The sequence below is a fragment of the Coregonus clupeaformis genome, chromosome 35 (genome assembly GCF_020615455.1).
Source record: "Coregonus clupeaformis isolate EN_2021a chromosome 35, ASM2061545v1, whole genome shotgun sequence".
Taxonomy (NCBI): Eukaryota; Metazoa; Chordata; class Actinopteri; order Salmoniformes; family Salmonidae; genus Coregonus; species Coregonus clupeaformis.
Window position 1 is genome coordinate 2254387 of NC_059226.1, and position 72089 is coordinate 2326475.

Here is a 72089-nt window from a genome sequence, read left to right on the forward strand (position 1 = left end):
ATCAGATGGTGATAGTGGTCTCAGCAGGGTCAGGCATCCAGGGAAGACCTGTCTGTGATGGAGCTGAGGTGAATTTTTACAGATGCAACACTTTATTCTCCCTGTGCAGCAAACACTGGACAAGCCAAAAGCTTCAAAGATTGAAACTATTTTAAGGCAGTCTGACAAACCTCCAAAGTTGATTTCCAAAATCTATCAAGGGTTGATAGGGGTTTTTCCCAATGACACAAAACATGTAAAACAAAAATGTGAGGAAGACCTGGTAGAAGATATTGATGATGATGAATGGATACAGATATGTTTGAATGCCCAGTTATGTTCAAATAATCTCAGACATAAATAACTGCAGTTTAAGACCATCCATAGACTGTACTAAATGCCAGTGAAACTTAATTACATGCCCTCAGAAATGTAATTCCTCTGCTGGAGGTGTTAAACACAAAAGGGGACATATTTGCATATGTTATGGTCTTGTAAAGGCTGGCTGAATTCTGGCAAAGAGTATGTTCTTTTATTTCAGAATGTCTACAGATTCTCCCTTCTCCCTGTTTTTGTTTGCTTGGAAATGTTCATACTGGAGGCTGTTATCTGAAGAAACTGTATAACCAAGCATTTATAGCGGCTAAGAAATGCATTGCAATTAATTGGAAGGTTGGTTATCCTCCCACAATGTCAGGTTATGTATCACTAGATTTAATTTATTACAAGATTAAGGGTATACTGTGCAACTTTCATAAGGTCTGGATGCCTTATATGGAATACTGTACGACAAAAGGAGTCTGTACTGAAAAGATGCCCACGTCAGGGGAGGTACCTATTTAGGCAATCCCTAGCTGCTGGGCTGCTCAGTCCTGGCCCTGGGGTTTTGCCATACTGTTGTCCCTCTGGCCTTGGCCTAACACACCTGAAACCAATAATGAATGTTTCACTAAGATCCTAAAACTGAGTGGGGTGTGTTGGGTTGGGGCGCTGCAGGGTGATGGACCTCTAGGGACAGGACGGGGTGACCCAACTATATTGTGCGCAAGTCAAAAGAGCTCTACAGTACTATTAGGCCTATGATATGAATTATATGGAGGATTTGCTGTTTCTGTGTGTTAATGTATGTTTGAGGTGTATGTGTTTTTAGTTTTTTTCCCTTTCCCTTGGGAATTAAAAAAATGTAAGCTGGGAACTGGGAAGGAAACTGTGTTGGGAGAGATTTGAGTTATTGACTAGACTGGTGGGTGTCGTGCGTGCAGGCTGGTCGGTCTGGCTGAAATTTGATATAGAGGATGTCTTAATAAAGACAATCAAAAGTCTTTGTATTTTTTCAAGAGTTGTTCATTTGTTAGGCTATTGGTTAAAGGTGCAAAAAAATATTGATTATTGAATTACCTTTGATCTAGTTCAGTCTTATCAATCACTTAAACATATTTAGTAATGATCTCTTACCTAGCTTGATGACTGTGGGCATTTTAGCTTACTTTTTGTTGTTCTAATTAGAGACAGCATATTAGCTTGTGTAGAAATGCTGGAAATGAGCTTTAGATGGCCAAAAGATTATGGGGGAGGACCCCTTGCCAGGTTATGTCCCCCCCACTTTCAAAAGCCCCTGCTTATTATTATTATTACAAATAGAAGATTATCACTTCTCACAATGGTGCTCTTTTAGTAAAGTTAGATCAAAGCTGAATTAATGTCTCGCAAGATCACATAATGATTTATTAGTATTTTGCATAGCAGAAAATATAATATAAATATAAAAGCATGTAAGCCTTCTGTAGCATAGTAGGCCTATAATATGTTACACCAAAAACACCTCAGTCATTTCTTATCTGAAGCTGAGTAGTCAAACTTTGATTGAGAAAGGATGATGTCATTGAAAAAATTACCTAAACAAAGAGCACTACACCACTGAGCTTCGGCTATAGAAGGTTGTAGTGCAGCCTCTGAATGCCATAGAGACAAACCAAACATCTCTTATATGCATTAGTCACGTCTTTCCCTGGCATTTTACAGCTTGTTTCTAACATAAAGCATTGCGGACTAAAGCCTCGTTATAGATTGTTTTATATAATCAGGTCCATTTAATTTGTATTCAAATCAGTTATATCAGTAGCAAGCTTTGGACCCCAGGAAGAATAGCTGATGCCTTAGCAAAATAAAAAAAATACCTCCGGTCCTCCATATCATCTTCAGCACAAAGGGGTTTACATCAGCAAGAGCAGGGCAGGCCAGGGCTCATGATTGGGAACGCCTATCCATTGCAGCGTGTGATGGAGTGTACACTCTTAGAAAAAAAGGTGCTAAGTAGAACCATACAGGGTTCATCAGTTTGTCCCCATAGGGGAACCCTTTTTGGTGCTGGGTAGAACCCTTTGCAGAGGGTTCTATCTAGAACCCTCTATGTTTGGTTCTTGAAAGAACCCCCTGTATGTGGTTTTACCTAGAACGATGAAGGGTACTACCTCAATCATCTACACTGGAATAACCATCTCAGTAACGGGTGCAATAAATCCAATTACTAACAGATAGTATTTGTTTCGAAAACTGTATGTTGTTTATCTTTGTGTAGCATAAAATGTATCAACCAATCAATGTACAGTACATGCAAAAACACCGATTTTACAGTAAACCAAACAATTCTGAAAATCTCCCAGCAATACAGCATGCTGGGAAGTACTATACATGGTTCCATGTAGAACCCTTCTTGCCATCCAAAGAATCCTTCTTGCCTTCCGAAGAATCATCAAAGAACCCTTGTCTTCCAAAAAGGGTCTTTCTGATCTAATAGGTTCTTGGTAGAATCTTATCCTTCCGCAAAGAACCGTTTTGGAACCCTATTTTCTAAGAATGTACTTGTGATCTGTTTTCTTAATTATCTGAAGTATTTGAGATGTTTTCTTAGAACATGCCCTTGTTGTTAACGGCGGCACTGAGTGGTGAACGGTGTATGGTGTTCTTGTGTTGGGCACCACTGAATAGTAACAAACAAATTCGATTTTGATGACTTTCAAATACTACTTCACTGTATTTGTGAAAGGAGTGACTGAAAAAACAACAACACAAGAAAGCCTAACACCTTACCGTTGCACTTTTCTTTTCTTCTAAGCACTGCTTTTTTGAGGAAAGTTTGACTTACTGTGATATGTGGTTGTTGTACCTTAAGGTTAATGTACTAACTGTATGTCGCTCTGGATAAGAAGGTCTGCTAAATTACTAAAACGTAAAATGTCATTTGTAATGTTCATTATGATCTCTCATGGACAGACTATGTAATAAATATGCTATCTGACGCAATTACCCAAGATTTTATGTTCATTATAATCATACTGTATTCACCACCAGTCAAGTATGACCAAAGAGCTGGAGAGGATTTGTTTGGCATATATTTGAGGACTCAACTCAGACACTATTCATATTTTATTGAGAAAAAGATCCAAATCATGTTCAACATGGACTGTTGTAGTTTCTGAAAAGTATCTTCCCTTTTGACAAACGGACTCAGTTATTTAGTACAAAAATATCCCTGTCTACATTCACCCCACATTGTTAGAACATGTCAATATGTACAGAGTTCGAATTACGGGACTAGGGTGAGCTAGGCACCTCCCTAACAAATTGAACCCTGAATAAGTATGAAAAACTTGTAAGACATACAGTATGTATACACATAATATGTGGCATATTGATTTTGGATTATAGTGCCACCAGATCAGGGACATCTCTTAGTTAATATCCTTGTTGTCCCCAAACCACATTTTCTCAGATGTTCTCAGTCTACCATGCACCTCCCATTGGTCCTCCTCAAAGCGGTAACACCAGACTCAGCAGTAGTGGAGGAGGATGTTTAGGAGGAGGTAGGGCAGACAGGCTCTCCCTCAACCATGTACCACACCTCATTGTGCCTGTTCAGAATCTTCATTGGGCTGTAGGACACACACACACACACACAATATTAAAGTATGTTTGATAGAAGTATTCTGGTGGAATTGGATTGGATGTTGGATATATTGAAGGATTTGTATTCGTGCTCTCACCTGTCATATCCCACAGCATAGTGGTAGTCTTTGTTGTAGGTGGCCTGGACTTTGTCTAGCTGCCTTTTCAGCAGCATGGAGTTTACACTGGAGGTCAAAGACATCATCCATCCGCCGTAGCTCCTCACATACACTTTCATGTCTGGCATCTCTGTAAAGTACACCTGCACCGGGAAATCACAATGACATCCACATTGTTAGCCAGGGTTCTTTAAAAAGCAACGCATACCTGACATGGGTTCAAATAGTATTCGTGTTTTTTCAAATACTTAAGCTGTGCATGATTGAGCTTGCCTTGCTCAGTGGTGCCAATGGAATAGTCCCAAAAGTGCAAACCCCGCCCATCTGGAATTCTAGAAAAGCTGCATAAGGCATAGGGTCTAGGGGTCTATTTGAGATTGGGTCTTACCCTGTCATCACTGGGTTGGGGAGGAGTCATCTGATAGTCAGACGGCAAGAGGAAGTTGAGGGTGAAGACAGACGACTGCCACATCCTCTTCTTCTCCTCAATTTTGACAGTCACCGGAGTTGTCATGTCAATGTTGACACCTACAGGAAAAATGTGCATCCACACACATAAATAGATCAATACGCACAAACACATGCACACACGCACGCACACACACACACACACACACACCAGCCTCGTTGTATCCGGTGATGTATTTGAAGAGTCTCCCGAAGGCAGTGTACATGGCCTTGTCCATGAAGTAGCATTCCTCGTCTGTCGACACCCATTTCACCGAGTCATAGTGGCGCACCTGTAACACAGACACAAACCTTCACTCAGAGTCCTGTGTTGGAGAGTGTATTGAGTTGCGGATGTTGGAAGCAGGGGGAGCAACTTTGGTGTCTAGGCCCGGTAGAAAAGGGTGGGAAGCCTGGTTTCTGGGGCTCGGGGAGTTGTCAGGTGGATGATAGCTGGGTGGGGATTGTTTTACGAATGCAGGTACATTCGTCTATGTTATAACAATTTTATGGAAAATTAAAATGATTATTATCGTGTTGATAAACTATATTCTGATAAATGCAATTGTATTTTATCTGCAACCCTGACAGAAAACTAAACAATAAAACAAAATGTGGTCACAAATAATACCCCTGACTCAGTTTTACAGTATGTGCCATTAATTTGTGCTTTACAATGAACTCACCTCATAATTATAATCATCATTCTTGCACACCAGATCATACAGCAGACATTCCCTTGACTCGGTACAGAAGCTAGACTCAGAGGAGTTCCTATAGGGATCAGTGGAAAATAAATCAATAATGGAGAATAGCAGAAAATGTTGCACAACATCAATATTCAATATAAATATTCAAACATTCAATATACAAACAGCGTATGATTTCTGAAACGTGTGGTTAGTAATAACAGAAGTGTATTATAACTTCCTTACCCAATTCTGGCTTCAGCAGTCAAGATGAGAAGCAAGCCAACCAACCCTGCAAAATAAACCCTGAAGTACACAAAAACCGTCAGTGTCATAATATTATTAAAACCTAAAGTACAAACCACCAGTGACCACATCAGATGAAAAATCTATTCATACATTAATAATAACTATTGCCATATATTGTAATACTTTAAAAGACAGTTTCTAAATTATGTTACTACAACTTTCAATTTCTATATAAATCACTCTCCCTTTAATAATTAACACCATCACAAGTCAAAGGAAATGTATCAAAGCAATGAGACTATCATTTCTACTTACATTGTGCTGATTGTGTGTCTTTTAGATCAGCTCAGTTCAGATGCATCCACTGGCCTGAGGGAAATGCTTGCAGAGAAACTATTTATACCAACTGAGGGTTATGAAAGGAAATCTGGATCCCTTCCTAAAACTTGTGAGACACACCCACTTCACTGCAGAATGGTCTGGGGTCCTCAACAAATATGTGCAATGGCCTTATTTAACTTGCTGAAGAGAAAAACTGGTGGTTTATAAATGTGTGTGCCAAGTTAGATAACGCAAGACGATCAGTCTTGATGTGTCTTTGAAAAATGAGTATAGGCTTATTGAGAAAGAGGCTGTGACTAGATCCGTCACTTGTTGTAGACTGTTCTATATTTATTTTTCATAAAGAGAAAGCCTTTGCTATTTTGCAATAACAGCCTGGCTGCCACGTACAGAGGAAATAAATAGCACTTGGATCCACTGGCCTAAGGGAAATGCCTTCGGAAAGTATTCAGACCCCTTGACTTTTTCCACATTTTGTTACATTACAGCGTTATTCTAAAATTGATTAAAATGTTTTTTCCCCCCTCATCAATCTACACACAATACCCCATAATGACAAAGCAAAAACAGGTTATCTGCTACCGCTTGCCGTGCGGTAGCAGAGAGAACAGTGTATGACTTGGGTGACTGGAGTCTTTGACAATTTTTTGGGCTTTCCTCTGACACCGCCGAGTATATAGGTCCTTGGCCCCAGTGATGTACTGGGCCGTACGCACTATCCTCTGTAGCGCCTTACGGTCAGATGCCGAGCAGTTGCCATGCCAGGCGGTGATGCAACCGGTCAGGATGCTCTCGATGGTGCAGCTGTATAACGTTTTGATCTGGGGACCCATGTCAAATATTTTTAGTCTCCTGAGGGGGAAAGGTGTTGTCGTGCCCTCTTCACGACTGTCTTGGTGTGTTTGGACCATGATAGTTTGTTGGTGATGTGGACACCAAGGAACTTGAAACTCTCAACCCGCTCCACTACAGCCTGTCGATGTTAATGGGGGCCTGTTCGATGTTAAGGGTCGTTGTCCTGTTGGAAGGTAAACGTTCACCCCAGTCTGAGGTCCTGAGTGCTCTGGAGCAGGTTTTCATCAAGGATCTCTCTGTACTTTGCTCCGTTCATCTTTCCCTCGATCCTGACTAGTCTCCCTGTCCCTGCCGCTTAAATACATCCCCACAGCATGATGCTGCCACCACCATGCTTCACCGTAGGGATGGTGTCAGGTTTCATCAGACCAGATACTATTGTTTCTCATGGTCTGAGAGTCTTTAGGTGCCTTTTGGCAAACTCCAAGCGGGCTGTCATGTGCCTTTTACTGAAGAGTGGCTTCCGTCTGGCCACTCTACCATAAAGGCCTGTTTGGTGGAGTGCTGCAGAGATGGTTGCCCTTCTGGAAGGTTTTCCCATCTCCACAGAGGAACTCTAGAGCTCTGTCAGAGTGACCATCGGGTTCTTGGTCACCTCGCTGACCAAGGCCCTTCTCCCCAGATTGCTCAGTTTGGCCGGGCAGCCAGCTCTAGGAAGAGTCTTGGTGGTTCCAAACTTCTTCCATTTAAGAATGATGGAGGCCACTGTGTTCTTGGGGACCTTCAATGCTGCAGAATTGTTTTTGTACCCTTTCCCCAGATCTGTGCCTCGACACAATCCTTTCTCAGAGCTCTACAGACAATTCCTTCGACCTCATGGCTTGGTTTTTGCTCTGACATGCACCGTCAACTGTGGGACCTTATATAGGCAGGTGTGTGCCTTTCCAAATCATGTCCAATCAATTGAATTTACCACAGGTGGACTCCAATCAAGTTGTAGAAACATCTTAAGGATGATCAATGGAAACGGGATGCACCTGAGCTCAATTTCGAGTCTCATAGCAAAGGGTCTGAATAGTTATGTAAATAAGGTATTTCTGTTTTTATTTTTTATAAATTTGCAAAAATGTCTAATAACCTGTTTTCGCTTTGTCATTATGGGGTATTGTGTGTAGATTGCTGAGGATTTTATTTATTTAATCAAATTTAGAATAAAGCTGTAACATAAGAAAATGTGGAAAAAGTCAAGGGGTCTGAATACTTTCCAAAGGCACTGTATGTAGTTTGTTCACTGAGCACTGCTGGGTCAACATTACCAATCACTAGAGAGGAATGGAGTCAGAAGCCTTCTGATTGTGCCCACATTTTTAGACAGGTGTAAATTATTTAAAGACACATTGTGATGAGATCTCCAGAGGTAGTCAGGCACATAGTGTATCAATCGAGTGTAAACAGATCTGGATGGTCAAACCATTTGAATCATCATTATACTGGCCTCTCAAATCATTATACTGGCCTGTTAAATAATTAGCATACAGGGAGGCACCAGCTAGTTGGATCACAATGCGGACACAGTGGACGGATAAGAGACATATTTTAATACAATGTTTACAAGCGACAAACCTTGATCAGATAGTGATTGAATCATATTGGTAAGATCACGAAACTCACATGTTAGAGCATGGTGTAAACAAGGCTTCAGTGTACTCGTACTGATGACCCTGTCAGTGGTGTGCTTCCCCTATTAAAGTAAATATAATTACAGTGCATTGGTATGACATTATTCTCTGCTATTAAATCAATTAAAAACTTCATCAGTTTTCTTTATTATTTGTCTGGTTCAACCATCATCACTTAATTTTAACATGTGTTTATATGTCATGTGTTAATGAGGGTTCAATTGGTTAAAACCGTTTTTATTAGGATATTATGTCATTATAATGTCAAGTAAATATCAGATACACATTGGACAAACATTTCCTCATTCTTATCAAACCATATTCCTCACCTATAAAAACAGATAAGACAGCACTTGCATGACCCTAAGAGTTCAACTTTGACCACCACAACGAGGAGAGTAGCCTAGAAAAAAATAACTCTGGGGTGTATCTCAATCGTTTAAAATGTCTTCCTCGCCTCGTCTCCTTCCCTTCTCATGAGCTGATCTGAAGCTGAAGACACAGGACACTGTAGATAAATACAAAATGGCATTCCTCACTGTGAATTTGATTGAATCTATCCCAGGTATTTCACACCAGTGCAGGAAAAGAGACAAGAAAAAGGAAGCCACTGAATATCGAGATGGATGTGATTATGGAATGAACCCTGCCCTAGATTTTATTTATTTATAAAAAAGCCTCCCATGCAAAGTCAGGTCAGTTCATATTGGAGAGATGCCCAGTTGCGGTCAATGCCATTGAGAGGGTTGTTGTTTTACCCCCTCAGGCCGTTCAGCTTTCACAGTTAGAATATTGTCAAAGGTCATGACCTTTAACAAACCTCTGACATCGCCTGTGATGTCAGCTGGTCACCACCTCAGGTGCTCAACGGGAGACAGCCTTCACTTGGTGACTTCAGCCTCAGGCGAAGCAAAACTCAAAATAACTCAAATGATCCCCTCTCTTATACCTGTTCTGTGTGGAGCAAGCGCATGTGCTTAAGGTCAACTTCTTAGCCAAAGCAGTGTTACTTTAGCCTGATTCAATCAGGATCATGAAACTGCATGTTGTGAAAGTTTCAATGGCATCATCACCAGACATGGGCAAAAATGACAAAATACAATTACAAAATACAAAATACATTGGAGTGTAGTTCAGCCCAGTGTAATTTAAATTACAAAATACTCAGACGTAATTAAAATGCGTATTTTAAATACATGTAACAGAAATACTACCCGTCTCTGATCATCACAGAAAGGTCAGGTGGAGCAATTGTTAGCACACTGGCTGTTGTAGTTGTTGTTGTTTGAAATGTTTTTTTATAAAATGCTTGTGAGAGTGATTGAAGAAAACATCAGAGGTGTTTTTATTTCTCTCAGAGCTTGAGACACCCACACAAAGCACTAGAGTACAGTTCACTGTGTGTGTAAAGGCCTAACTGGTCTTGAATAGCTACCTTGGGCTCCATAGTCTAGCACGGACAAAGACGTTGCACCAAAGAACATGTTTGACTTTCTAGTTGACTGTAGCAATAATGCATGGAGGAAGTGGTTCACACATCCTGTGAGCGTTGCTGCTTTGTTTCCATGTACTATCACAGGTCACATGATACCTGCTTTAACCATTCTTGGAGGGAATATTGGGTGTCCCTTTGTTGTTGTTGTTCCAGAATCACACCAAGATCAGATCCCTGTGATGAACTCAATTCTACAGAGGGACAATGGAGCAGTGTCTACACGCCCACCCAGTATACCCAGGATGCGTTCAGTACAACAAAATTCAACGGAAACGGCACTGTACTAAACGACCAGTTGAAGAACGTTGTGTTTATCGTGGCCTAGAGGGCGATTGAGTATGGTGTACTACACGAGTTTTGCAATTTCAAATGATCATACCCATATAGATTATATAATCAAATTGGAGCAAACGTACCTCAAAGGCTGTTGAAGAACGGTGCACACTGTTTTGGGGAAACGTGTTGTTCAGTACAAACTGTCACGCAACGTAGCAAACATTTGAAGTGAACTAAACGCACCCCAGCACTATACCAGTACTATAGGGATAGTATGTGTGACCAGGTTGAGACACCAACCGACTATTTATCTGTTGAAAACGTTCTGTCACCATCTTACAATTGATAGTCAATATCTCACAATCTCTTAAGGTGAACTTGTGAAAGGTAAACCCTGAAATATGTAATTCTGTAATTCTGTGACAATGTGCTGTGTAACCGACACAACGTACAAGATATCCACATCTCTTGATGTAAAGGCATAGACTCTACAAGGTGTGTCATGCCTACTCCCGCTCCCCATCTCCGGCGCTCGACATCACCGGTCTACTAACCATCGGTCCAGGCATCATCATTTCGCGCCCCTGCTCCCCATCATTAAGCACACATGCACTTCATCAATACTTTGATTACTCTCCCTTTATTTAGCCCTCAGTAGCCTCAGTCTTCAGGCATTATTGGTTTTGTTTACGTTCAGTACTCTATTCCTGTTTTGATTATCTTCATGTTTCTTATTATTAAACTCAACTTCTGCACCTGCTTCCTGACTCCCTGCGTATACGTTACAGAATACTGCCTCTCAAGATAAGGAAGCAGCAGAAGTTAAGGATATCTCCCAGATGGTCGACGGACAGGAACACCTACTCCGTCAACACCACGACCAGCTGGCTCAACTGGGTACGGTAATGGATAAGGTCCTCTATGTTCTCCACCACCTCGACAACACCCGAGAGGATTCATCTCCAACTAGCGGAGGATCCTCTACCACAAGTCGTCCCAGAGAGCCAGTCCCCCAGCCCATCCAGCAGTCCGCCCAGGTCAGCGATTCCCTATTGTCCCTCCCGGACAAATATGACGGGACTCCATCGGGTTCCTATGAGAGGTTCATGGCTCTGTTTAGGGCGGTCTTCAATCATCCACCTGAGGGCAGAGACGGAGGAGAGCGATTTACTCCAACTCCAGCAGGGTGCCCAGACTGCTGCCGAGTATGCCCTCAACTTCCAGACTGTGGCAGCCTCCAGCGAATGGAATGAGCCGGCGCTCCGCACCTTATTTCCAAAGAGGACTGCGCGAAGAGGTCCAGACAGAGTTGGCGTGTCGGGACGACAACCTTTCCTTGGACACGCTCATAGCGATGGCCATCCGTCTGGATAACCTTCTTCGAGAGCGCCGGCACCCCCCTCGTCTCTCGCCTTCCTCCTTGGCCGTCCATGAACCCATGGCGATAGGGGCCACACACCTCCCCGCGGCAGAGCGGTGTCGCCGGAGACAGTTGGGGCTCTGTTCCTATTGTGGTCAGGAGGGACACCAGCCCAGAGTCCACTAGAGCAGAGGGGCGGCCCCGTGATCATCCGTCTCCCGGGGTAGGCGTGAGTATTCCATCATCATCACTTTCCACCAAACCCTTTCTAGTTTCCATTTCACTGGCTGGCTGTCCCTCATGTATTGTCTCTACAGCTCTAGTGGACTCCGGCGCCGCTGGGAATTTCATCGACCAGGTCCTCGCCTCCTCCCTGAACATCACCCCATACCCGCTCACCTCTTCTTTTCCTGTCCAAGCACTGGATACTTGACAATTGGGATCCGGCACAATAATGCACATCACAGCACCACTCACCCTAACAGTGGAACCCATGCATCAAGAAAGCCTTCTCTTCCTCATCATCAATGCACCCGTACACAAAGTAATCCTCGGCCTCCCGTGGCTCCAACGTCATGACCCCACCATCTCATGGTCGAGGATGAAAATCACTGACTAGGCACCCGAATGCCCCTGGGACTGTGCCATCGAGCTGCTTGCAGCCTCTGTGCCTCCACGCAGCCGCATCTACCCTCTGTCGGTGGCTGAAACCAAGGCTATGGCGGAGTACATCCAGGAGGCTCTCCAACAGGGTTTCATCTGCACGTACCCTTCCCCTGCGTCGGCAGGCTTCTTCTTCGTGACCAAGAAGGACGGAGGTCTACGCCCGTGCATCGAATACAGAGGCCTCAATTCCATCACCACCAAGTACCACTACCTTCTCCCATTGGTGCTGGCCGCGATCGAACAGCGCCGCGGGGCTCGTATTTTTAACCAAATTGGACCTGAGGAGTGCCTACAATCTGATCCGCATCCGGGAGGGGGATGAATGGAAAACAGGATTCAGCACGTCTGGCCACTACGAGTATTTGATGATGCCTTATGGAGTAGCCAATGCTCCGTCGGTGTTCCAGGCATTCGTTAACGAGGTGTTCCGGGACATGCTCGGGCGCAGGTGGTCGTGTATATCGACGACATCCTGGTCTACTCGACCACCTTGGAGGATCACATCGCCCATGTCAATGTAGTCCTGGAACGCCTCCTGGAGAACCGCCTGTATGTGAAAGTGGAGAAGTGCCAGTTCCATCAGGTCGCTGTCTCCTTCTTAGGATACCAGATCAGTCCACAGGGAGTGATGATGGAGCAGAGGAAGGTCGATGCATGGCCAGTCCCAACCACCATAAAGGGGCTACAACGGTTTTTGGTGTTTGCCAACTTCTACCGCCGTTTCATTAGGAACTTCAGCTCCATCGCCTCTCCTCTCACCTCTCTCCTCAAGGGTGGTCCCCGTAAGTTGGTGTCGAGTCCTGCAGCCGATGAGGCCTTCCGTATACTGAATGGGCATTTCACCTCGGCCCGTTGCTGAAACACCCAGATCCTACGCTGCCCTTCGTGGTGGAGGTGGACACTTCAGAAGTGGGTGTGGGGGCCATCCTGTCACAACGTCAAGGTAACCCACAGAAATTGTATCCATGTATTTAAAGAAACTGTCTCCTACAGAGAGGAACTATGATGTCGGCGACCGGGCGCTCTTGGCGGTGAAGTTGGCATTAGAGGAGTAGAGACACTGGCTGGAGGGTGCCAAGGACCGATTTCTCATCCTCACCGACCATCGGAACCTGGAGTACATATGGACAGTGAGGCGGCTGACCGCGCTAAGCAAGGTGAATCCTTTTCTTCACTAGATTTGACTTCACCTTGTCATATTGCCCAGATTCAAAGAACATTAAAGCCTGTCCTGTCTCTATGATTAGGGAGAGGTTCCTGTCCTGAGTGCACCCATCATTCTGCCCTCCCGAGTCGTTGCCCCCATGCTTTGGGATGTAGATGTGGACATTCGCCAGGCACTGGAGAGGGAACCTGTGCCTGCTACCTGTCCTCCAAAGCGCACCTACGTTCCCACGGGGATAAGGGATTGGCTGTTGACCTGGGCGCACAAATCTCTCATCGCTGGACATCCAGGTATCACCCGCACTATTCAATCTATCTCCTTAAAGTACTGGTGGCCCACCTTGGCGCAGGACGTTATGTCAACTCCTGCTCCGTATGTGCCCAAACTAAATCTCCCAGCATGCTCCAGTAGGGAAACTCCTTCCCCTTCCCGTGCCTCAGCGGCCTTGGTCTCATCTGTCCATTGATTTAGTTTGTCACTGATCTTCCTTCTTCTGATGGTTTCACTACTGTTATGGTTGTTGTGGACAGATTCTCTAAATCCTGCCATTTATCCCTCTCTCTGGTCTCCCTACCACTCTCCAGGTTGCTGAGGCACTGTTCCAGCAGGTTTTCCGGCACTATGGCTTTCCGGAGGACATCGTCTACGACCGTGGCCCCCAATTCACATCACGGGTATGGAAAGCCTTCATGGAGAAGCTGGGGGTCACGGTCAGCCTCACATCCGGGTACCAGCCTTAGTCCAACAGGCAGGTGGAGAGGATGAACCAGAAGCTGGGGAGGTTCCTTAGCAGTCACTGCCAGGACCGGCAGGGGGAGTGGGCCCGGTTCCTTCCCTGGGCAGAGTACGCCTAGAATTCACTGCGTCACCTCCACCGGGCTGACCCCCTTCCAGTGTGTCCTGGGATATCAGCCAGCACTAGCTCCGTGGACCCCAAGCCAGACCAAAACTCCCGACGTCATGTGGGTAATCTCCAGTACCTGGTGGACTGGGAGGGGTACGTTCCAGAGGAGCTCTGTTGGGTCCCGGTGGACGACATCCTGGATCCTAACATCGTGGATTTCCACCTGCGCCGTCCGTAACGGCCCGCTCCTCGCCCTCGGGGCCGTCCCCCTGGCCGGCATCGTCCTGCGGCTGGAGCCGCGTGTCAGGAGGGGTATACTGTCATGCATACTCCCGCTCCGGCGCTTGACGTCGCCAGTCTACTAATCACCGGTCCTGGTACGCTGGCAACCATCATTGCGCACACCTGCTCCCCATCGTTATGCACATCTGGACTTCATCATCACTCGGATTACTCTCTCTTTATTTAACCAATGTAGGGTGAAAAGGGGCCACAATATTTAGAAAATACAAATTACGGTTTTCGAAAATGCAGTGAGGGAAAAAAGTATTTGATCCCCTGCTGATTTTGTACGTTTGCCCACTGACAAAGAAATGACCAGTCTATAATTTTAATGGTAGGTTTATTTGAACAGTGAGAGACAGAATAACAACAAAAGAATCCAGAAAAACGCATGTCAAAAATTTTATAAATTGATTCGCATTTTAATGAGGGAAATAAGTATTTGACCCCCTCTCAATCAGAAAGATTTCTGGCTCCCAGGTGTCTTTTATACAGGTAACGAGCTGAGATTAGGAGCACCCTCTTAAAGGGAGTGCTCCTAATCTCAGCTTGATACCTGTATAAAAGACACCTGTCCACAGAAGCAATCAATCAATCAGATTCCAAACTCTTCACGATGGCCAAGACCAAAGAGCTCTCCAAGGATGTCAGGGACAAGATTGTAGACCTACACAAGGCTGGAATGGATACAAGACCATCGCCAAGCAGCTTGGTAAGAAGGTGACAACAGTTGGTGTGATTATTCGCAAATGGAAGAAACACAAAAGAACTGTCAATCTCCCTCAGCCTGGGGCTCCATGCAAGATCTCACCTCGTGGAGTTGCAATGATCAAGAGAGAGGTGAGGAATCAGCCCAGAACTACACGGGACGATCTTGTCAATGATCTCAAGGCAGCTGGGACTATAGTCACCAAGAAAACAATTGGTAACACACTACGACGTGAAGGACTGAAATCCTGCAGCGCCCACAAGGTCCCCCTGCTCAAGAAAGCACATATACAGGCCCGTCTGAAGTTTGCCAATGAACATCTGAATGATTCAGAGGAGAACTGGGTGAAAGTGTTGTGGTCAGATGAGACCAAAATGGAGCTATTTGGCATCAACTCAACTCGTCGTGTTTGGAGGAGGAGGAATGCTGCCTATGACCCCAAGAACACCATCCACACCGTCAAACATGGAGGTGGAAACATTATGCTTTGGGGGTGTTTTTCTGTTAAGGGGACAGGACAACTTCACCGCATCAAAGGGACGATGGACGGGGCCATGTACCATCAAATCTTGGGTGAGAACCTCCTTCCCTCAGCCAGGGCATTGAAAATGGGTCGTGGATGGGTATTCCAGCATGACAATGACCCAAAACACACGGCCAAGGCAACAAAGGAGTGGCTCAAGAAGAAGCACATTAAAGTCCTGGAGTGGCCTAGCCGGTCTCCAGACCTTAATCCCATAGAAAATCTGTGGAGGGAGCTGAAGGTTCGATGTTGCCAAACGTCAGGCTCGAAACCTTAATGACTTGGAGAAGATCTGCAAAGAGGATTGGGACAAAATCCCTCCTGAGATGTTTGCAAACCTGGTGGCCAACTACAAGAATTATCTGACCTCTGTGATTGCCAACAAGGGTTTTGCCACCAAGTACTAAGTAATGTTTTGCAGAGGGGTGAAATACTTATTCCTCATTAAAATGCAAATCAATATATAAAATGTTTGACATGCGTTTTTCTGGATTTTTGTTGTTGTTATTCTTTCTCTCACTGTTCAAATAAACCTACCATTATTCAGTGTCAGTGGGCAAACGTACAAAATCAGCAGGGGATCAAATACTTTTTTCCCTCACTGTATCTTGTTACAAAATACATTGGAGTGTGGTTCAGCCCAGTGTAATACAAAATACTCAGAAGTAATGAAATAACATATTTCAAATACATGTAGCAGAAATACTGCCCCTCTGGTCATAGATCAATAACCCAACAAAGTGCTCCAACTGCTGGGTCAACAATAACCCAACAAGTGTTCTGTCCAACAAGGAACACACCGCATCACAGCCCGAGACTGAAATGAAATGTCATGTGTTCTGCGGTCTTTCCTGTTTCCCTCGCTTGCTCTCCCATCAGTGGGCATGGGATGAAGGAAGGGAGGTAGGTGCCGTTCCTTCCAGTTCTCTGCTGCCAATGACTGGAACGAATTGCAGAAATCTCTGAAGCTGCAGACTCTTATCTCCCTCACTAACTTTAAGCATCAGTTACATTTACATTTTTTGTCATTTAGCAGACACTCTTATTCAAGGCGACTTACAGTTAGTGAGTGCATACATTATTTTTTTTCATACTGGCCCCCCGTGGGAATCAAACCCACAACCCTGGCGTTGCAAACGCCATGCTCTACCAAATGAGCTACATCCCTGCCGGCTATTCCCTCCCCTACCCTGGACAACGCTGGTCCAATTGTGCGCCTGCTCATGGGTCTCCCAGTCACGGCCGGCTACAACAGAGCCTGGATTCAAACCAGGATCTCTAGTGGCACAGCTAGCACTGCGATGTAGTGCCTTAGACGACTGCGCACTCGGGAGCACCTGACCGATCACTGCACCTGTACACAGCAGAGGTGTGGACTCGAGTCATGTGACTTGGACTCGAGTCAGACTCGAGTCATGAATTTGATGACTTCAGACTCGACTCGACAAAATGTACAAAGACTTGCAACTCGACTTGGACTTTAACATCAATGACTCGTGACTTGACTTGGACTTGCGCCTTATGACTCGAGAAGACTTGCTACGAGGACTTGTAATGACTTGCAAAGGCTTGCTACGAGGACTTGAAATGACTCGAAACTAAAATGTAGGACTTTGGACTCGACTTGAGACTTGATGGCTTTGACTTTTGACTCGACTTGGGACTTGCCTCATCTTTGACTCGACTTGACTCGGGACTCGAGGGCAAAGACTTGAGACTTACTTGTGACTTGCATAACAATGACTTTGTCCCACCTCTGGTACACAGCCCATCTGAAATTAGCCCACCCAACTACCTCATCCCCATATTGTTATTTATTTTGCTCATTTGCACTCCGGTATCTCTATTTGCACATCATCTCTTGCACATCTATCATTCCAGTGTTAATACTAATTGTAATTATTTTGCACTATAGCCTATTTATTGCCTTACCTCCATAACTTGCTACATTTGCACACACTGTATATATATTTTCTGTTGTATTTTTGACTTAATGTTTTGTTTTACCCCATATGTAACTGTGTTGTTTTTATGGCACTGCTTTGCTTTATCTTGGCCAGGTCGCAGTTGTAAATGAGAACTTGTTCTCAACTGGCTTACCTGGTTAAATAAAGGTTAAATAAAAAATAAATAAAAAAAATCTCTTTTCGAATACCCCCATTTTTCTCTTCCTCTTTCTGATTCATGACTCTGAGAAAATTGTCAAGCAGGTTAGGAAAAAGGTTCAAACCATCCCAAGCTAAATTAATTTCCTGTGTTCAGGTTGACATCATGGATTGTGTGCATAAACGAACAATGACATGGTTATATGATCATTGTTTGTTTTCTTACTGGGTGAATACCTTTTATTAGGAACTCAAATGGAGGACCATAGAATGTTAGGCACCTTGGCACATTGAACCAAATAAAATAATTGAGAAAAACGAGTACAAACTATTTACAGTCATAAGAAACATACAGTATCTCTGATAACAAAATGGAACTTCATTCCATTTACATTTTAGTCATTTAGCAGACGCTCTTATCCAGAACGACTTACAGTTAGTGAGTGCATAATTTTTTTTTTATACTGGCCCCCTGTGGGAAACAAACCCACAACCCTGGCGTTGCAAGCGCCATGCTCTACCAACTGAGCTACGCTGCATGTTCAGTACCAAGACTCATCCGAGTTCCAAATAATGTCTACCTAAACAGTAGACATAAAATATCATAAAGAGTCTTTAACCAGCAGCTCTGCTTGCCATCGCCTGCATTGTGGGAGGCTCTTTTGTCAACCAATCATTAGGGTGTTTTTGTTTGACCCACACGAACGTGAAACAGGAACCAACTTTGCTCATTCATGTACAGTCCCGGCCAATTATATGTGAACCCTTGCACTTTTCTTGAATAATTCCCTATTTCTCCTCAAATAAGTTGAACCTTTAAAAAACGTCTGGCCTCCACACGTTGTTATTAGATTTTCAACATTGCAGAACCAATTTTATTTTTAGTAAACTGCAATTATGGGCACACTGGAGCTAGTACCACAGCCTTTGGCCAAGAGAACTGCAGACAAATGCTTATTGCAGCCATCAATGAGCTTGCTGCACCTTTCTACTGGCAATTTGGCCCACTCTTCAGCAGCAAACTGCTCTAATTCTTCAAGTTTTGAGGGGTGTTCTCCACCAACTGTTGTCTTCAGCTCTCGCCATACTGTAGGCTGTGGATGTCATTCAGATCTGGACCCTTCACTGCCCAATCCAGAAGAGTCCAGTGTTTCTTCTTGAACCATTCCAGGGTGCATTTGATGTGGGTTTGGGGTTGTTGTCCTGTTGGGAAAACCACAACCTTCCACAGAGACAGTTTTTGGACACTTGTTTCAACATTGTACTCCAAAACACCTTGATCTGTTGATTTCATGATGTCTTGCACACATTAAAGGCCCCCAGTACCAGAGGCAGCAAAGCAGCCCCACAGTATTATCAAACCTCCCCCATGTTTGATTGTAGGGAGGGTGTTATTTTCTTTGAATGCTTCACTTCATGCTGTTAAATTGAAGGTAGAAATTAGGTACATTTCTACCTGTTCTATAATTCAAATAAAAACGACCTGCTTTCCTTTCCTCCCTATTCACTGATTTGAAACGGTTGTATTTGGCGAAGACCAAAAGGGTGTCCTTGCCTGCGCATATCCAATAATTGATGGATCAGTTTTTATATCAGAGAAGGAAGGAAACCAGGAAGGAAGGAAACAAGCAAGGAAGGAAGGCTGTACTTTTTAACGTATTCAAACAATCTCTGTTTTGAATTGTTAGGTCTGCTGAACTGGATCTGCTGTTCTGGATTCTCCTGGTCTGTCCCTTAGGAGGGGGGGCACTGCCTCTAAAATTAGATTCACTGGGGGGAGAGAGGAGGAGGGGGGACACTGCCTCTAAAATTAGTCTCCATGGGGAGAGCGAGGATGGGGGGCACTGCCTCTAAAATGTGTCTCCCTGGGGAGAGCGAGGAGGGGGGCACTGCTTCTAAAATGAGTCTCCCTGGGGTAGCAAAGCATAGTAAAGCTATGAGGTACGACAAGTACGTGTGTGTGTGCAATTTAGAGAGTAACAAAATTGCCTAATGAATAGATTAGAGACTGAAAGTATGTATCTGTTGTGTTGAAGCCCAATCCAGCAGGAGCGACCAGCCTCCCCTGTATCGGATAACATTCATATATTAGCCATCTCTGAAACTCAGATAATTCACTTGATGATACAGCAGTGGCAATACAAGGATATAACATCTACAGAAGAGACGTGAATGCTTATGGGGGAGGTGTTGCTGTATATGTTCAGAGCCATATTCCTGTAAAGCTTAGAGAGGATATCATGTCTAATGTTGTTGAAGTGTTGTGGTTGCAAGTTCACCAGCCTCATCTAAAGCCTCTTCTTTTGGGGTGTTGCTATAGGCCACCAAGTGCCAACAGTCAGTATCTGGATAATATGTGTGCAATGCTTGATAATGTGTGTGATGCTGACAGAGAGGTCTATTTTCTGGGTGACCTGAATATAGACTGGTTTTCATTAAGCTGTCCACTTAAGAGGAAAATTCTTACTGTAACCAGTGCCAGTAATCTGGCTCAGGTTATCAATCAATTTACCAGAGTGTTTACAAATAGTGCAGGAACTACATCATCCACGTGTATTGATAAAATGTTTACTAATGTTGCAGAACTTTGTTCTAAAGCTGCATCCATACCCATTGGATGTAGTGACCATAATATAGTGGCTATGTCCAGGAAAGCCAAAGTTCCAAAGGCTGGGCCTAAAATAGTGTATAAGAGATCATACAAAACATTTTGTAATGATACCTATGTTGAAGATGTAAAAAGAGTGCGTAATGAGGAGCATCCAAACGCTGCAATTTATACATTTATGAAATTGTTTCTTCCAGTCATTGATAAGCATGCACCGATTAAGAAGCTGACTGTTAGAACTGCTAAGGCTCTGTGGATTGATGAGGAATGAAAATAATAATATAATAATAATATGCCATTTAGCAGACGCTTTTATCCAAAGCGACTTACAGTCATGTGCGCATACATTTTTACGTATGGGTGGTCCCGGGGATCGAACCCACTACCCTGGCGTTACAAGCGCCATGCTCTTGAAGCAAAAGGAGTAGCTAATAAGTCTGGCTGCACAGCTGGTTGGTAAACTTACAGTAAACTGAGAAATTATGTGACTAAACTGAACAAAATGAAGAAGAAACTGTATTATGAAACAAAGAAAAATTATACAAAGTATGATGGAAAACTTGAAATGAAATTATGGGGAGAAAGACTAATTCAACTTCATCTTTCATTGAATCAGAAGGCTTATTCATCACAAAACATTTTGATATTGCCAATTATTTGAATGACTATTGCATTGGCAAAGTGGGCAAACTCAGGCATGAAATGCCAACAACAAACTGTGAGCCATTACATTCATGCATAAAATACCTAATAATTAAAGACAAATTGTGTAATTTTGAATTATGTAAAGTTAGTGTGGTAGAGGTGGGAAAAGTATTGTTGTCCATCAATAATGAGAAACAACCTGGTGTTGACAACCACTTAGGATGGTAGCAGACTGTATTGCCACTCCTGTTTGTCATATCCTTAATCTGAGCCTGGAGAACAGTATTTGTCCTCAGACCTGGAGGGTAGCTAAAGTCATTCCGCTATCCAATAATGATAAAGCGCCCTTTACTGGTTATAACAGCCGACCAATCAGCTTGCTGCCGGTCTTAGCAAACTTTTGGGAAAAAATGTGTTTGACCAGATACAATGCTATTTCTCTGTGAACAAATTACCAACAGACTTTCAGCATGCTTATAGAGAAGGGCACTCAACATGTACTGCACTGACACAAATGACTGATGATTGGCTGAAAGAAATTGATAATAAGATGATTGTGGGAGCTGTATTGTTAGACTTTAGTGCAGGATTTGATATTGTTGACCATAATCTGTTATTAGAAGAACGCACAGTACCAGTCAAATGTTTGGACACACCTACACATTCAAGGGTTTTTCTTTATTTTTTACCATTTTCTACATTATAGAATAATAATGAAGACATCAAAACTATGAAATTACACATATGGAATCATGTAGTAACCAAAAAAGTTCATTTGGTGACGGCCAATGGTGACAGCTGGTCTTACTGGGGTCTGACACATAACGAAAAATACATCACAGACAAAAATACTTTACACTCTACATTTAAAAACATGAACATGTAGACATTCCATAAATATATACTGTATACTGAACAAAAATATAAACGCAACATGCAACAATTTGAACAATTTTACTGAGTTACAGTTCAAATAAGGAAATCAGTCAATTGAAATAAATTAATTTGACCCTAATCTATGGATTTCACATGACTGGAAATACAGATATGCGTCTGTTGGTCACAGATACCTTAAAAAAATACAATAAAACCAGTCAGTATCTGGTGTGACCACCATTTTCCTCATGCAGTGCGGCACATCTCTTTCGAATAGAGTGGACCATGCTGTTGATTTCGGCCTGTGGAATGTTGTCCTACTCCTCTTCAATGGCTGTGCGAAGTTGCTGGGTATTGGCGGGAACTGGAACACGCTGTCGTACAAGTCGAACCAGAGCATCCCAAACATGCTCAATGGGTGACATGTCTAGTGAGTATGCATATTTTCAGATCCCAGGAATTGTGTACAGATCCTTGCGACATGGGGCCATGCATTATCATGCTGAAACATGAGGTGATGGCGGTGGATGAATGGCACAACAATGGGCCTCTGGTGGACATTCTTGCAGTCAGCATGCCAATTGCACATTCCCTCAAAACTTGAGACACCTGTGGCATTGTGTTGTGTGACAAAACTGCACCTGTGTAATGATCATGCTGTTTAATCAGCTTCTTGATATGCCACACCTGTCAGGTGGATGGATTATCTTGGCAAAGGAGAAATCCTCACTGACAGGGATGTAAAGACATTTGTGCACAAAATTTGAGAGAAATAAGCTTTTTGTGCATATGGAACATTTTGGGGATTTTTTATTTCAGCTCCTGAAACATGGAACCAACACTTTACATGTTGCGTTTACATACAGAGTACACAAAATATTAGGAAGAACTGCACTTTCCATGACATAGACTGACCAGGTGAATCCAGGTGAAACCAATGATGAAGTGCCTTTGAACAGGGTATGGTAGTAGGTGCCAGACGCACCGGTTTGTATCAAGAACTGCAACATGCTGGGTTTTTCAAGTTTCCCGTGTGAATCAAGAATGGTCCACCACCCAAAGAACATCCAGCCAACTTGACACAACTTTGGGAAACATTGGAGGCAACATGGGCCAGCAGCCCTGTAGAACACTTTTGACACCTTGTAGAGTCCATGCCCTGACGAATTGAGGCTGTTCTGAGGGCAAAAGGGGGTGCAACTCAATATTAGGAAGGTGTTCCTAATGTTTGGTATACTCAGTGTATTTTTGTTCAGTGCAAATGAGAGTGACACATTCTTCTCTACATTTACTGTGCACTCCATTGCCAGTGAATACTGAACAAGAGTGTGGTACTTTAGATTGATGAATTTGTTCTAATTATAGCTGCTCCTCCTATTACATATAACATCAACCTTGAGATGAAAAGCCCACTCACACTAAACATTCACATACAGACAGCTACAAAATAATGTGTAATACACTTCCTTCATGAAATATATAATGTGTCTTATAATTAATGTATCAATTTGAGTAATTAACTTGGCATACAAGGTTTTTATGATTGAAAAGTGACTAAACATTTTAATGTGAATCTTGATGAATTGTTATATTGTGTCTTGGTCTCATCCATCAGATGCCTGTGAGCTCACACTGGACCCAAACACAGCAAACAGAGAGCTCTCTCTGTCTGAGGGGAACAGAAAAGTGACACATCTTAGAGAAGATCAGCCGTATGCTGAATACCCAGCTGTTGCTAGCTGTTCAAAGGTCTGTCTGGGAGTTGTTAAATAAAATAAAATAAAATGTATTGGTGGCGTACACAGATTTGCAGATGTTATCGCAGGTGCAACGAAATGCTTGTGTGTCTAGCTCCAACAGTGCAGTAATACCAATAGATAAAATAAAATAATACTCACATAAAATAATATATATATATATATATATGAAGAAATATCAGAACGAGCAATGTCAGAGACCGGAATATAGATATGTATGTGTATATAATGGTGTGTAAAGACAGTATGGACAGTATATGAATAGAAAAGGTGTGTACAGCAGTAGTTATATAGGATGAGCCATGACTAGAATTAAGTATATACAGTTGAAGTCGGAAGTTTACATACACTTAGGTTGGAGACACGTTCATCTGTACAAACAATAGTATGCAAGTATAAACACCATGGGACCACGCAGCCGTCATACCGCTCAGAAAGGAGACGCGTTCTGTCTCCTAGAGATGAACGTAGTTTGGTGCGAAAAGTGTAAATCAATCCCAGAACAACAGCAAAGGACCTTGTGAAGATGCTGGAGGAAACCGGTACAAAAGTATCTATATCCACAGTAAAACGAGTCCTATATCGACATAACCTGAAAGGCCGCTCAGCAAGGAAGAAGCTACTGCTCCAAAACCGCTATAAAAAAGCCAGACTACGGTTTGCAACTGCACATGGGGACAAAGATCGTACTTTTTGGAGAAATGTCCTCTGGTCTGATGAAACAAAAATAGAACTGTTTGGCCATAATGACCATCGTTATGTTTGGAGGAAAAAGGGGGACGCTTGCAAGCCGAAGAACACCATCCCAACCGTGAAGCACGGAGGTGGCAGCATCATGCTGTGGGGGTGCTTGCTGCAGGAGGGACTGGTGCACTTCACAAAATAGATGGCATCATGAGGAAGGAAAATTATGTGGATATATTGAAGCAACATCTCAAGACATCAGTCAGGAAGTTAAAGCTTGGTCGCAAATGGTCTTCCAAATGGACAATGACCCCAAGCATACTTCCAAAGTTGTGGCAAAATGGCTTAAGGACAACAAAGTCAAGGTATTGGAGTGTCCATCACAAAGCCCTGACCTCAATCCTATAGAAAATGTGTGGGCAGAACTGAAAAAGCGTGTGCGAGCAAGGAGGCCTTCAAACCTGACTCAGTTACACCAGCTCTGTCAGGAGGAATGGTCCAAAATTAACCCAACTTATTGTGGGAAGCTTGTCGAAGGCTACTCAAAACGTTTGACCCAAGTTAAACAATTTAAAGGCAATGCTACCAAATACTAATTGAGTGTATGTAAACTTCTGACCCACTGGAATGTGATTAAATAAATAAAAGCTGAAATAAATAATTATCTCTATTATTCTGACATTTCACATTCTTAAAATAAAGTGGTGATCCTAACTGACCTAAGACAGGGAATTTTTACTAGGATTAAATGTCAGGAATTGTGAAAAACTGAGTTTAAATGTATTTGGCTAAGGTGTATGTAAACTACTGACTTCAACTGTACATATAAAGTGGGTAAAACATTATTAAAGTGACCAGTGTTCAATGACTCAATGTACATAGGACAGCAGTCTCTAAGGTGCAGGGTATAGTATGGGGTGTTAGCCGGGTAGAACAGTGACTAAGGTTCACGGCAGGGTACTTGGCGGAGGCCGGCTAGTAGTGACTGTTTAACAGTCTGATGGCCTGGAGACAGAATCTGTCTCTCGGTCCCAGCTTTTATGCACCTGTACTGTCTCCGCCTTCTAGATGGTAGATCTTCTGTGATACTGGATGCTGTAAACGTTACTGGGAGGTAGAGTGGTGTGGAGATAGGGCTGAGATAGGAGTGGCATATAAAGGAATCAGCAGGAGAGGAAGTGGTAATGACTGTTTGCTTGGATACCATGACAAGTCCTGGTGTCTGGAATGCCCTGATGACAGATATTTTGCCTGGCACAATCAGTAGGACACTGACATATCTGTCACCTCCTCAGGCTCCCACAGAGTAAGAGTGTATCTGGAATGGCCAGCCGGCACTCTGTCCTTCTACAGAGTCTCATCTGACACTGACCTACCTGCACACATTCCACACCACATTCACTGAGCCTCTCTAGCCAGGATTTAAGGTTTTGGATGGCACCTCAGTCTCTCTGTGTCAGGTAAAATAGCATCATGTGTCCTGAAGGAACCCCCTGAATATTCAGGGAAGTCACACTCCTGTTTAAACACAACTTGATGACATGATGGCATATGTTTTAATCATAACAACCCCCTGTCCCCCACTTATTGAGTAAACAGATTAGTATTCATGAATATACACTGAGTGTACAAAACATCAGGATAACATAGACTGACCAGGTGAATCCAGGTGAAAGCTATGATCCCTTATTGATGTCACTTGTTAAATCCATTATAATCAGGGTAGATGAAGGGGAGGAGACATGTTAAAGAAGGATTTTTAAGCCTTGAGACATGGATTGTGTATGTGTGCCATTGAGGACAAAATATTTAAGTACCTTTGAACAGGGTATGGTAGTAGGTGCCAGGCACACAGGTTTAGTGTGTCAAGAACTGCAACGCTGCTGGGTTTTTCCACGCCCAACAGTTTCCTGTGTGTATCAAGAATGGTCCACCCCCCAAAGGACATCCAGCCAACTTGACACAATTGTGGGAAGCATTGGAGTCAACATGGGCCAGCATCCCCGTGGAACACTTTTGACACCTTGTAGTGGCCATGCCCTGACAAATTGAGGCTGTTCTGAGGGCAAAAGGGGCTCCAAGTCAATATTAGGAAGGTGTTTAAAATGTTTTGTACACTCAGTGTACAGTATACCACTGAAGTTGACAGACCTTGTAAACTAGAGTCATTAATCAAGAGAATGAATCACCACACTGGCCTGTAGAACCTTCTCATTTAGAAGTCATTGATCTTGCTTTTGTTTTTCCTTGGTGCTTGTATATATTGCTGTCTGTAGAATGTTTATTTATCAAATTGTTGACACAAAAATCTTGCTTTTGTATGAACTCAATTACACTGAATGGAATTTACATGTCACAGATTTGACTAATGAAGGTTAATAAAACATGAAATAAAATGTGTTTTAAATGTTTATTTTACAGTAGTGGGGGTTGTGTTCGGTACGTACAAATGTTTTATTTGGTTGATATAAATATAACCCCAGCCAAGTTGTTTAGGTGTAACTGAGTACTGAGTCTAACCAAATATGTTATGTGGAGCAGATGGGAATGGTACCTGATGATGATAAATGGAATTCTGGAGGTGGGATGCTGATACGAATCTCTCATCTTTCAGCAGCAGTGAATTGATCATGTATGTTGAAGGCTTGTTATTACACCTGAGTAAATTTTTCATAAATAATGGTGGTTGTTGTCTGGAAAAAAGGAGGCTTTCAAAAATTCACACACATCCATGCTATTAACAGATTCACCAGCAGATGATACTGTGCACATGTGAATCGTTCTGTTTTTTTCCCCCCTCTATGATGTTGAGAGAACAGGACAATGGGTGCATCTCAATAACCTAAAGTGGCTTCCTCTCCTTATCTCCTTTACTTAATCTTTACTCAACTGAAAACACTAGATAAGTCAAAATAATATGGTGGCTGGCTGCCTACTGGTACATTGCTTTCACCTATCCAGTTCTCCCATGTTAGTTGAGATGAAGGAAAGTAGACCCCATGAGAGGTTGGATGTCTTTGAGTTGTTACTGTTTAGTTCTGCATGCTTGATGTTGTTGGGAAGATGTTGTAAGGCTGTCATTTCTACACTAACAAAGTTGAGTGGTTTCCAGACAGTCTGGGGCAACAGCAGCGCCAGAGTCTTACCACCTCTGCTTTGGTTGTAGGAGACCACATGTCAATCCTTTGAGGGTGGGAGAGAGACCACATGTCAATCCTTTGAGGGTGGGAGAGAGACCACATGTCAATCCTTTGAGGGTGGGAGACCACATGTCAATCCTTTGAGGGTGGGAGAGAGGGAAAGAGGGAGAGAGTGAAGGAGGGAGGTGTAGAGAAGGAAGGAAGGAACACACCGCATCACAGCCCTGGACTGAAATGTCATGTGTTCTGCAGTCTTCCCTGATTCTCTCACTTGCTCTCCAGTGTGTGGGCGCAGGATGAAGGGATGAGGTGCCTTCTATTTTTTGCACCCCCCCCTCCCCCCCCCATTTTATCCCCCTCTGTCTGAATCATGCCTCTGAGAAAAAGCAGGTTAAGAAAAAGGTTCAATAATTCTATACTAAATGAATGGCCTGTGCTCAATTTGACCTCATGGATTGTGTGCATAAATGAACAATGACAGGATTATAACTGTTTGAACACTTTTTGGAAAATATATTTTATTTGGAACTCAACAGGTCCATAGAGGCTTAGGCACCTTGAACCAAAAAAAGATTAATGAGAAAAAAGGAGCATACATTATTTAAAGACATCGACAAATAAAAACATATCTGATAACAAAATGGAACTGCATTCCACTGCATGTACAGCACAAAGATTCCTAGAGTTACATTCACTGCACAGAACTTTACTAAATGTTTTTAGTCCATCTCTACCAGGATGGTAGACATTTGAAATAGCATATAGAATCTTTAAAACAGGTACTCTGCATCCACCTGAACACATCCTGTCCCCCTCTCAGATAGATGGTGAACATAACCTAACAAGGTCAGTCAGGGGGGAGAATCATGATAAGCATGGACAACACCGTTGGTCTGAGGTGTGTTCTCAACCCCAGAGAGGTGTTCAACAGCGTTAACCAGTCTCTCCAGGTTGTTGTTGATGGATGACAGCAGGGGCTGCAGCACTCTCTCCATGCTGCTCCTCATACTGACCAGATCCCTCTGTAACATGTCGTAACCTTGGCGATGCACCTGGACCAGTGCTGCCAGGTCCTGAGGAGGTAGCTGGACCTGCATGTGTGGTTGGACCTCAATCAAAGGGATGTGGACCGTAGCTTGGTTCACTTGGGGTATGTTAGTCTGAGGCTGCACATTTGCCTGGGACATATAGGCCTGTGATTGGTTTGCTTGGGGTGTATAGGCCTGTGATAGGTAGGCTTGGGGTATATAGGTCTGTGATTGGTTAGCTTGGGGTGTATAGGCCTGTGATAGGTTGGCTTGGGGTAGAGTAGCCTGCTGTGGCAGTTGCACTACTTGGGGTATGTTTACGTGGAATGGAGCATTACCTTGGTGAAATCCATCAGCCTGGGGTTGAACAGTGACTGGCCGTGTATTGGTTTGGGGTTGTAGGGTGCCCTGAGACTGAGGGATGTGGACGGTTCCAGTCACTTGAGGTGTACTGACCTGGGTACCAGTTTCAAGGTTCAATCTGACTATGTTCACCCGGGGTTGGAGGTTGGTTTGGGGTAAAGAGGGCCTGGGTGAAGTGACAGGCGTGGGTGTCTGGGGTGGATGGACTCTGCTGGCCTCAGACGATGTTGCAGCGTCCAGAGTCTGGTTAGTCGAGGGACTGTCCAGCTCCACCCAAAGGTATTGGGAACCAACTTCGTTCTGAAACTCTAGGGAAGAAAAAATATAGAAAAATAAGCCATATTTAGTGTTCCTTACATTGTTTTATCAAATTACATCACGTAGTAGGCACACACACTTTACAAAGATAAGAAAACAATTGTTTTTTAAAATTGAAACCATAAACGTTACCTTCTAATGCAATGGGTCCTTCTCCATCCACAAACTCACATTTAAAACTTTCTGTTTTGACTGAGAGGAAAGGCTCCTCCTCTTCTGTTGGATGGTGAGGTTTTGCTTCTGTTGGATGAAGTTTTGCTTCTGTTGGATGGTGAAGTTTTGCTTCCGTCTGCCTGGTCACTCGGTTCCTCTTTGCCCTAGGACCCTTCTTGATATAACAGGGTTGTCTGCGCATCAGGTCATTGTATCGCTTTTTGCATTGCATTCCGGTTCTGAGGCATCCAAACGAAGAAGCGCTCACCTTTGCTGCGATATCTTCCCACGCGGCCTGCGCAACACGGGTGTAGCCAGGGCAAGGTCGTCGAGCTTGCACTTCACGCACCAGTATTTGGAGCTCTTCTTCATTGAAACGCTGCTTTCGTTGCCTCTCCATGTGAAGCATCTCGATCTCTGGCCTCCCATCTCTCTTATCGTCATCGGAATCCATATTTTCTCAGGGCAAAGCCATAAATGAAGCGCAAACACTAACACTGACACTGACGGAAAGACACAATAGTGTTCTGAATGTTTACATAGCCTAGCCTACTCATCTCAAGGCTGCAACTTATTAACAACACAATTACAAAACAGCAACGGTTAGTACGGTTACGGAAAACCTTAATATGGATAGCAAATCCAAAGGATAGCGGATCCAGTTGAAGCGTTCCCAAACAATCTGGGCTACCATTTGCAGCCACAAAATCCAATACGCTTGCGCAGTTGATACCCGCCGTGCGCAGTATATTATCCTCCCTTTGTTGGGAAAAATGTGCCCCAAAAAAAACGCCTCTTCAAAACAGTTTAACAATCACCACAATATTGAATTATTAGATTCTTGACATTAGATCTATAGATAAATCGTTATAATGTTAGATTGTCTTGTTGAGTAAGTGATAGGTTATTTTTATGATACTGTGGTTCACATCATATTTACAAAACATTTATTTAGAAACAGATTGATTGATTTCATCATTAAATCATGGTCTGCACATGGCCTTCCAAAACAATAAGCAATTCTCTACAGATTTACAAACGTCACCCTACACACACACACACACACACACACACACACTTCTCCTTCTGAAAAGTGAAAGCATAGTCTATTGTCTAGTAGGCTAGTTAGTTGTAGGCTTTTATAGGCTACAGTAAAACCAGTCTGAATGCATTTGACCACAGGAAAACGCTACTGTGTGAATACAGCGATACAGGTTTGATTGAATTGAACAATATAGACTACATTTAACCACTCGTATGAAAGCAGTCTAATAAATACATGCAACAATGAATACATCATACAGTCGATAGCATACCATAGTTAATGTTTTTGGGTAGATTTTTTTTTTTTTTTACTTGAACTAATTGTTATTGTAGGACATTGTATTGTTTTGACAGAAGAAAACAGTCGTCAACATAGCAAGAATCCAGCAAACTTCACAAAGGATGTAGTCCTGTGGAATCAGTGTATGAGGGCCCATTCAGTCTGTGTTGGAGAGGCACTGTGATGGGACTGACAGTCTGTAGTAGTGACTCCCCAGGACCTGCCAGCCTTTCAACAGCACTAGCAAGTCTCTCCAGGCTGTGGCTGATGGAAGACAACACAGGATGCAGCATTTCCTCCATACTGTTTTTAGTGTCCGTGATCTCCTTGTGTAGCATGGTGTAGCCCGCCTGGTGCACCTGGCAGAGGACTGTGAAATCCTGGGAAGCGGGCTGGACGTGGATGAGGGGCTGGAAGTTTATCAGAGGGATGTGAGCTCTGAGGAGCTGTCCCTGACCCAGTCCCAGTCCCTGACCCTGAGATTGGTTCATCTGAGGTGAGCTGACCTGAGGGGCTTGGAATGAAGAGGCCTGGGTTGGATCAGGTTGGGGAACATGTTGTGGTGTTCCAGCGTGGGATGAACCAGCCATCTCTGCTTTGATATTAAGGCCATCTCCTATTTGATGCTCTGGAAGAGAAAAAAACTAACCATGATGTATAATTTAATCCCCCAATCTCATAATATCTCACCCATTTACACTCAACCAGCATGGTACAAACTCAATCAACATTAATTTAAATAAAGTAGTTTGCTTGCACACAATATTACTTTATAAATGTGGAAAATGTAGCCAACATATTAAGTAATCAACAAATATCTACACATTGTTTTCCCATTTATAGCCTGCAATTCCTAGTATAGAAAATGATAGGCCTAATTTGCCCAAATGTAATCATTACTGTACTCTACCTGCATGCTCAATTTTAATTGAGGAAGTAGAGTCATTGTCTGTAAGATTACAGACTGGTTTTGGCAATCTGTTTTCAAATATTCTTATTCCTTGTCTCCGTTTAAGATCATTAATTCGCTTCCTGCACTGGTTGGCTGTTTTCCGAAGCCCAACGGTAGTGGAGCTCACTCGCTCTGCTACTTGCTCCCAGGCTGACCGAGCATTGGAAACTCTGAACGTTTTTGTCGGTGTACCATAAATAGAAAATCGCCGTGCATGGACTTCACGCAATAATATTCTTGTTTGCTCCCGCGTAAAACGACTTCGAGTCGCCGTCGTCAACATTTTAGAGCCTGCACACGGTTTCATAACATAAACACAGACACAGAAATTCCGATTGCGCTTGTAGTAGGTGAGGGGCGTTTTTGCGTTGCGAAAGAGATAAATAGTAATGGCGTATTTTGTAGGCACTAACTTCGCCATGGACAAAGCCTATGGAAAAAATGATTGGTGTTTTTATAGGAAAAAATGAATGGGTTTTTTTTATAGGATTTTGGGAAATCGCCAAATAATAAAGTCTGTGTAAACCTAGGTTTAGGAGATCTTATACGTTTTGTTCTATGAGATAATCTTCATCAGCTAACGTGAATTGTGAATAATTTATGTTATTTAAAAAAACACATAATGAATTCATAATTCACCAAGGTCATGTTAACTGACTGCTAAGATCTCCTAAACCTGTGTTAACCTCAGACCTTTTTTTCGGCGTTTATTCCAAAACACTATTCATTCCTTCTCCCCAAAGGGATGGCTGAATGAACCAGAGGTAACTCAGTTCTGGGTTTTAAGACTACGAGCTGGCGCGCTCTATTGACACGCAGATGCACGCAGTAGTGCCTTCACGCACAGAGGGTAAATTGTGGGGTGTATTCAGAAAGCCCAATGTTTTTATACGTTTCAAATGTTTTGCATCGCAATGAAAGTCCACTTTTGTCCCATGTGTTGGCTATGCAATCTGTATTTTCAATGTCAAAACGAACCTATTTATTTACACAGTAAATTCAGTAGATATGCCTATATGCCTCCAATAATGTAACAACAAAAAAACACACCCTGTAAATTGACCCTCATCTTCTGGTGATATTCTGTCTCAGGGTCTAGTAGAAACCCCCCAACCCAAGAAAATATGACTACATGGGTGAGACTTTTACTTATGGTCAGCTATAAAGCTGGAGCTTCTACATTGTTGCATTTGGGATTATCTCTCAATTCAATTCAATTTCAATTTAAGGGCTTTATTGGCATGGGAAACGTATGTTAACATTGCCAAAGCAAGTGAAGTAGATAGTAAACCAAAGTGAAATAAACAATAAATATTAACAGTAAACATTACACTCAGAAGTTTCAAATGAATAAAGACATTTCAAATGTCATATTATGTATATATACAGTGTTGTAACAATGTGCAAATAGTTATAGTACAAATGGGAAAATAAATAAACATAAATATGGGTTGTATTTACAATGGTGTTTGTTCTTCACTGGTTGCCCTTTTCTTGTGGCAACAGGTCACAAATCTTGCAGCTGTGATGGCACACTGTGGTTTTTCACCCAGTAGATAAGGGAGTTTATCAAAATTGGGTTTGTTTTCAAATTCTTTGTGGATCGCTGTAATCTGAGGGAAATATGTGTCTCTAATATGGTCATACATTTGGCAGAAGGTTAGGAAGTGCAGCTCAGTTTCCACCTCATTTTGTGGGCAGTGTGCACATAGCCTGTGCTCTCTCTCTCTCTCTCTCTCTCTCTCTCTCTCTCTCTCTCTCTCTCTCTCTCTCTCTCTCTCTCTCTCTCTCTCTCTCTCTCTCTCTCTCTCTCTCTCTCTCTCTCTCTCTCTCTCCCTCTCTCTCTCTCTCTCTCTCTCTCTCTCTCTCTCTCTCTCTCTCTCTCTCTCTGCCTGCATGCCTCTGTATTTGTTCTCTAGACCAGAGAATATGTAACCCGTTATACATCAAAACAGGCCACACCCAAAAACCACACACCTAAGGAAACAGCCTGTGGGACAGCACAATCCAGTCACCATGGCTACCCACCTCCCTCCATTTTGGGATCTTTTTTCCTGAATATGTTTAAAGATTTATTCTGTCTGGGATCCTTAGTAAACAATAGTCAGGGGTGTTGACTGAATTGTGTTGCTGTCTACAGGTAATGGAAAGAAACAGACATGGAGGTGTAGTCAGTGGCATAAAGGCTGACTGTATAGAACCTAGTGATGACTAGGCTGTGGGGCGCACCGATGGGAGTGTTTGTTGTTGTTCCCTGTGGTAAGGTTGTCTTGTTTTCTCTGGAAGAACAGCAGACCAGAGCATAGAATCAATGTAGTAGAACAGACACTCCTGTTTTTCCACAATTCAATATTTTTGGAACATAGAAAGGTCCTTTTTTCACGTCAAGGTTTTGGCATTGGTAGCTTTCCTCAAGAAAAGTATTTTGGAGAAATGAATAGACATCAGGGACAAAATGAAATGTACATACATTCTTTTAAATTATCTCGACCGGTACTGATTCCGTAAAATGCCATTATTTATGTTTTGTTCATTTTTTCTCATGACTTGTAGCTCACATTTGTGTAACTTCTGTATTTTCCCAAAAGCTTTTCAGAAACCCAAAATATTGCTAATCAAAGGTGTAGTTTAGCAAATTACCTCCATGGGAGCAGAATCCGTCCCTAACACTCTTGACCGAAGTCTTCTCCTCGCACCAACACACACACACACACACGCACACACGCACACGCGCACACGCGCACACACGCACACACGCACACACGCACACACACACACACACATCTGTATGACTGTCTATACATGTCCCCCCCTCCTGACCTTCAGATTAACCACAGGACCTGATACAGGATCAGATTGGCTTTTTATCCCCCAGTGGTTAAGTTTACAGGATTGGGGATGGGGAGAGCTGACCATAGACACTCAGGAGCTAGGTCTGCCTGGAGGTTTACAAGACCAGAGGGGCATCCATCTTAAGAGGAAGAAGCTGTGCTGATTCATCCTGTCTTCTGTTAGAGTGGAGACTCTCTGCTCCCACCTCCTTCTTCCCCTCGCTCTGCACTTCAGATCAGATGTTCGTCTCTGTTCAGGACACACACACACTAAGGCAAGGTGAGCTCAGCGAGATTGACAGGTAGCTAGCATGTTCTGCTGTGGTGTGTGAATGATCAAGCAAGTTCCAGTCTGCTCAGCACATCTGCGGTTTGGTCGCAGTGTCGCAGGGTGTTTACAGCGTTTAGGAGGAAAACACAACGGAGGGAATGACGGGGCGAGGGCGTGTGTCGACACGCACTGAGTACCTACCTCTTACTGTGGTAGACTGACTGGAGGGAATCTCCTACCAGAGTAGACATAAAGGGGCTTACAGTATTGCCTCAAAAGCGGCTTACAGTATGGACTCATAAACATTTTACATTTTAGTCATTTAGCAGACGCGCTTATCCAGAGCGACTTACAGTTAGTGAGTGCATACATTTATTTATTTATTTCATACTGGAATCGAACCCACAACCCTGGCGTTGCAAATGCCATGCTCTACCAACTGAGCTACATCCCTGCCGGCCATTCCCTCCCCTACCCTGGACGACGCTGGGCCAATTGTGCGCCGCCCCATGGGTCTCCCGGTCACGGCCGGCTATGACAGAGCCTGGATTCGAACCAGGATCTCTAGTGGCACAGCTAGCACTGCGATGATATGCAAGATGCAAGATGATATGGATGGAGGAGACTGACAACTGTGGAATAAGTAGAGACACAGGGACAAATGTTATGCAGGTGACACTGAGATGTTATGGGGGTGACACTGAGATGTTATGGGGTGACACTGCGATGTTATGGGGGTGACACTGAGATGTTATGGGGGTGACACTGAGATGTTATGGGGTGACACTGAGATGTTATGGGGGTGACACTGAGATGTTATGGGGGTGACACTGAGATGTTATGGGGGTGACACTGAGATGTTATGGGGTGACACTGAGAGGGATGTTACACAGGAGACAGATGTTATGGGGTGACACTGAGATGTTATGGGGGTGACACTGAGATGTTATGGGGGTGACACTGAGAGGGACGTTACACAGGAGACAGATGTTATGGGGGTGACACTGAGAGGGATGTTACACAGGAGACAGATGTTATGGGGTGACACTGAGATGTTATGGGGTGACACTGAGATGTTATGGGGTGACACTGAGAGGGATGTTACACAGGAGACAGATGTTATGGGGTGACACTGAGATGTTATGGGGGTGACACTGAGAGGGACGTTACACAGGAGACACTGAGATGTTATGGGGTGACACTGAGAGGGACGTTACACAGGAGACACTGAGATGTTATGGGGTGACAATGAGAGGGACGTTACACAGGAGACACTGAGATGTTATGGGGTGACAATGAGAGGGACGTTACACAGGAGACACTGAGATGTTATGGGGGTGACACTGAGAGGGACGTTACACAGGAGACACTGAGATGTTATGGTGTGACACTGAGAGGGACGTTACACAGGAGACACTGAGATGTTATGGGGTGACACTGAGAGGGACGTTACACAGGAGACACTGAGATGTTATGGGGTGACAATGAGAGGGACGTTACACAGGAGACACTGAGATGTTATGGGGGTGACACTGAGAGGGACGTTACACAGGAGACACTGAGATGTTATGGGGTGACACTGAGAGGGACGTTACACAGGAGACACTGAGATGTTATGGGGTGACAATGAGAGGGACGTTACACAGGAGACACTGAGATGTTATGGGGTGACAATGAGAGGGACGTTACACAGGAGACACTGAGATGTTATGGGGTGACACTGAGAGGGACGTTACACAGGAGACACTGAGATGTTATGGGGTGACACTGAGAGGGACGTTACACAGGAGACACTGAGATGTTATGGGGTGACAATGAGAGGGACGTTACACAGGAGACACTGAGATGTTATGGGGTGACACTGAGAGGGACGTTACACAGGAGACACTGAGGTGTTATGGGATGACACTGAGAGGGACGTTACACAGGAGACACTGAGGTGTTATGGGGGTGACACTGAGAGGGACGTTACACAGGAGACACTGAGGTGTTATGGGGGTGACACTGAGAGGGACGTTACACAGAAGACACTGAGATGTTATGGGGCTGACACTGAAAGGGACGTTACACAGGAGACACTGAGATGTTATGGGGTGACACTGAGAGGGACGTTACACAGGAGACACTGAGATGTTATGGGGGTGACACTGAGAGGGATGTTACACAGGAGACACTGAGATGTTATGGGGGTGACACTGAGAGGAACGTCACACAGGAGACACTGAGATGTTATGGAAGGGACAGTGGAACAGATGCTATGGGGTTGACACTGCATTAGAGAGACCTTATGCAGGATACACTAATGGGAGACATGTAATGGGAGGGACTGAGATAGGTGTTATGGGGGTGACATAGAGAGATGGCAATGGTAGAGACACTAAGGCAAATGTTATGGGGATGACAAGGTTATAGGAGGAATAACAGACCAAATGTAATGGGGATGACAGAGATGTTATGGTAGACACACCGTAATCCAAAGTAAACTCGTTACCATGACTCTAAGACGTATTAATGCACCCCATTGTCATAACCCTAATATGATTGCTTTAGTTTGACCTGTTTCACAAAGAGAAGGCCTCTCGAGGAGTGACTGTAAAATACTGGGGAAGTCTAGTAAAACAGTTTTCATAGGAGTATCCTATGCAATCTGGTGTGTTGGGTTTGGCAAGCCCAATCTGCTGAGTGAGGATTGGCACTGACATACAGTGTGTTTACTGTGGGATTATTTTGGTTTTCCTTTAGTTCGGTAGCTAGGGGTGTGGTACTGGTACTGGCACAGAAGGCTGACTGTAATACGGTTTTCTCCTTTCTGATGATCTGTGCTCTCCAGCTATGATACCCAGTGTGCTATAATATGTAGCCTGAGTCCATGTTGTTTACAGGTGGTTTTACAGAGTTATTCCTGCTCTTTCCTTATATGTTTATGGTTTATAGTTAGGGCTCTATTCAATCCGCATCGCGGAAGTTCAGCTTTACAGCGTGATTAAAATTTAAAGGCAATGTTCCCGCTTTAGCAGAGACTGCATTGGCGGTAAACGCTGCATATGACGGCTCAATCGTAAATTACCTGAACATTTCTATCGAAGAATCTGTAACGCTTCAGCTTTACATATTGAATAGAGCCCTTCATCTGATGTTCTATTGATAATAGTATATGTAGCCTACATTACTTTTTTTTCTTGTCTTTAAAAACAAAAACATTTTAGTCATTTACCAGGAACTCTTATCCAGTGCATTCAACTTAAGGTAGCTGGATACGACAACCGCATATTACACTCATAGTAAGTGAAACATGTCGTAGATATAAAAGCAGAGAGAGCGACAACCAAAAAAGGTGAATACCTTTAATCTCCCAATGTTGCAAATCATCAAAGAGACATAACACTGTTTTCTGGAAAACACATCTCTGACTTTGTGTAAATGAAAAAGGCATAATGATATTTACATTGGGTTTCCCTTTATTGGTATTGCTTTTATCTCTGTGTATACAAAACATCCCACCAGTCTCTTGCAGTGTGTGTTTTCCGGGGCACGTAATGAGTGTGTGGTGAAGAGGTGTGTCTATACCCAACAGCAGCGCCACACACACACACACACACACATACACACACACTCACACACTGATTGATTTGTAATATACAGTGGGGAGAACAAGTATTTGATACACTGCCGATTTTGCAGGTTTTCCTACTTACAGTGGGGGAAAAAAGTATTTAGTCAGCCATCAATTGTGCAAGTTCTCCCACTTAAAAAGATGAGAGAGGCCTGTAATTTTCATCACGTCAACTATGAAAAAAAATCCAGAAAATCACATTGTAGGATTTTTTATGAATTTATTTGCAAATTATGGTGGAAAATAAGTATTTGGTCAATAACAAAAGTTTCTCAATACTTTGTTATATACCCTTTGTTGGCAATGACACAGGTCAAACGTTTTCTGTAAGTCTTCACAAGGTTTTCACACACTGTTGCTGGTATTTTGGCCCATTCCTCCATGCAGATCTCCTCTAGAGCAGTGATGTTTTGGGGCTGTCGCTGGGCAACACGGACTTTCAACTCCCTCCAAAGATTTTCTATGGGGTTGAGATCTGGAGACTGGCTATGCCACTCCAGGACCTTGAAATGCTTCTTACGAAGCCACTCCTTCGTTGCCCGGGCGGTGTGTTTGGGATCATTGTCATGCTGAAAGACCCAGCCACGTTTCATCTTCAATGCCCTTGCTGATGGAAGGAGGTTTTCACTCAAAATCTCACGATACATGGCCCCATTCATTCTTTCCTTTACACGGATCAGTCGTCCTGGTCCCTTTGCAGAAAAACAGCCCCAAAGCATGATGTTTCCACCCCCATGCTTCACAGTAGGTATGGTGTCCTTTGGATGCAACTCAGCATTCTTTGTCCTCCAAACACGACGAGTTGAGTTTTTACCAAAAAAGTTATATTTTGGTTTCATCTGACCATATGACATTCTCCCAATCCTCTTCTGGATCATCCAAATGCACTCTAGCAAACTTCAGACGGGCCTGGACATGTACTGTCTTAAGCAGGGGGACACGTCTGGCACTGCAGGATTTGAGTCCCTGGCGGCGTAGTGTGTTACTGATGGTAGGCTTTGTTACTTTGGTCCCAGCTCTCTGCAGGTCATTCACTAGGTCCCCCCCGTGTGGTTCTGGGATTTTTGCTCACCGTTCTTGTGATCATTTTGACCCCACGGGGTGAGATCTTGCGTGGAGCCCCAGATCGAGGGAGATTATCAGTGGTCTTGTATGTCTTCCATTTCCTAATAATTGCTCCCACAGATGATTTCTTCAAACCAAGCTGCTTACCTATTGCAGATTCAGTCTTCCCAGCCTGGTGCAGGTGTACAATTTTGTTTCTGGTGTCCTTTGACAGCTCTTTGGTCTTGGCCATAGTGGAGTTTGGAGTGTGACTGTTTGAGGTTGTGGACAGCCTCTTAAAGAAGAAGTTACAGGTCTGTGAGAGCCAGAAATCTTGCTTGTTTGTAGGTGACCAAATACTTATTTTCCACCATAATTTGCAAATAAATTCATAAAAAATCCTACAATGTGATTTTCTGGATTTTCTTTTCTCAATTTGTCTGTCATTGTTGACGTGTACCTATGATGAAAATTACAGGCCTCTATCATCTTTTTAAGTGGGAGAACTTGCACAATTGGTGGCTGACTAAATACTTTTTTCCCCCACTGTACAAAGCATGTAGATGATTTTTAAGTAATTGTATGATTTTTAAGTAATTCATTTGCATTTTATTGCATGACATAAGTATTTGATCACCTACCAACCAGTAAGAATTCTGGCTCTCACAGACCTGTTAGTTTTTCTTTAAGAAGCCCTCATGTTCTCCACTCATTACCTGTATTAACTGCACATGTTTGAACTCGTTACCTGTATAAAAGACATCTGTCCACACACTCAATCAAACAGACTCCAACCTCTCCACAATAGCCAAGACCAGAGAGCTGTGTAAGGACATCAGGGATACAATTGTAGACCTGCACAAGGCTGGGATGGGCTACAGGACAATAGACAAGCAGCTTGGTGAGAAGGCAACAACTGTTGGCGCAATTATTAGAAAATGGAACAAGTTCAAGATGACGGTCAATCACCCTCGGTCTGGGGCTCCATGCAAGATCTCACCTCGTGGGGCATCAATGATCATGAGGAAGGTGAGGGATCAGCCGATAACTACACGGCAGGACCTGTTCAATGACCTGAAGAGAGCTGGGACCACAGTCTCAAAGAAAACCATTAGTAACACACTACGCCGTCATGGATTAAAATCCTGCAGCGTACGCAAGGTCCCCCTGCTCAAGCCAGCGCATGTCCAGACCCGTCTGAAGTTTGCCAATGACAATCTGGATGATCCAGAGGAGGAATGGGAGAAGGTCATGTGGTCTGATGAGACAGAAATAGAGCTTTTTGGTCTAAACTCCACTCGCCGTGTTTGGAGGAAGAAGAAGGATGAGTACAACCCCAAGAACACCATCCCAACCGTGAAGCATGGAGGTGGAAACATCATTCTTTGGGGATGCTTTTCTGCAAAGGGGACAGGATGACTGCACCGTATTGAGGGGAGGATGGATGGGGCCATGTATCACGAGATCTTGGCCAACAACCTCCTTCCCTCAGTAAGAGCATTGAAGATGGGTCGTGGCTGGGTCTTCCAGCATGACAACGACCCGAAACACACAGCCAGGGCAACTAAGGAGTGGCTCCGTAAGAAGCATCTCAAGGTCCTGGAGTGGCCTAGCTAGTCTCCAGATCTGAACCCAATAGAAAATCTTTGGAGGGAGCTGAAAGTCCGTATAGCCCAGCGACAGCCCCGAAACCTGAAGGATCTGGAGAAGGTCTGTATGGAGGAGTGGGCCAAAATCCCTGCTGCAGTGTGTGCAAACGTGGTCAAGACCTACAGGAAACGTATGATCTCTGTAATTGCAAACAAAGGTTTCTGTACCAAATATTAAGTTCTGCTTTTCTGATGTATCAAATACTTATGTCATGCAATAAAATGCAAATTAATTACTTAAAAATCATACAATGTGATTTTCTGGATTTTTGCTTTAGATTCCGTCTCTCACAGTTGAAGTGTATCTATGATAAAAAATGGCAGACCTCTACGTGCTTTGTAAGTAGGAAAACCTGCAAAATCGGAAGTGTATCAAATACTTGTTCTCCCCACTGTATCCTGTGTTTGATTTACACCTTGCTGTATTGACCACTAGATGTCACTCTTGAGCACACGGATAAAGGATTTCTCCACATTCTCATTGAACATGATTGGTCCACTGTTAGTGTGAATCCTCTACACAGAAAATGAGCAGTAATCGTTGTCACATATTGTCAGATCCTAGAGGAGTGGTTGTGAGTGATTGGATTCAGCAGAAGGCTATCCTTGTTGTGTTGAGTTACTGGCTCCTTCCCTTTTTGAGGTTCAAATGTCTCACTGTATAATGTTCATGAAGTTGTCACAACTGTTTTCGAATGTTATACACCATGCATACCATTTATATAGGGGTGTGTAGTTTAGGTGTGTGGGTGGATGTTTGTCCGTCTGTCTGTCTGTAATCTTCCTGCATGTCTGTGTGCGTGTTTGTTTGTGTGTAGACCGTCCTACATTACACACGTATTTGTGTTTTTGGTACGGGCCTGGACATCACTAAACACTAAATCCTTATTGAGTCCCCCTCCACCTCCCTTGCTTCTTCAAGTGGCCCATTATTCCTTTACAAGCTGTGGGGTCAGAGGTCAGAAACACCTGAATTCTATTTCAATTCAGCCAACTGCAGGAAAAGTCTATTGAAAATCCGTCTATTTTCAATGTCCATTGTATGTCCATTCTTGAACTGGAGCTTAAATTCACGTCCTGACTTGACTGGATTGAGCCCAACCCTGATGGGGGTGTTGTCTCCACTCTGACTGACCTGACCTCTTTGATGTCATCAGAAGGGGACAGATACCTGGGATACAGACTAGGGCAGAGCTTTACACAGGGTGGTAGCTAACACACATACACACACCTTATGGACACATATCAGAGAGTGTATGGTCTTCCCTATATTATCTTCCCAAACAGAATAAAAAAAAGAATTAGACCAGTACTCCAGGACTTTGCTCTTTAGTTTAAAAAATCTGTGGAGAAATCATACAACAGGAAGCTGTATTTCAATTTTTTTTATTGTTCGGATCGCCCCAATTCCTAAACTCTCATTGGTTGATCTGTTATTCAACAGAAATAAACTATCTTTCTGATTCATCACTCAATTGCAGAGGTCTCACAACAGGTGCCAGAGACATAGTCATTAGACAGGAGTTTGTCACAGTCTGCTTTCTTATAGCAACTTCTGATCAGCTTGTCTGAAGAAAGAATGAATACAAAATATATTGATTTAATAAAAAGGAAATCATTTTCTGTTTGTGTGTGGGTGTATGACTTTGTGTGTGTGTGGTACTCACCAGTGGAAGACATAAGCCAGGCCCTCACAGACACATCACCATTAACACACCTCTGGACATACAGGTTGCACACGTTCCCTTCCTGGGCAATGCAGCTGTAACACTTCAGGGCCTGACCTGGCACGCACACACACACACACACACACACACACACACACACACACACACACACACACACACACACACACACAAACACACACACACGAACACACGCACACACACACACACAAACACACACACACACACACAAACACATACACACACACACACGCACGAACACACACACACACAAACAAACACACTCACACACACACACACACACACACACAGTATCCAATATAATATAATACAACATATACAGTGCATTCGGAAAGTATTCAGACCTCTTGACTTTTTCCACATTTTGTTACTTCACAGCCTTATTCTAAAATGGATTAAATAAATAAAATGTCCTCATCAATCTACACACAATACCCCATAATAACAAAGCGAAAACAGGTTTTTAGACATTTTAGCAAATGTATTAAAAAGAAACACAGAAATACCTTATTTACATAACTATTCAGACCTTTTGCTATGAGACTTGAAATTGAGTTCAGCTGCATCCTGTTTCCATTGATCATCCTTGAAATGTTTCTACAACTTGATTGGAGTCCACCTGAGGTAAATTAAATTGATTGGACATGATTTGGAAAGGCAAGCACCTGTCTATATAAGATCCCACAGTTGACAGTGCATGTCAGAGCAAAAACCAAGCCATGAGGTCAAAGGAATTGTCCGTAGAGCTCCGATACAGGATTGTGTCGAGGCACAGATCTGGGGAAGGGTACCAAAACATTTCTGCAGCATTGAAGGTTCCCAAGAACACAGTGGCCTCCATCATTCTTAAATGGAAGAAGTTTGGAACCACCAAGACTCTTCCTAGAGCTGGCTGCCCAGCCAAACTGAGCAATCGGGGGAGAAGGGCCTTGGTCAGGGAGGTGACCAAGAACCCAATGGTCATTCTGACAGAGCTCCAGAGTTCCTCTGTGGAGATGGTAGAACCTTCAGAAGGACAACCATCTCTGCAGCACTCCACCAATCAGGGCCTTTATGGTAGAGTGGCCAGACGGAAGCCACTCCTTAGTAAAAGGCACATGACAGCCCGCTTGGAGTTTGCCAAAAGGCACCTAAAGACTCTCAGATCATGAGAAACAAGTTGGCCTGAATGCCAAGCGTCACGTCTGGAAGAAACCTGGCACCATCCCTACGGTGAAGCATGGTGGTGGCAGCATCATGCTGTGGGGATGTTTTTCAGCGGCAGGGACTGGGAGACTAGTCAGGATCGAGGGAAAGATGAACGGAGCAAACTACAGACAGATCCTTGATGAAAATCTGCTCCAGAGCTCTCAGGACCTCAGACTGGGGCGAAGGTTCATCATGTTAAACACTATTTTTGCACACGGAGTGAGTCTATGCAACTTATTATGTGACTTGTTAAGCAAACCTTTACTCCTGAACTTATTTAGGCTTGCCATAACAAATAGTTATTGACTCAAGACATTTCAGCTTTTCATTTTGAATACATTTGAATACATTTTGAAAAACATAATTCGACTTTGACATTATGGGGTATTGTGTGTAGGCCAATGACAAAACAAATCTCATTTTAATCAATTTTAAATTCAGGCTGTAACACAGCAAAATGTGGAAAAAGTAAAGGGGTGTGAATACTTTCTGAAGGCACTGTTTCAAGTATCACAAAAGCCACTACAAAAGCCACTCCATATATTTTGTTGATGTAAAAGGGCGAAAGGAAATACGTGAAATTGTGGGATTTGTTAACTAGTTGTTCCCTAAAAAATATTTTGTTGCTGTGACATTCTTTCAAACCAAAATCAAAATAATACAATATATCAAGGTACAATATAATCTCAAAACAGGAAGTTAGTGTTGTAACACAACTCACTGGTACAGTAGGCCTCAACAGTAACACCACACCAACGCTCACCAGAGGTCAGGACCATGAGAAGAACAAGTGCCACAGAGAATCCCTTCATATTCTACTATCTATAATAAAACAGAAGACAAAGATATCAGTAGTGCTAGATCTGTGTTAGACCCATCAGCAAAAAGGAAACAAAGACCCGTTGATATAAATGAGCAGGTTCTGACCGTTTCTCTGCCCTCCTCAAAGTAGCAGACTGTATCTTTCTGCCTGCTTAAAACTCTAACTTATCTGACTTGACAAGTTTGCTGTGCCCGTATCACTTGGGAATTCACACACAGGCAGGCATGCATTTCAAAACACAAATGCACATGACAAAATACATAAATTAACCATTGTAATATCTAACTACTCCTCACATTAAATCTGCAGATAAATGTACTGTAGGTAAAAATAAAAACCAGCAGTTGCCAGTAGTTACTAAGTATTTATTATCTTAGAAATGCATATAGTACTTGAGTGATATGACAAAAATATATAATAACGTACAGTGTATACTTTGGCTTGAAATACAAGGGGGTAGAGTATGGTTAGGTACTTCATGTTAAAAGCTTCACAATTTCAAGTGGTCAAATAATACATTTTATCTCCATTTTATGAGTACCACAGGCTTTGCAAATATAATACATCTGTTTCCATAAGACTTTAAATGCAAATAAAAATGAATTTATAGTTATTTGAACTTCAAGCATGTCCTCAAAATGACTAAGGCGTGTTTTTGTGTGTTTTCTTACATGTGTTAGCTAATATATTTTTTGGCAATTGCCAGAGGCTGAATGAATGACAGTGCTCCTGTCAAAATCCTGCTAAATTGATTAATATTGACCCTCAGGTTGGGTCCTTTCACAGTGTACTGAGATAAGGTGTTCCCACTCAAACTTATCCCAAAACCTTTACTGGAAAATGAATATGTACTGAGAAATGAGATTGTGCACATGCATGTGTTGGTTTGAGTGTCTGTGCCAGTGTCTGTTCATACTCAGTGTTTGCACAGGTTGTTAGTGACCTGCCTGCACCTCACCCCCTCTGAGCATCAAAGAACATTGTGCTTGGGCAATAAAGAGGTGTTCCCCAAGGCACCGTCCTTGGAACCCTGTGGTTTTCTGATGAGTTTTTTTGTTGTTAGTTGATTCCATACCATGAATACTTCATCAAGTGCCATGGACACTTCATCAACCCCTTCTATTGGGGATGTCCTCCATTCATCTATAACTGGATGAATAGATTCAGGAACAGCTCTTAGATTCAGACCCAGACAACCAACGCTTCCAACTGATTACCTCATCTGGCTGTTGGCCCTTTCTTATCTCTCTTGGACATCGAGAAATTCAGAGAGGATGGAGACAGCCTCGGCAGTCCTCAAACTAACACAGAGGGCAATGCCACAGTGCACGTACTGTATACTCTGCAGGAAGTTATTAACTGTATAAGATCAAAGCCAGTGGACAGGATAAACATTCCTCCCCCCAGCTCCTCTAGGCAACAAACCAAATAGCTTCCTCCTCTAACTTCCTCTCCAGTCAGTCCCACCACCACATGTTGTTACCACATGACCAGTCCTGCAGCTGCTGACTAATGTGTGGATCGAACCAGGTTAATGGCCATATGACTCAGGACCAGGGCCGTATTCATAAATCGTCTCAGAGTAGGCGTGCCGATCTAGTATTAAGTCCCTCCTGCCCATATAATCAAAAAGGTAAAACTGAACCTAGATCAGCATTCCTACATGGATCATGTCTGGTGCACAATCACAGCAGGAAAGATTTGAATGATTTAAAATGTTTGGGGATCCACATGACTAACACTCAAAAGCACACGTCCTTCATGGCAAAGTCAATGAATTTTCTTTAGAATGATAGCTACTGTAAGTATTCCAAATATTTCACAATCAACACACACAAAAAAAGCTTTTAAAAATGCATTTCTAAAAACAAATTCCTACACCTTTTAAACAGACAATAAAAAAAGAAAAATACAATTCAGAGGTAAAAACTATACAGTTAGTTGACAGGTAATCAAGCAATCAAAACTCATATTGACAATGAGTGTGTAGAGAGTTATGTCTCCCTCAGGTAATACCACATACTTTGCTAAGTACTTCTTCCATTGGGGTTTTCTGTTGTGTTTTTCATCTACTTACCACTATTTGTGGTAAATGTGTAAATTGTACAATATAATTGTGAACTTTCGTTAACATTTCTTTCTGAAGTGAATTGATCAATTTCCATTCAGACTGACCACATGACTCTGAACTTGCAGTAGAGGGCAGTAGCCACAAGTAGAGCTATAGTCTACACTGCTGATCAGGACCCTAAGTTGTTGTGGAAAGCCTGTAGCAAGCTGTTTCTGGTGTAGCAGGGGGGAACCTTGATAGCAGATTACATTGGAAAAGGAGTAAGTAAAGAAACTGTGAAGATACACTGTGAAGGAGAGTGTGAAACCAAAGTTAGTTCACACTAACCTCGAAGAGCTGCAATTAATAATTGCAGTACCCTAATTCGATTAATACATATCGTATTAATAAATATCAAACTCATGCAATTCTTTAAATGATTATATTGCTTTGTTTTAATACCCATGCAATTAGAATGATACAGCACACAAATGTCCAACAATACCATCAGTTAGCATGTATAGTAACAGAATGTCTGACAATGTCTGCCTGCCCCCAACACTCCCCAGGGCCGTCCTTCATGTTATAGCTGGGGAATCTAGCTCTGATGACGTAGGGAAGGGCTATTCAACTTAGGTCCTGGAGGGCCGACACTTCTGGTGTTCATCCTCTCCTTCAAATAAGGAACTGATTCAGACCTGCGACACCAGGTGAGTCCAATTAACTGGTAGAAACCAAAAACAGAAGCGTTTTGGCCCTCCAGAACCGGAGTTGAATAGGCCTGATGTAAGACACCTCCACCAAGCCGTTGGCTGACTTCCCCCAGAGACAGCTACACTTGCTGCTCCAGCACGTCATGGTGTTCCTGCTTCTAGTGGCCAGAATGTCTTCTTCGACCATCAGCTTGTTGGTTCCATTGTTCCACTCTAGGATCGTTGAAGTGAAGCCCACAATGTCCGACTCATCGGTCTGGATCTAACTTTCACTGGCCCCAGTAGTAGCAGCAGGAGCAGGCCAAGAGTGGGTCTGTGGTCCTCCTATAGTGTGTACAGTGGTGATTTTAGCATGTAAATCTTGGTGCGGCAAACTCTCCAAATTATTTTAGATGCATGCCAGCAAAGCCGCTACACTACACAACACTAAACAATACATGAATTGCACTATAATGGTGACAAACGGTGCCCACAAACTGTTAGGGCCTACATAAAGCTGTCCCGACAGCAGAGCTTTCGTTTCAGCACCATGGAGTGAATCCTTACCAACGCTACACCTGGCTATCAGCGGAGCCTTGTCTGGCCGCAAAACAGTTCATTCAGCCTCATTTACTGCCTTTTTAATAAAACATAGCTGATATGGCTGACTTGCTTAAACAAATGTGGTTTCTACTGACAATTGAGATGTACAAACTATGGCAAAAGGGGACGACGAGCGGATAAGAGGGAATCCGTAATTTTGATTAAGACATTGAGCGAGCTAGGACAGACGTAGTAAATATAATGATTTGTTCAGCACTTTTGAACTGTACAGTGACAGAATTCAGAACATGGGCCGTTCTTACAGTATTCTCCCTGTACACCAAGTCAGAACTGTAGGATAAATAAAGGGGGCATATAAGCAGACAATGAAAGCTCTTACAATATTCAATGATTACATTTCTCTAAAACAGGCTATAGGCTACATGTGAACCACTAAGTCAGAACAGTAGGCTAAGTTATGAGGGGGAAAGGGACCAAATTATTAGGGTGAGGCACATGGGCTACTAACAGCTTACTACACGACATACACTTAGTATTACTTTCTTAGCTACAGTATACATATCTCCCTGGCATATTACATAATTTATGCAGCAGCATACAATAAATTTTTTGGATTCACCTTGTTGTGCTGCGCTCACTTGAACAGGAAGGTGGGCAAATTTTGTCATCAAACTTTGTCATCAAAGTCTGGCATTCTCTGGATTTATGGTGATTTCAAGACTGGGAACTTGGAAAAAAAACAAGGTCGAATCATGACGTCAGTGATCTTCAGGTCGGAGCTCTAGAAAGAGGCCAGAGTTCCCGATTTGGAATTCTGAGTTGGATGACCGTTCAAAACGTATTTTCCTAGTCAGAGCTTGTTTTTTTTCAGCGTTCCCAGTTGTCTTGAACTCACTGAAGTCTGAAATTTCCCAGTTCCGAGTTTCCAGTTGTTTTGAACGCGGCAGACGTCATGCTGGATTACCAGCATGGCCAATGTATTCAACCTTTTCTGACCCATGGCATGTGAATGTTTATCCTTTTAAGCTTAGAAAAGTGACCCTTAAACCCAGACTTGGACCACACACCCTCTCCACTGAATAGCAGGCTAGTGATTGCTTTGCAATGCTTGCAGTTAGCCACTGATTCCTTCCAAACCACTCATTGTTGAATTTTAGATTTCCAACTTGTTGTGTAATGTTTATGTCCAATGGCCGATGAGCACCGATACATTTTATCTATAATTTCTCTTCATATGACAAGGATTGAAAAGGATTTGGCAGTAGATCGTCGACTTGATTCATGATGATTCATGGTCATGACTGCTTGTCTAGCTTGCTAGCTAAGATTTTGATAGTATGATGTTGACATGATCAGTCCAATCAAAGCTACGGTAGATATGACGTGATTTGACGTAATTTTATCTGTGGCCAATGACCTTGAGCCTTCTTGGATGGGCACTTCTAATGTAAATCTATGGCAGCACCCAAGGTGCTTGAATTCTTTAGCTCTCCCCGTAGATTTTGCAATGACGTAGTGTCCCCATGAGTGACAGAACACTGAGCCAACACCTGCATTTTGGAGCTGCCTTACTCAAGAAAGCCAAAAAAGTGACCATGTTTGTATGCGGGTTTATTAACGCAATTATTATAATTTTTTACATTGTTTGCAAACTGATATGTGACACGTATTAATGCCAAAATGCCATGCATAACAGGCAACAAAACAATGTTTTTTTTGCTAAACAGGTGGGGCTCAAAACAGGTGGGGCTCTGAGTATTATACCATACAATGTACACACGCATACACACCATTCTAGATGTTATCCCAAATAACTAATAAATAAATAAATAAATAACAAATAATAACAAAATTATAAATTGAGAACCGAAAAGGGTGTTTCAGTTTCAAGGTCTCAGCTTGGAGAGAAGAAGCCTCGTGAGGTATTGGTCGGTCACATGCACGAACCAAACGTTAACGATGAATTCATTATGAATAATGAATAAGCTACATCATGCAAATATAACTTTTCTGTGTAAGCAGTATATAAGAGAACTAACGGGACTGCCCCGACAGAGTTCCTGACAGACCTGTACTACTTGGAACCTCTCCAGCATGCTGATAATAAAGAATGATTCATTTAAGATTGACTTCAGGTGTCCCTGGTGGTAATTTCCATGACAAAGGGAAGCCAGTTTGGATTTGGCTTCAGACCAATTACATCACAAGCCAAACGTTATTATTGAAAGAAAAAACTTGAATTGTTGCATTTTGTTGTGTTGTCCTCCGGTGGCTAGCTAGCTAGCTAAAATCGTCCCTGATGCGATGAGAGAGGTATGGAATCTCGGTTTCATCTTACCAGCTCTCACAGTCTCACATCAGAATTAGACTTTACAAAGTTGTTCCAAATGTCAAATTTCAAAGTGTTTAAGGTTACGTTTAGGCATTAACTCCACATTTTTAAGGTTGGGATTAAGGTCAGGCATTAACTCCAAATTCTTAAGGTTAAGCATTAACTCTGAATGGTTAAGGTTTGGGATAGCCTTAAAACTATAATATAAAAAATAACCTAATATCACTGGATTCAAACTTCCAAACTTTGGAATCAGAGGCAGATGCTTACGTTCATACGCCATCCCCTTCCACAATGCACTTGCAAAACTGAAACCTTCTTGAAGGTAAAAGCGCTAACTATTGCCCCTAGTTGCCGATTTCCACGACGTCTCCCGACGTCCTCAGACACGGATGGATGTTGAATACTGACTTGTATCACGAGGGACCTAGCTGGTTTCATCAACTATTAATCCACACACATGCACATGGCAAGCACACACACTGCGTTTAGCTGAATGGTGGATAATTGTTGAGGAGGGGGAAATAAATGAGGACTTATTTCCCCCTTCCACTGGCCGTGTGTCCTCCCGGTGGTGTCCTCCCCTCGGGGCATCATTTCAGCCAGCCGGCCCAAGGTTCAGCCTGGCTTGGGCTAGCATAGCCAAGCAGGACATCCAGAGCACATGTTGGAGCAATCAGTCCGTATAATTTGGAGCCTCCCAAGTGGGGAGGGCATGTATGTGTCATAGCCTCCCAGAGGATGGTAGATGTATGTCTCTAAAGGTTGTGCCTGGCCTCCTTCTCAGTACAGATATGGCTGCTGCAGGGGAACGCTACCCACAAGGTGACCCCCAAACAGTGCAGTTAGGGATCATGGCCCCAAGTAAGTCCCCGTGTGTTTTATGTGTGTGTGTGTGTGTGTGTGTGTGTGTGTGCGTGTGTGTATGCGTGTGCGTGTGTGGGAAGGTTAATCTTGACATTACCACCCTGTTACAGCCAAACTCAGACCACACCAATGCATAAAAGGTCCTATTATTTACAGACCTCACAAGATGTTTGGGAATAACAGACCAAGACCAAGATGGAGTTTACGTCTACCTCCCAAATAATCAGCCTACATACAGTCCAAACTAAAGCCAAGGCTTGTAATTTTAGTGAATAGTAGAATTAAATGTAGTCTAACATTCACTGTATCGTCACTCTGTCTCTTTCTCTGTCTCTCTCTGTCTCTCTTTCTCTCTGTCTCTCTGTCTCTTTCTCTGTCTCTCTTTCTCTCTCTCTGTCTCTGTACCTCTCTATCCCACTCTCTCTCTATCTCTTTCCCCTGCTCTCTCTCTTTTGGCAGTTCTGACTGTAACCTACCCTATGGAACCTCTGATGGAACAAACAGCACCGTTCCCACATGTGTCGGCAAGAGGTTGAGCCTCCCCAGCCACAGACCAGACCGGCTACACACCAACCAACCAGCCCCGCACGCACACACACACGAGCACACGCACGTATGTGCACACACACCAACCAGCCCTACAGTATTCCGCTTACTGCGCTTATCTGACTAGACCACATGTGGGCGCCAGCTAGAGCCATCTCTCTGACCATCATTAGAAAGCATTTAATCTGATAGGGGCTTGGCAAACTGTCGAAGGTTGGAACCTTGGTGGACTGACAGGGCCGAGGGGATGAAAGATCGTGCCGAGCGTTGCCAGGTTGTGTGCATATAGGAGAGCGTTGCCAGGTGTGAAGTGAACTGGGCCTCTGTGTTGTTGATGTTGGGCCCCTGGCTAAAGCTGGACAGCTATTCTGGCCCTGTTAGTAGTGCTACTCTGGATCTGGAGCTGACCCTCCATCCAGTCCAGCTGTGGGAGGGAGGGAGGGAGGGTGGGAGGACCCCAGTCATTGTGTCTGTGTGAAAATCTGGTGTTTTGAACTGACTCTCTGGAAGTTAGTTAAGAGGCAGTGTTTGAAGAATACCTTTCTGATCCAAGGTGTCATTGTTTTGAGGACTTGTTTTTATGGTTTTAGTCCAACACTACTTTCTTTCATGTCTTCCAAACAGTTCAATACGGGAAAACTGTCATGGCTTTTCTTCTTTAGCTTTTGTTTTCGGGCGTACAATAGGCACTTCACTAGGACTCTATAGAACATTCATACATTTTCACATATTCATAAGCTTCATATGCAAATCTTTGGATGTATATTGTCCTTTTCATTACATTTGATCTCTAACATCTTTTAACTGCGTATTATTGTGTACTATGATATAGCTTTCTTATGAGACTCTGACATTGTTCATCACTTCTCTGTTCTCTCCTGCATTATTCAGTCTGTGGGCCTTGTCTCGCTGCTACCACAGAGTTGTGTATCTGCAGTCAAGCTGCAGGTGGACACCTGAGGGTACGCTAATTGAGGGTCTGGGTCATTACATTTTTAGTCATTTACATTAACTCTCCCCTGTGTGTGTGTGTGTGTGTGTATGTGCGTGTTAGCAGGTGGGCCCCATTCGGAGAGGGGGGAACTAAGGAAAAGGTCCCTGTTACAGTGAAGTACACCCCCCCCCATCTCCCCCACCCCTCCCCGTTGCTATTTATAGGGCCATGGTCAAGATGGCCGCCCTACTTTGTGAGATTTGGTCAGGGGTCAGGGGTCAACGTTTCCAAATGACTGTTTATTTTTAATCTAAACAAGGGCGCTATTTAAGGCAACATGAAGAGGCCACCCGCTAATTACAGTAGTGATGGTGAGCCTGCCTGCCTGTCTGTCTGCCACCCCCAGCTCAGCTCAATTGCAGCCATATGCTGCCAAACTAGGGGGTCTATCTGCCCTGTGCTCCCTGCCACCTCTGCTGTTGTATCCCTGTCTGTGTGTCTGTGTGTGTGTGTAAGGGGGGGGGGGTCTGTGTGTGCATGTGTGTCTTTGGCTCTCCATGTGGTGTAAGTGAAGTACAGCCTTGGTTTTGGTATGTATACATGTCCACCTATCCATCTACCTCTAACCCTGTTCCCAGATCAAATATTTTGTTATGTTGTTTACACCACACCTTGAGTAACTGAATAACCCAGTAATTAAGGTGAAAAAGTGTATCAACATCCCTGGAAAACACACAAATGCTCTCACGCACAGAAACACACACACACTAACAGTCCTTAGAGGGACAGTCCTGCCGTCCCTAGAGTCAATTTTCTGTGACTCATCTTATGATCAGTACAGTTCTGTGATGTCCACTTCAACAACATATTCTACGATTTATATTCCTTTCTCCTTTCAGCTATCTGGTCCTCATAGCATTTCACAACCATGATGTCTTATAATCACAACCAGTGTCTTTGGAACCCAGCCTGAATCAGTAGCCATGTTTTTATGCACCTTAAGTGAAGCATTACGAGACCATAAACATGTCATTGTATCTCAATAAAAATTGCACTTTGGGCGTGCTGTTGGCTCTTTACTGCAAACCAGGGGAACTAGCTACCAGACCTGAACTGTAAAGGGGTTACTGTGAATTTGATAGTAGTTTACAGGCAGCTCGGTAGCAAGTACAATTCTGTATCTAATATAAACACGGTATCAAAGCAAGTACTGTGTAATGACACACAGAACAATACTGTAAAATATACTGTATTGTGCTGTTAAAAAAAAGTAAATGCTACCGTAATGAAATTCATTGAGGGAAGGGGTTTGTATTTCACAGTATTTTAGTGTAATTACAAGAGATCGTAATGACAGTAAGATTTATTTTTTATTTTTTTGTATTTTTTTTGGGGGGGGGGGAATGGATCAGCTTAATATTGCAGATAGATTGTATCTTCTATCAATGTAATTGTCTGCATCACTTCCAATCCCCCATGTTTTTTTATTTTTTGTTTTTTTTATATATATTACTTTATTACTTTTCAACCCCACCATCCTTTCCCTACTTGGAGTAAATTAGTGAACAACAATGCCCAGGCCTCTACTTCCGGTCTATACTTACTATCTACACCTTATGGACAGAGTTAATTTTACAATAATTCTATTATATATATATATATATATATATTTTTTTTATTTTTTTTTTTTTTGCTCCTGAACTTCTTCTTCTACTCTCAACCTCTCCGATCATTTTCATGATGTCCATCCGGTTTGCTTCTATATGCCATATCTTTCTAACTGTGCTCTTTCCCAAAAGCTCCCAACATACAACCTATATACTTATTATGGACACAGTATGCTTACATTATTAGCTATCTTTGTTATTATTTGTTGTTATTTGTTATTAGTCCCATCCTTCAACTCTATTCAATACCTCCCATCTATCTCTTAACACCATCCATATAGGATTTCTATTTGCCATATATATTTCAACCGTACTGTGATGTTTTACAAAAGTTCTGAACCTTTCTATTCTCATTGCTTCTACAGATTGTGAAATTAAAAATAAACATTTTTGCTAAAAGTATTATTATATTATTGATTGATTGACTATGACTTTTCAGATCACCCAGTAATGCTATCTGCAAGGTTAGTTCCAGGTAAATATTGCAATCCTTTAGCCATTCCTGGACCTGTGTCCAAAAACAAGCTACAAATGGACAGAACCAAAACAAATGATCTAATGATTCTGTCTCTTCACAGCAAAATCTGCAGAGCTGGGAAGATTGTATCCCCCATATAAATAACATTCTATTGGTAGCAAGAATTTTATATAATAATTTAAATTGAAAGATTCTAATTTTTGAATCCGGTGTCGTTTTGCGTGTCAGTTCATAAACACTATGCCATGGGATCGGTACGTCAAAGATCTCTTCCCAACTATTTTGCAATCTATATGGGACGGCTGTCAATCCTTTGGTCCTTAAGTGAAAATGATATACTTTTTTATTTATCACAGTTTTCCTTAACCAATTATGTTCTTTAATGCAAGGCCGACAGACAAGTTCCTTACTTTCTCCCCCTTCCACTTTCCTCTTCCACTTTTTCGGTAAGGCTGCAATTATTTGGTTGTAATTTTGGGTAGAGCAGACATTTCCATATGTTTTTGTTAGCTGCATGTGCGTCATAACTCCACCAGTCCTACCGATGATATCATTTACGAAGATTATACCTTTTTTAAACATTCTGTCAAAAAATAAAGGTTTTTTGTCAATTAGTATATTTGAATTTAACCACAATATTTGTTGCATTATTTGTTCTGTCGTTTCTGGAGGATTAAATTGAAATTGTAACCAACTTTCTATGGCTTGTTTTAGAAATAGTGACATTTGGGAGATTATTTCCTTTTCAAATAACTGAAAGTGAGAGGTTGTAATCTGAATAAAGGGAAAAAGGCCTTTCTTGAACATTGGGTGAGACAATCTTACTAATTTGCTTGAGAACCAGTTCGGATTTAAGTATAACTTTTGTATGACTGAAGCTTTTAGTGATAGGTCTAATGCTTTAATATTTAATAATTTCTGTCCTCCGAATTCATATTCATTATATAAATATGCTCTTTTAATTTTGTCTGGCTTGCCGTTCCAAATAAAATTGAATATTTTTTTCTCATATCATTTAAAAAACTGTTCGCTAGGCGTAGGCAAGACCATAAGCAAATAGGTAAACTGGGATAATACTAAATAGTTAATCAGGGTGATTTTTCCACAAATTGACAGGTATTTTCCTTTCCATGGTAGTAAGATCTTATCTATTTTTGCTAACTTTCTATAAAAATGTATTGAAGTGAGATCATTTATTTCCTTTGGGATATGTATTCCGAGTATATCCACATCACCATCATACCATTTTATTGGTAAACTACATGGTAATGTAAAAATTGTATTTTTTAGTGATCCAATACGTAATATAGTACATTTGTCATAATTTGGTTGTAATCCAGAGAGGTTAGAAAATGTATCTAGTATGAGGCTGTGGAGGGATTCTAGTTGTGGATTTAAAAGAAAACATGAATCATCAGCGTACAATGACACCTTTGTTTTTAAGCCCTGTATTTCTAATCCTCTGATATTATTATTGGATCTGATTTTAATAGCTAACATCTCGATGGCCACAATGAATAGATATGCCGATAGTGGACAACCTTGTTTCACTCCTCTTGACAGTTTAAAACTTTCTGAGAAATAGCCATTATTTACTATTTTACACCTAGGGTTACTATACATGATTTTGACCCATTTTATAAGAGATTCTCCAAAATTGAAATGCTCCAGGCATTTTTTATATAAACCCCAGTCGAACTTTATCAAATGCCTTTTTCGAAGTCTGCTATGAATAGCAGGCCTGGTTTCCCATATTTTCCATAGTGTTCTATTGTTTCCAATACTTGCCTTATATTATCTCCAATGTATCTTCCATGTAAAAAACCTGTCTGATTAGAATGAATAATATCCGACAATACCTTTTTAATTCTATGCGCTATACATTTTGCTAGGATTTTTGCATCACAACACTGAAGTGTAAGGGGCCTCCAATTTTGTAAATGGACTGGATCTTTATATTTTCCACTTGTATCCTGTTTCAGTAATAATGAGATCAGACCTTCTTCTTGAGTGTCAGATAATCTACCATTTACATAGGAGTGGTTAAAACATTACATTTACATTTACATTTTAGTCATTTAGCAGACGCTCTTATCCAGAGCGACTTACAGGAGCAATTAGGGTTAAGTGCCTTGCTCAAGGGCACATTTACGTCATTTAGCAGACGCTCTTATCCAGAGCGACTCACAAATTGGTGCATTCACCCTATAGCCAGTGGGATAACCACTTTACAATTTTTTTTTTTGGGGGGTAGAAGGATTACTTTATCCTATCCCAGGTATTCCTTAAAGAGGTGGGGTTTCAAATGTCTCCGGAAGGTGGTGAGTGACTCCGCTGTCCTGGCGTCGTGAGGGAGCTTGTTCCACCATTGGGGTGCCAGAGCAGCGAACAGTTTTGACTGGGCTGAGCGGGAACTATGCTTCCGCAGAGGAAGGGGAGCCAGCAGGCCAGAGGTGGATGAACGCAATGCCCTCGTTTGGGTGTAGGGACTGATCAGAGCCCGAAGGTACAGAGGTGCCGTTCCCCTCACTGCTCCATAGGCAAGCACCATGGTCTTGTAACGGATGCGAGCTTCAACTGGAAGCCAGTGGAGTGTGCGGAGGAGGGGGGTGACGTGAGAGAACTTGGGAAGGTTGAACACCAGACGGGCTGCGGCATTCTGGATGAGTTGTAGGGGTTTAATGGCACAGGCAGGGAGGCCAGCCAACAGCGAGTTGCAGTAATCCAGACGGGAGATGACAAGTGCCTGGATTAGGACCTGTGCCGCTTCCTGTGTAAGGCAGGGTCGTACTCTCCGAATGTTGTAGAGCATGAACCTGCAGGAGCGGGTCACCGCCTTGATGTTAGCGGAGAACGACAGGGTGTTGTCCAGGGTCACGCCAAGGCTCTTCGCACTCTGGGAGGAGGACACAACGGAGTTGTCAACCGTGATGGCGAGATCATGGAACGGGCAGTCCTTCCCCGGGAGGAAGAGCAGCTCCGTCTTGCCAGGGTTCAGCTTGAGGTGGTGATCCGTCATCCATACTGATATGTCTGCCAGACATGCAGAGATGCGATTCGCCACCTGGTTATCAGAAGGGGGAAAGGAGAAGATTAGTTGTGTATCGTCAGCGTAGCAATGATAGGAGAGGCCATGTGAGGATATGACAGAGCCAAGTGACTTGGTGTATAGGGAGAAAAGGAGAGGGCCTAGAACTGAGCCCTGGGGGACACCAGTGGTGAGAGCACGTGGTGCGGAGACAGCTTCTCGCCACGCCACTTGCTAGGAGCGACCGGTCAGGTAGGACGCAATCCAGGAGTGAGCCGCGCCGGAGATGCCCAGCTCGGAGAGGGTGGAGAGGAGGATCTGATGGTTCACAGTATCAAAGGCAGCAGACAGGTCTAGAAGGACAAGAGCAGAGGAGAGAGGGTTAGCTTTAGCAGTGCGGAGAGCCTCCGTGACACAGAGAAGAGCAGTCTCAGTTGAATGACCAGTCCTGAAACCTGACTGGTTTGGATCAAGAAGGTCATTCTGAGAGAGATAGCAAGAGAGTTGGCTAAAGACGGCACGCTCAATAGTTTTGGAAAGAAAAGAAAGAAGGGATACTGGTCTGTAGTTGTTGACATCAGTGGGATCGAGTGTTGGTTTTTTGAGAAGGGGAGCAACTCTCGCTCTCTTGAAGACGGAAGGGACATGGCCAGCGGTCAAGGATGAGTTGATCAGCGAGGTGAGGTAGGGGAGAAGGTCACCGGAGATGGTCTGGAGAAGAGAGGAGGGGATGGGGTCAAGCGGGCAGGTTGTTGGGCGGCCTGCAGTCACAAGTCGCAGGATTTTATCTGGAGAGAGAGGGGAGAAAGAAGTCAAAGCATAGGGTAGGGCAGTGTGAGTAGGACCAGCAGTGTCATTAGACTTAACAAACGAGGATCGGATGTCGTCAACCTTCTTTTCAAAGTGGTTGACGAAGTCATCCACAGAGAGAGAGGAGGGGGGGGAGGATTCAGCAGGGAGGAAAATGTGGCAAAGAGCTTCCTAGGGTTAGAGGCAGATGCTTGGAATTTAGAGTGGTAGAAAGTGGCCTTAGCAGCATAAACAGATGAAGAAAATGTAGAGAGGAGGGAGTGAAAAGATGCCAGGTCGGCAGGGAGTTTAGTTTTCTTCCATTTCCGCTCCGCTGCCCGGAGCTCTGTTCTGTGAGCTCGCAATGAGTCATCAAGCCACGGAGCTGGAGGGGAGGACCGAGCCGGCCGGGAGGATAGGGGACACAGAGAGTCAAAGGATGCAGAAAGGGAGGAGAGGAGGGTTGAGGAGGCAGAATCAGGAGATTGGAGGGAGAAGGATTGAGCAGAGGGAAGAGATGATAGGATGGAAGAGGAGAGAGTAGTGGGAGAGAGAGAGCGAAGGTTGCAGCGGCGCATTACCATCTGTGTAGGGGCAGAGTGAGTAGTGTTGGAGGAGAGCGAGAGAGAAAAGGAAACAAAGTAGTGGTCGGAGACATGGAGGGGAGTGCTAATAACGGTCCTCTTAGTATATCAAAAAAGGTTTGGTATACCTCGACTGGTATGCCATCCAACCCTGGAGTTTTCCCAGACTTAAAGTCTTTAATTGCATCCAGAAGTTCCTCCTCTGTAATTTCACCTTCACATGAGTCTTTCTGTGTGGCTGTTAATTTGACATTATCAATAGAAAAAAAATCTCTACAATTAGCTTCAGTTAGAGGAGATGGAGGCGACTGAAAAGAAAACATATGCTTAAAGTACTTTGTTTCTTCCTTCAAAATATCATTTGGTGAATTATGGGTGACTCCGTCAATTGTAACCAGTTTCATTAAGTTCTTTTTGGTAGCATTCCTATGTTGAAGATTATGTAAAAAAGAAATTTTGTGCATTTTTCCCCATATTCCATCCAGTTTGCTTTATTTTTTTATAATATATTACACTTGATCTTTCTTGAATAAGTTTCTCCATTTCTTTTTGTTTTTCCTCTAATTTATTCTGAGCCTCTATGTTACAGTTTTTATTGCCATCTATTTGTTCTGTTAGACTTTCTATTTCCTTTCTTAGTATAAACTCTTTTGACCTAAATTGCTTTTGTTTTCGAGATGAGTACTGAATTGCATGGCCTCTAAAGGCACATTTAAAGGTGTCCCATACAATAAGGGGATTCGCTGTACCTATGTTATGTTGGAAAAAGTCAGTTATAAATTCCTTTGTTCTAATTATAAATAAATTATCATCCAATAGGCTTTGATTAAATTTCCAATATCCTCGCCCACGTGGAAATTCAGTAAGAGTAATGTATATGCCTATTATATGATGGTCCGACCGCATTCTGTCCCCTATCAACACTTTTTTTTACTTTTAGTGCCAACGAGAATGAGATAAGAAAGAAGTCAAGACGACTAGCTTGATTCAGTCTCCGCCATGTATATCTGACAGTAAGACTTGCTGCCACTCCAATCTGTCCCCTGTACAATTTGATGGGACACTATAACCACATAGGAGTTAAATTGGTACAGCATTCTCAGTCACGGGTGCAACAAATATAGCCACTTACAAGGCATGCCTCCCAAAAACATTATGAGCCAGAAACAACAATACTATGCACCCACTAATGGTCAGAAGGTTTTCTGCGCTCCAAAGATATGGTACGGTACTGTATTCTGTGGGGTGGAATTGCAGTACCATTCGAAATACAGCAATTCTTTGCCCCGCCCACAACATTTTCCCATAATGCTTCAGAATTTATAGTATGCTGCAGTAAAACGTTTCAGAGTATTTTACTGTTGATAAGACCCCAAATTACAGTATAATTTACCGTTCTCTGTTACAGTGTGAGTTAAAATACTATTTGAGGGGCTTGATTGAGCTTGCCTGGCACAATAGAACGAATAGAATGGTCGCTAAAGTGCAAACCACGCCCATCTAGAAGTCCAGGCAGGTAAAGCAAATGCAAAAAATATTTGAAAGATTTCAAATAGTATTTGAACCCAGGTCTGCTGGTTATTGCACCTCCCACCTCTTTTACTTATTGGGCACTTACACCTAGCCTCATGCGTCAGTGAATTTGTTCTTTCCATCGCTGTTAAAATGTATTTTACATGAATATTCCTTTCATTAAGAAGACCTCTGTTAGCCCTGACGTGAAGTGGTACTGACTGAGGACTGGTGAAACTGTAGCCGAGTTAGCTAAATACTATTTTGACAATGTTGTCAGACATTTTTTTTTTCTTTGGCTGGCTGTGTGTGTGTGTGTGTATATATATATATATATATATATATATATATATATGTGTGTGTGTGTGTGTGTGTGTGTGTGTGTGTGTGTGTGAACGGGCCTGGTTCGGGCTCCACGCTCCCTTGCCCACTGATCCCTATCAGAAATGGACGACAGGCGCTTAGTAGCTGGACTTCCGTGGCAATTACCAGATCCCAGGAGAGGCTCCAAACCTGGCTCCCAAACAAGTCACAGCCTATGTGTTGTACTGAATAAAAACCCAAACGCCCATGTAGGCTAGAAAATTGCCCCCCAAAAAACAGAAAATTGGGCTAGCAATAATCCAACGCGCAGTGCTGCATGAGGTATTTGGTTTCCCTCTGAAATATGTGCTCATCTGAAGACTGAAACAGGATATGCTCAGGGTTAAGCCACTGAAACGGCAACCCATGTCAGAAAAATACAATTATATATTTTCTTCTTCTTCCTAGCCAAATGAACTGTCAATGATTGGGGGATCAAACCAAAATTACCCAGTCTAGGAATGTTCAATCCATTTCAGGCTAGAACTATAGTACAGGCAGCTGTTGCATGAAGAAAAATGTAATGTTAAAATGTTCAGTGCACCTTGAAAGTAGAAAGAAAGAAAGAAAGAAAGAAAGAAAGAAAGAAAGAAAGAAAGAAAGAAAGAAAGAAAGAAAGAAAGAAAGAAAGAAAGAAAGAAAGAAAGAAAGAAAGAAAGAAAGAAAGAAAGAAAGAAAGAAAGAAAGAAAGAAAGAAAGAAAGAAAGAAAGAAAGAAAGAAAGAAAGAATATCAGTCCCGCATTGGTTTAGCTGCACATAGTGGCTGACACCATAAATCATTGTTGATTAATTGCTTGTAGCAGTGTGGTGTGTATGTATTTTTGTTATTTTAATCTGAGAAAGCTTGAAGGAAAGCAAAGCTCAAGGATAAGATAAAAGCATCTGGTAACACTTCACAATAATTGCTGTGAAACCCTGAAGATCTGAGAAGAAATTCCAAAGTTTTTTTTCCTTCTTACTTCTTCTCTGTTTTCCTTGTGTTTGAATTTCAGTACATTTGTTTTCTTTTATCCCTATTGGTATGTACATTATCAGATCATCAAGTTTTACTTCACAATTGGTGGTTTGAATGTACAGACATGTTGAACAACACACAATTATAGGTATAGACTGCACGTAGAAGCTGGATAACCCATCAGTTTGTGGCAAGTCAGCGATGACAGAATCAGACTTGAATGCTAAACACACACTCATGTAACAGGGATGACATACTGTACCCCCATGCAGTATCATGTTTCGCAGACATCTTTAAGGAAGAGGACCACCCTAACTTCAAGTTGATCTTAGGCCAACCTCTTTTTCATGTCACAGTGCCACCATGCAGGGTGGCAGACTGGGTGGCACCACCCTGGGCTGGGGTGGGATGGGGTAGAATATCCCGGGGTGTGTGTGTGTCCGCTCGGTGCCCACCACCATCATGGTTGCCAGGGGGAAAATGCCCACAAAGGCACCAGAAATACTGGGCTGGTACCATCCTGTGGTGGGGTGGGTGTCCCGGGGTGGGTGTTCCCACCTGGTGCCCACCACCCATCATGGCAGCCAGGGGGCACAACATGCCCTCAAAGGCACCAGACAGACAGACACCCACAGGGCTCTAATTACAGAGGCTAATTAAAAGTGCAAACCGCGGAACCGCCTCCCACCTCTGCCCTCCTCAGGAAGGGGCACCGCCAACCGGACCACCAGGACCGCCACCAGGCACACCAGGAGACCACCAGGCCATGTGTGCCCCAAGCCCTGTGCGATCTACGGGGGAAACCACAAGGCAGCATGGGGTAGAGACTGGAGAGAGACTGGAGGGAGGATAAATACAGCTTAGCCTCAGACTAATAGGCATCTCCAGATTGTGGGGGCATGGGGAGACTGTGGAGGGACAGGAGACAGGGACATGGACGGGGAATGGAGATGATACAGGAACAGGGTCAGGGAACAGGGACAGGGGACAAGGGCTGGTGAAGAAAAGACAAGCTATAGTAATGGCTGGAATGGAACAAATGGAAGGGTATCAAACACACTGATACCGTTCCATTCATTCCGTTCTAGCCTTTACAATGAGGCAAGATTTAAAGTGACACCAGCCTCCACTGTTCTCTAACCACGCACTGTTCCAGAGGAGCACCTGACATTATTTATCCCCCTCTTGTTTAACTTGTTGCCACAGTGACGGGGCTGGGAAAGCAGGATCCCCCCCAGTGATGCCTCGCTAGCGGCCTGGTTTTCACAGCTGAAGGCCAGAGAGCAAAACACATCATCAGCTGCCATGACTCACTGTTAATTGCTGGCACTACTCAGTGTATGATAACACTAAGAGAAGAAACACACCAGAACGATCAATGGTTGAGTGCTGTCGAGTGCCCCTGTCCAGAATATCGGCCATTTTCTGATGATTCAAATTAGCGAAAACATCCACTGTTCGCCAGCAGGTGGTCGCTATTACACACTGTGACAGCAGCAAGTGATAGGACGGCCAGCCACTGCTTTTAACCATTCGTTGTCGCGGTGTGTCTGAAGATTAACAGACAGCTCTAGTTCTTAACAGGAGCACCACTCATCCCACAGGGTAGTAGAAAAGATCCCAACAGTCCACAAATCCCATTGAACATGGCTTATCAACGTGATCATTTATAAATACCTGTAATAGACATTATGATGGAATAAGGGTCACGAAGCTGCAAAAGACAGCTCAGCAGTGTTAAACACCACAAAATGTAGACTTGAAAAAAGTATTCTCACTCACCATTTGCCAAGAGCGAGCGTTGCGGCCTTCCAGGTTTCACAGACGTTTTAACGACATGGAAGTGTCAGACTTTCCCCGCAGCTCTTTCCACTGGCCCCACACAAGACGAAAACAGACCGCAAACCCCCTCGGCAGACACCTCCGCTGGTCCGACTTCTATTTTCCTCCGTTTATTGTACTCCTCCCAACAACTGTTGTTGATTTGTCAGTGTGATATAGTAGTCCTGCTGTGTATTTATGAGCGTGGCCCTCTGGGCCTAGCTGGATTGGTAACAGGCAGCGTGCAGCGTCTCAGTACTATGAGTGAGGTTGGCAAGGTGGCCGAGGTTAGTTACCTCACAAGGCTGCAATATGAACAAGAAAAGATAACGGGAGTCCTCTGCGGGAGTCCTGTGCGGAAGATATCCATCTTCGATATAGAAGTTAACTATGAAGGTGTAATTCCCTGCACCACAAAAGAGAGAAAAAGGGTGATGTGTGTGTTAAAATGTCACTTTTGTAGTACAAGCTCAGCCAATTCATCAGAATGGTTACAACTGGTAGTAGATGTTTCCTGAATAGTTCCACTATATAGAATATTAGTTTCAATTACGTTTGCCCATCCTGTCAAAGCCAATTGGCCATACCAATTGCAAAGGAAAGGTTGCAATTGGTACAGCCAGCAAGAGAGAGTCTGCTGAAAAGTAAAGTTAGATCAATGAATGTTCATCCTCATCTTAACTTCTTCATTGTTTCGGTCTAGTGAGCGGTAGTGGAGCCAGGGGGTTTTGATACTGTGATGCTGTGTTAGTGGAGCGTATTGGGTGGGTGGGTGGTCACTATATTTTCAAGCCGTTGATGTATACAACATCTCCTAATGAGGCGCAATAGCCGAGCGGTTGTTTATTTACGGACTATACGCACCATTTGAAGGAACTCTTTATGAAGCGGTCGTTGAATAAACTGCCATTTAGAGAAATGAAACGTATCCCTTCAATAGAGCATGTTTTGCTACTCGATGACATGGGTTTAGTTTCCTGCCTAGGTTTTGATATCTTCTTGTCACAAGCCGTGCTAGAACTCCGGTCTCAGATGTGGAGAGCTGGGGGTAATACCCCTTAGCCACAGAGGAGGTGTAGTAGGACCCAAATGAAACACCCAAGGCAATACTCCAGGCCAGTAGATTTAATGTAAAAACAAAGGTTCTTTGCCATTCACAAATAGTCCAACAAAAGTTCTTCTCAGAAAGAGGTATGTTAACAAAACAGGAGGCAAAACAAAATAACTCCACGTGGGGAGAAAAACAAACTAAAGATAACTTAGAAAACCTTACTTGGAAAGACACGGTGGAACAAAGCAGGAGACACATAGCCAGGACTCAATAACCAAGTGAGAAACAAGGGGAAAACACACAGCTAAAATACACAAGGGGAAACAAGGCACAGGTGACCTGGATCAAGCTAATTAGGACACACGAGGAAGAACTAAGGCAGAGGGGAACACAGATGACCTCTAGAGGCCCGGAGACAAACAGGAGGCAGGAAGCTGACAGGACCCCCTCCTCTAGGAACGACTCCTGACGTTCCTTCCAGAACACCCCGGCCCCAGGGTGCGAAAATCTCGGATCAAACCTGGGTCCAGGATGTCCCTGGCTGGAACCCAGGAGCGCTCCTCTGGCCCGTAGCCCTCCCAGTCCACCAGATACTGCAGAGAGTTCTGGACCCTCCGGGAGTCCAGTATCCGGCGGACTGTGTAGGCTGGCTGGCCGTCAATGATCCTGGGAGGTGGCGGGGGTCTGCGTGGGGGGGCAAAAGGAGAAGACAAGACAGGTTTAAGGAGTGAAACATGGAAAGTGGGGTTAACTCTAAGGGAGCGAGGCAGAACCAAACGATACGAAACAGGGTTAACCTTTCTAGCAATGCGGAAAGGGCCGATGTATCTCTGGGAAAGCTTCTTGGATTCGACCCAGAGGGGCAGGTTCTTAGTGGCCAACCAAACTCTCTGACCAGCTCGGAAACTAGGGGCCGTCCGGCGGTGTCGATTAGCCTGACTTTGGTATCTCTGGGAGGTCCGAAGGAGGATACACCTGGCCTTCTTCCAGGTCCGCCTACAGCGTTGGACAAAGCGCTGGGCCGAGGGAACACCAACTTGCGCCTCTTCCTCTGGAAATAATGGAGGGTTGTAACCGAACTGGCATTCGAAGGGGGACAATCCGGTGGCTGAAGACTGGAGGGTGTTGTGGGCATATTCCGCCCAAATGATATAGGTGGCCCAAGACGTGGGATTACTGGCCGCCATACACCGCAGGGTGGTCTCCAGATCCTGATTAATCCGTTCCGTTTGGCCATTAGACTCTGGATGGAACCCTGACGATAGGCTGGCTGTGGCCCCAATAAGCCTGGAGAAGGCCCCCCAAAACCGGGACGAGAATTGGGGACCTCGGTCAGAGACCACGTCCAGGGGAATGCCAAATATCCGGAAGACATGGTTCATGAGGAGCTCAGCAGTCTCCTTAGCCGAGGGCAGCTTGGGCAGGGGAATAAACCGGGCAGCCTTAGAGAACCGGTCAACGATCACTAGGATGACGGTGTTGCCCTGGGATGGAGGAAGTCCCGTAACAAAGTCCAGAGAAAGGTGTGACCATGGCCTTCGAGGAATAGGTAAGGGATGGAGCAGTCCCTGGGGTCGCTGGCGCGTCGACTTTCCCTGGTTGCACACCGGGCAGGCCTCAACATAGACCTGCACGTCCTTCTTGATGGACGGCCACCAAAACCGCCGTCGGAGGAATTCCAGTGTGCGAGCACTGCCTGGATGGCATGTCAAGGGCGACTCATGACCCCACTGCAAGACGCGGGCCCGAACAGAGAGAGGAACGTACAGGCGACCGGCAGGACCACCGCCTGGATCGGGCTCATGGACAAGGGCTTCTCGTACCCTCTTTCTAGTTCCCACTGAAGAGGTGCGACGATCCTAGACCTCGGAATAATCGATGCCAAGGGCTTCTCTTGTACCTCGGGAGAATAGGCTCGAGACAGGGCATCCGGCTTGACGTTCTTGGTGCCAGGTCGGTAAGACAGGAGGAACTGGAATCGATTAAAGAAAAGGGACCATCGTGCTTGCCGAGGGTTCATCCGCTTAGCCTGTTGGAGATATTCCAGGTTCTTGTGGTCTGTGAGAACCTGGAACGGGTGCTGAGCCCCCTCAAGCCAATGGCGCCACTCTTCCAAGGCCAGTTTTACTGCAAGCAACTCTAGATCCCCCACGTGGTAGTTGCGCTCGGCCTCAGACAGGCGGCGAGACATGAAGGCACAAGGGTGTAATCTCCCATCCTCACCCCCTCTGTGACAGGACGGCTCCCACCCCCACCTCTGAGGCGTCCACCTCCACCACGAAAGGTCTTTCTGGGTCAGGAGTCACCAGAATCGGAGCAGACGTGAAGCGGCGCTTGAGATCCTCGAAGGCCCCTGCTGCTTCCGGACCCCAGTGAACCTTGGTCCCTCCTCCCTTGGTAAGCGTCGTCAAGGGGGCTACCACTGAGCTGAAATTCTTGATGAACTTCCGATAGAAGTTAGAAAAGCCAATGAACCGTTGAACCTCCTTGACCGTGGCAGGTGTGGGCCAGCTGCGGACCGCTTCGACCTTCTTGGGATCCATCTCTAGGTGCCCGGGAGTGACAATAAACCCGAGAAACTGAGTCTGAGAAACATGAAATTCACACTTCTCAGGTTTAACAGAGGTGATTGTCAAGGAGCCTCTGGAGAACCCGGCTAACATGCCCCTCATGCTCCTTCAGTGACCTCGAGAAGATGAGGATATCGTCCAGGTACACGAAGACGAACAGATTAAGCATATCCCGGAGAACATCATTAATCAGGGCTTGGAATACTGCGGGGGCATTGGTGAGCCGAACGGCATCACCCGATATTCATAGTGCCCCGTGGGCGTGTTGAACGCCGTCTTCCATTCGTCACCTTGCCGGATCCGCACGAGATGGTAAGCATTGCGGAGATCCAGTTTAGAAAAAATGGAAGCCCCTTGAAGCAGCTCAAAAGCAGTGGCCATGAGAGGAAGAGGATATCGATTCCGAACCGTGATCTTGTTGAGTCCCCGGTAATCAATACAAGGCCTAAGACCCCCGTCCTTCTTTTCAACAAAAAGAAGCCCGCCCCAGCCAGGGAAGTAGAGGCATGGATGAGGCCGGCTGCCAAGGACTCCTTAATGTAGGTGTCCATAGCTGCGTGCTCGGGGAGGACAAGGAAAAGATCCGACCTCTAGGAGGGCAGCACCCAGGGAGTAGATCAATGGCACAGTCATACGTGCGATGAGGCGGTAAGGAAGTAGCCCGGGCCTTGCTGAACACAGCCTTGAACCGATGGTAAACACTGGGGACTAGGGAGACGTCAACAGACTCTTGAAACTGGGTACTAGGGGCTGAGGGACTCTGAAGCATGCAGGTGAGTTGGCAAGTGGGACCCCAGCTTAGAATGGTGCCAGTAGGCCAGTCGATCTGGGGATTATGTCTGCATAGCCAAGGGTGACCCAGGATAATAGGATACTCGGGAGAGTCAATGAGATAGAAGGTTTCCTCCTGCTGGTGTTGAGAGATGGTAAGTCGCAGGGACTGAGTCGCCTCTGTAACCTTTCCTGGTTCCAGAGGTCTGCCATCTAAGGCTGTAACTGCCTGGGGATGAGGAAGTAGTTGGGTAGGGATCTTAAGTTCCTTAGCCAAGGTTACATCCAGGAAATCACCTGCGGCACCGGAATCGATCATAGCCTGGACCCGATGCTGGTGGCCCTCCCAGGACAGAGTGGCTGGAATAGCCAGGACAGCGTTAGTAGGAGGAGCTCTAATTCTCCCCATCACAGCCCTCCTGTAGCTGGGCGGGGACTGGCGTTTCCCAAAGCTCGGGGCAAGTGGATCGGAAGTGGCCGGCAACCCCGCAGTAGAGGCACCGACGCTCCCTCATGCGACGTTCCCTTTCATTGGGAGAAAGCCTGGAACGGCCTAACTGCATGCTCTCCGGGGAATCCTGGAGCAGTTCAGGAGCCGGGGAAGCTCTGAATGACGGAGTCCAAACAGGAGAAACAGAGCTGCTCCGAGGAACTTGGGACTGAGACACCTGGCGGCGAGCCGTTCTCCGCTCTCTTAGACGATTGTCCAGGCGGATGGCCAAGGCTATGAGGGACTCGAGATCTCCAGCTGGTTCTCGGGTGGCTAACTCATCTTGAAGGGGCTCAGATAACCCTCCCTGAAAGCAGACCCTCAGCGCTTCATCATTCCATCCGCTCCTTGCTGCTATGGTCCGAAAATCAATGGCGAAATCTGCCGTGCTTCGGGAGCCCTGACGGAGAGACAGTAGGCGCTTGGAAGCCTCCCGCCCACTGACAGGATGATCGAACACCCGCTTGAACTCTTCTACAAATGCAGCGTGGGAATCACAACAGGCCTCCTGGGACTGCCACACCGCAGAGGCCCAGGCGAGCGCCTTGTCTGAAAGAAGGGTAATGATGTAGGCAATCTTGGAACGGTCTGTGGGAAAACTTGAGGATTGGAGCTCGAAGGTGAGGGAGCATTGGGTGAGGAAACCCTGGCAAGAGCTTGGATCCCCAGAAAAGGGCTTGGGAGGTGGTAGTCGGGGCTCCGCCAACCGAGAAGGCCTGTCGTCACTGGGAGGTGACCTGGGGGAAGGGAGAGGACCAAGGAGGCGTTCAAAGAGCTGGTGAAGGGAACTCATCATTTCGGCCAGGAGTTGAGAATGTCTAGCCATCAGCTCCTCTTGTCGGCTGAGAACGGCTTCATGGCGCTGGAAAGAAGCCTCATGTCGAGTGATCACCGCCAACAGGTCCTGGGAACTGAGTGTTTCTGGGTCCATGATTGACTTGGTTATTCTGTCACAAGCCGTGCTAGAACTCCGGTCTCAGATGTGGAGAGCTGGGGGTAATACCCCGTAGCCACAGAGGAGGTGTAGTAGGACCCAAATGAAACACCCAAGGCAATACTCCAGGCCAGTAGATTTAATGTAAAAACAAAGGTTCTTCGCCATTCACAAATAGTCCAACAAAAGTTCTTCTCAGAAAGAGGTATGTTAACAAAACAGGAGGCAAAACAAAATAACTCCACGAGGGGAGAAAAACAAACTAAAGATAACTTAGAAAACCTTACTTGGAAAGACACGGTGGAACAAAGCAGGAGACACATAGCCAGGACTCAATAACCAAGTGAGAAACAAGGGGAAAACACACAGCTAAAATACACAAGGGGAAACAAGGCACAGGTGACCTGGATCAAGCTAATTAGGACACACGAGGAAGAACTAAGGCAGAGGGGAACACAGATGACCTCTAGAGGCCCGGAGACAAACAGGAGGCAGGAAGCTGACACTTCTTCCTTCTATGATCTCTATACAAAAGAGATTTTGGAAATCAAATCCCAACACAGATTAAGACTAGTCCTGGACTAAAAAGCAAGCTCAATGGATCATTATTTTTTAAGCAAGCTCAATGGATCATTATTTTTTGGTCCAGGACTAGGCTTAATCTGTGTTTGGGAAGCAGCCCTATCATGTTTACCTCAATCTTGTTGTGTGTCTTGTTCCCATGGGATTTAGGGAAATCCTCTTTTACTGCTTTGGTTGCAAATCACCCTGAGAATTCAGGCAGTATGTGTGTGTGTGTGTGTGTGTGCGTGTGTGTGTGCGTGCATGCAAGTGTATTCATCTTCATTCTAAAATCCACAGGGGGTCCACTGCCTTCCCAGGTGCCCACCTCTCCAGGCTGGGGTGTTGCCAGGACTGTGGAGGGAGGGTGGTGAGGAGGTAGGGGGTCTTGGGTGTAGGCAATACAGGAGAGGGAGAAGGGCGGTGAAGAGATGGTGGAAAGAGGGATGTGGCCATTGTTGTCGAGGCGCTTGACAGACAGACAGACATCCCCTGAGGGAAGAGAGGATGTAGCCTGTGAGAGAATGGGGGAGGACAGGTATGTTTGTTATGCCACCTTGGCCTGAGGACAAGCCTAAAAGTGTGTGACAACAACCAGCCTTGTACGTCGCATGAGTGGGAACCTATACAGCTGGAATGCACACTTAAAACCCTGGGATCGTAAACACAAATCAAGAATAAGTAAGAATGTAAAATGTAAGAGGGTCGTTCTTGAATTGTGTTGGCATTTGGGCATGGTATTTTGGAATGTATTTGGGTACATCTTCCCATTCTAAATAAACTAATATGGCAGCGTAATGACCATTATGATTACATTGTGCCACCAGTAGGAGTATTAACACCAATGACAGTAACACCAATGACACATTTTAGGGAATTCAGGATTTTCTTAATGGGAGGCCACAGATGCTAAGGTCATTAACCCTTTAAAGATAATTTACTGAAGTGATATGATTATTAATTTTGATCACAATGTAATTTCCCTTCATTTAAAGGTAGACTCAGCGATAGGACGTAGATGCAGTAAGTAAACAGCATAGTGGGTCAATTTCTGCAAAAACTAAGTGCGATGAAGCAAGAGGCTCAAGTTCTCTGCTGTTTTAGTCCCGTGGCTACCATGCTAAAACAGCATAAAGCAAACCCGTGCTCATCTCAACATATGCAGTGCAGCTTGTGACAACGTCACTTCACTGAGTCTACCTTTAAAGGGCAACTGAACACAATAACCAACTTCTCTGGTTTAAAATGGCCTATGTGGTATTTATATTAGTCAAAAACATATACTAAAAGTGTAAGTAGGATAATTTGGGACATAGTCAATATATTCCAAAACTGAGTTTTGTGAGATTTGTGTAATTGGGTTCGTCACGTTGGGTTTTGATTTCGATCATGCCCACTTGCCCACTAACACGGGATTGTAACGCCTCGGGGGAATTGTCATGCTCGGAGAAACAGCTGTGCTGATTGCGCTCTATCCAATCGTATGGCAGAGACAGTTAGATAGACGTGCCCACATTACGCAGCACTTCAGAAACGTTTACATAACAACACGTCACCAATGTTATGTTGAAAGAACACTTTGCCCCTATGTCCTTTATAGAGTGGCCACTTGCTGATGTGTTTGATAATGATCACTTGATTCTACCCAGTCCAGTGTTTGACTTGACTGAAATAGGTCCTTGACTTTGACTACTCATTTTGGGTGCCGGTACTGTTTATATTTAGGTGGAGGAACTCCATAATACTTTTAAGCTAATATTCTATAAGAGGTACAGGAACTCAAGCAGTAGAAAATGTGAGGTGCTATGACCTCCTGCCCAAGTCAATCACTGAGTCTGCCACCGTTTTGGCTAAAATGAGAATTGAGACGATGCACACTATCCCAAC

The 72089-nt window shown here is 43.9% G+C and overlaps 3 protein-coding genes across 3 annotated transcripts; all 3 read right to left on the bottom strand.

Moving 5' to 3' along the window:
• Positions 1–3392: 3392 nt before the first annotated feature.
• On the bottom strand, positions 3393–5848 carry LOC121550504 (heme-binding protein 2). The gene is made up of 7 exons (XM_041862786.2): positions 5744–5848; positions 5426–5485; positions 5177–5264; positions 4663–4783; positions 4432–4571; positions 4023–4186; positions 3393–3911 (listed from the first exon to the last, which is right to left on the bottom strand). Coding segments are annotated over exons 1-7 (654 nt in total). The 5' UTR covers positions 5746–5848; the 3' UTR covers positions 3393–3832.
• A 22030-nt stretch (positions 5849–27878) lies between these two features.
• Positions 27879–30105, bottom strand: LOC121550804. The gene is made up of 2 exons (XM_041863167.2): positions 29221–30105; positions 27879–29078 (listed from the first exon to the last, which is right to left on the bottom strand). Exons 1-2 carry the CDS (start codon positions 29693–29695, stop codon positions 28231–28233), a joined length of 1323 nt encoding a protein of 440 aa, XP_041719101.1. The 5' UTR covers positions 29696–30105; the 3' UTR covers positions 27879–28230.
• A 256-nt stretch (positions 30106–30361) lies between these two features.
• LOC123482508 (myb-related transcription factor, partner of profilin-like) lies at positions 30362–31929 on the bottom strand. Its single transcript, XM_045210612.1, has 2 exons — positions 31476–31929; positions 30362–31193 (listed from the first exon to the last, which is right to left on the bottom strand). Exons 1-2 carry the CDS (start codon positions 31822–31824, stop codon positions 30679–30681), a joined length of 864 nt encoding a protein of 287 aa, XP_045066547.1. The 5' UTR covers positions 31825–31929; the 3' UTR covers positions 30362–30678.
• Between the last annotated feature and the right edge of the window lie 40160 nt (positions 31930–72089).

What these genes read in the sequence shown, in the direction of transcription:
- LOC123482508 (XM_045210612.1), bottom strand. Translation starts at nt 31,824, where the DNA reads ATGAAACCGTGTGCAGGCTCTAAAATGTTGACGACGGCGACTCGAAGT. An exon ending in AATTAAAATTGAGCATGCAG is followed by an intron (nt 31,194 to 31,475) that starts GTAGAGTACAGT and finishes TTTCTCTTCCAG; the next exon opens with AGCATCAAATAGGAGATGGC.
- LOC121550804 (XM_041863167.2), bottom strand. Translation starts at nt 29,695, where the DNA reads ATGGATTCCGATGACGATAAGAGAGATGGGAGGCCAGAGATCGAGATG. An exon ending in AGGACCCATTGCATTAGAAG is followed by an intron (nt 29,079 to 29,220) that starts GTAACGTTTATG and finishes TTTCTTCCCTAG; the next exon opens with AGTTTCAGAACGAAGTTGGT.
- LOC121550504 (XM_041862786.2), bottom strand. An exon ending in ACTGCTGAAGCCAGAATTGG is followed by an intron (nt 5,265 to 5,425) that starts GTAAGGAAGTTA and finishes TGATCCCTATAG; the next exon opens with GAACTCCTCTGAGTCTAGCT. An exon ending in CACCGGATACAACGAGGCTG is followed by an intron (nt 4,572 to 4,662) that starts GTGTGTGTGTGT and finishes TTTTTCCTGTAG; the next exon opens with GTGTCAACATTGACATGACA.